The sequence below is a fragment of the Vigna angularis genome, chromosome 3 (genome assembly GCF_016808095.1).
Source record: "Vigna angularis cultivar LongXiaoDou No.4 chromosome 3, ASM1680809v1, whole genome shotgun sequence".
Lineage (NCBI taxonomy): Eukaryota > Viridiplantae > Streptophyta > Magnoliopsida > Fabales > Fabaceae > Vigna > Vigna angularis.
The window spans coordinates 31,568,058-31,640,146 of record NC_068972.1 but is presented as its reverse complement, the minus strand read 5'-3'; the positions used below and the strand labels follow the sequence as shown (position 1 = coordinate 31,640,146).

Genomic DNA, 72,089 nt, shown 5'->3' with positions numbered 1-72,089 from the left:
TGTATAACGATAGATATTTGTGTTCGTGTACGTATACTATGATAGTTTATTTTTTTCCTTCAACATATGATAGGTATTTATTTTTGTTTCTCTACGTAAGTTAGTTTTTATTTTCCGTGGATTCTTTTCTTTTAGTGTAGTAGTATGGATCAAAGCTGAATTCATCAACGTCGTATTAGTGAAGAGTATGAGCGAGGGGTTTCTGAGTTCATACAATATGTTAAAGAACACGCAAAACCAGTGAACGGGGCATATTTTTGCCCTTATGTTCGTTGTCTCAATCAAGTATATGAAGACTTGGACAACATCCGTGATCATCTGTTCATCTATGGAATAATGAGAAGTTATACAGTTTGGACTTGGCATGGGGAAGTATTATATAAGCCAACAACTTTAAGAGGTTCAGATCACGTCGACGAATGGATGAGTGATCATTTAGACGAAATGGTACGTGACGTTGGCGAAGAAACTTTTGCAAGAGCTCATTTATATGACAGTCTTAAGAACAATTCGGACCAAAAGTTGTATCCAGGATGCATCAATTTTACAAGGTTATCGGCTGCTTTGAAATTGTTTTTTTTGAAAGCAAGAAACGGATGGACTGATAAAAGTTTCACGGAATTGTTAGAGTTGCTAAAGGAGATGCTACCAGAATATAACACGTTACCTATCCATAATTACGATGCGAAGAAAATTCTATGTCCAATGGGTTTGGAATACCAAAAGATACATGCATGTCCCAATGACTGTGTATTGTATAGAGATCAGTATGCTTCAATGAAGGTTTTTCCGACGTGTGGTTCGTCACGATTTAAGAAGAAACTTGATGGAAATAACGATGAACACAATGAAAGTCCACCGGCTAAGGTCATGTGGTATTTACCTATAATACCTAGGTTGAAACGATTGTTTTCTGTTAAAGAAGATGCGAAGAATCATATGTGGCACGTTGATGGAAGAAAATGTCATAATCTTCTTCGACACCTAGCTGATTCCCCACAATGGAAGAACATTGATGGCACATTTCCCGAATTTAGTGGAGAGCCGAGAAACTTAAGACTTGCACTTGCTACCGATGGTATGAATCCTTATGGCAACTTAAGTAGCAAACATAGTTCATGGCCAGTTATTTTGATGATTTACAATTTATCTCCTATGTTGTGCATGAAGAGAAAATACATGATGTTGTCTATGATGATATCGGGTCCTAGACAACCTGGAAATGACATTGATGTTTATCTAAAACCGTTAATTGACGATTTAAAAATGTTCTTGGAAGAGGGCGTCGAGGTCTTCGATTCATATTCAGAAGAAAACTTTCGTTTGCGTGCAATGTTGTTTTGCACCATTAATGATTTCCCAGCATATGGGAACTTGAGTGGTTACAGTGTTAAAGGTCATTTTGCATGTTCAATTTGTGAAGAAAATACTAGATATCTTCAACTGAAGCATGGTTAGAAAACTGTGTACACAAGACACTGAAGATTCCTTCTTCGAAATCACCCTTACCGTAGATTGAAAAAAGCATTTAATGGAAGTGTTGAGGATGATGTACTGTGCAGACCACGTAATGGGAAAAAAGTATACGACTAGGTGAGGAACATTGATGTTGTCTTCGGAAAACATAAAAAGAAGACCGTTGAGAAAAACATTTGGAAAAAGTGATCAATATTCTTTAATCTTCCATATTGGTGTAAACTTGTATGTGATAGTGTTGTTGGGACTTTGCTAAACGTTAAAGGAAAGACAAAAGATGGAGTGAAAGCACGACAAGACTTGGTTGACATGGGAATCCATTCTGAGTTACATCCGAATTCATAGGAAGACGCATCTATCTTCCTCTAGCTTGTCATACTCTTTCAAAAAAAGAAAAACAAATTTGTTGTCAATGTTTACATAGTGTGAAGGTTCCACAAGGTTATTTGTCGAATATTAGTAGCCTTGTTTCTATGCAAGATTTCAAGTTGGTTGGTTTAAAGTCTCACGATTGTCATGTCTTAATGCAACAACTTTTACCAGTAGCTATTCGAGCCATATTACTTGCCTCTGTTAGAGGTATTCTCACACGTTTGAGTTTTTTTTTCAATGCCATTTGCAAGAAAGTTGTTGATCCTCGACAGTTAGATGATTTGCAAAATGAGGCCATCAGACTATTATGCCAATTAGAAATGTATTTCCCACCCTCATTTTTTGATATCATGGTTCATTTGATTGTCCATCTAGTGAGACAAATTCGAATATGTGGGCCGGTTTTCTTGAGGTGGATGTACCCAGTTGAAAGATACATGAACATCTTAAAGGGATATGTTAAGAATCAATTGAGACCGGAAACTTCGATTATAGAGCGCTACATTGCAGAGTAAACCATTGAATTCTGCTCAAGTTATATGCCAAGTTGTGACCCAATAGGACTTCCAAAGAAAAGACATGAAAACAAACGTGAAGGAAAGGGAGTTCGAGGAGTAAGGATTGAAAGTGTTAGTGGAAAAGAAGTTAATCAAGCACATTTGTACATTTTAAACAACACAGGATGCTATTCCTTACATTTCACAACACGTTGATGAAATTAAGTCAGCACATCCACGTATTAGTGAAAAGTGGACACTTAATGAACATAACAAATCCTTTTTAGCTTGGTTTAAGAAAAAGATTTATGCGACTCCGATTGTTTCTGAAAATCTATTGAGACTAGCTCGTGGACCTAACACTGATGTGATCACTTTCGGCGGCTATTACATAAACAATTACTTGTTCTATTCAAAGGAGGAAGACGATAAAAGTAGAGTTCACAATAGTGGAGTTACCCTACAAGCTGAGGTTGTACACTTTTCCAGTTCCAATGATAAGAATCCAATTACAACATCAATCAATTATTTTGGAATAATACAAGTAATTTTGGAAATTGATTGTCACTTTTAGAGTTCCAGTTTTCAAGTGTATGTTGGGAGGAAACTTTAAAGGCTAGAAGGAAGTGTTTAAGATTGAGAGAGGTTGGAAGATTTTGAGAGAAGAGGAAAGGCTTGTATTGAGTGCTTCTAAACTTTTTGGCTTATTTTTAAATGATACAACCATCCCCTATTTATACTAATGGCACCTCCTTAACCAATGGTTAGGATCTTGCCACCACAACATTCATCTAAGGGTTATAATTTATTCTCTAGAACTTTCAAAAACATTCCTATAATTCTAAACTTATCTAGAGACATCTTATGGATAAGCATTTCTAGATATTTTTGTAGAACATACTAGAATCCTTCTAGATAGGATTTTCTAGAATGTTATTTGGGCCTTTGCTAATATTGGGCTTTTATCTTTTAGGCCCAACATACAAAATCAATTTATATTCCAACAGTGTAAATGGGTTAACAGTAATTCTGGTGTGGTGACAGAAGACCTCAGATTTACTTTGGTGGATCTTAACAAAATGAGTTACACGGATGAACCATTTATTATAGCTAGTTAAGCAAGACAAATATTCTATGTCACTGACCCAGTGAATCATAAATGGTCAGTGGTATTGGAAGGCAGAGGCATGCACACAACTGATGATGAAGACTCTCTAGATATACTTAAGACAAGCTCTTTCTCATTAAGAACCATTGAAAATAAGGTTGATGATGTACCCGATGAAATACATGCAACTCGATGTGATCACAACGAAGGCATATGGGATAAATAGGTGTCTTAACATTGTTTTAATTACTTCTACAATTTATTTATTTTGTTTGTTCTAACTATAATTTACTAACACTTTGTAAACAAGTATGACGAGCTCTGGATCAGGTCCGACGGGAGGAGAGGGTAGATCTGTGACGAGCTCTCCAGTGACGGTGGAGTTTGATCCCCGAATATTTGTGCCTATTGGGGCACATGCAACATCGTTCAGGAGTTACTTGGGCATGATGGCAAAATATCATGTCCCTATTGTTGCTACCTGTTGGGATGATGTCCCACAGGATGACAAAAATCTACTATGGCAGGATATTTTGGTATGTTTAAGATGTTTTACTTCCATCATTGACTTATTTTTGTTGATCATGCTTTAACATTAATTTTGTTTTTAACAGGAAAATTGGGATATCACTAATGATGAGAGGATAAGGAAGAAGATTTTATCCCACATTGCAGTCCGGTGGAGGGACTTCAAGACGAGAATGACACGTCAATACATCGTTGGCTCTAAACATAACGACACTCCTTGTACAAAATATAAAATAACTGAGGAGGAGTGAGTGCAGTTTAAAGAATCTAGACTTACTCCTAAGTGGTAGGTATGTTTTTAATATTTTGCTCTCGTCACACAAGATGTTCATTTGTGATTTATGCTTAATGATTTTCATTTTTTCATAGGTGAAAAGGATAGCCACCCAGCAGAGGAAAAAACTTAGTGATACACCACATGTACTGTCACGTGGTGGTTATGCGTTATTAGAGAAAAATATGAGAAAACGTCGCGTTGAGGAGTTAGGTCTTGAGTCACCTAATCTAGAACCTCCATCAGCCAGACATGAATTGTGGAAGGCTGCACGGAAAAAGTCCAATGGTCAGTTTACATCTCAGTCTGCTCAGGAGATATCCCAAAGAATTGTAAGTGGAAACTTTTAACTGATTACCATAGTTCATAAAATAATTATGTAACAAACTTTTTAATGTGTCTAACTTCATTATGATATGCAGGATGACTTGGTTGACCAACAGAGTCAAGGCATATTTGTGGCACAAGGTAGGGAGGACCCCCTAGTAGCAGCCACAGGTCGACTAGATTGTCCAGGTCGTGTGGGTGCTGTTGGAGGAGCTATTGGATTGAGGGACTACTTTGGCCCTAAACCAAGAAGCACAGAAGCCGTGACTCAGGAAATCGTTAGTAGCATCAGGCAACAGGTGCAAGTTAAATTAGAGGAAAGCATGGGTGAACGCTTAAGAATGCTCGAAGAAAAACTTGCGATGATCCTACTGCACCTCGTGTGAGCACCAAAGGCTCATGCTCTACTACAATATTCAGTATGAGTTTTTGGTTGATGAGGATCCTCTGCGCATAGTGGCCGTGGGACGACAGATTGCAAGAGGCCAGACCATTCATGGTGCTCCTTTGTTGCCCACTCATGCGCGGGTAATGATTGATGATCCAAGAGACCCCAGGCTTGAGTGCTAGTGCCTACATCTGAAATCCAATTCGTGGGGGAGGCCTTGGGCACATTTATAGCTTGGCCTAAGGCTATGATCATGTCATATTTTGGCCCAGCAGCGGTATTATATTCTTCTTTTTATTATCTTAAATCTTCAAGTTATAATTAAACAATTCCTAACTTTTGTAAATGTGAGTTGTAGGTCTACCATCCTGAGAAACAACCAATTGCTCAACCTGTGAATGAGGCTCGTGAGGAAGCAGAAGACCATGATGTTATATCCATATTGACCTCCAGATTAAATAAGTTGAGAAAAGGACCAGTAGAGATGCGGTGGGAGTTAAGAACATTTGGCCTTGAGTGCCATGTTCCATTGTATATTAATTTCGATGATGCATATGAGATCATTGGTGGAGAAAAAATGTTGAACATTTCATGCATACAACTATGGTGCATGTAAGTTTTTTATTTGTTATTTTCCAATTTGTATATTAGTATTATTACTATTTAATAAATATACTTAACTTTATTCGTAGAGGATGTGTTAGCAAAATGATGAAGAAGAAGTTTTGATGATATCTAAATCAAGTCAAGAACAATCAAGACTCATGAAGAATGATTTTTGAAGACTTGTAACTTTTGTAATAACTGTATGAACATAGGAAATTAGTGGTTTTATGTATGCATTCAAAAGTGATGTAAAAATGAACCAAGAAGCAAAAACTGTGCAGTGCTAATCGATTAACAGGGGTCAGTAATCGATTATTCCAGAGAGCAATGGAAAATCTCTGCACTGCATGCTAATCGATTAACAAGGGCTGTTAATCGATTAACGCTAATCGATTAGCATGGGCTGTTAATCGATTAGCAAGGTGACCGTTTGAAAAACTAGCCGTTTTTGAGCTGTTGGACTATCCGTTGTTTTGTCTTTTAGTGACTAATCGATTAGCAACTTAAGATAATCGATTAACACAGTCAGAAAGGCTAAAAACGAAAAATGGAAGAGCCTTTGGATGAGTCTATAAATAGACTCTCATTTCCTCTCAAGGGCATCAACTACAACTCTTCCCTTGTGCTCAAATACTCAGAAACTCTTGAGAATTGTGTGCTCTTGCTCAGCTAAGGAAACTCTGTCTGTAGAGTTGGTGAAATACTGCTACGGTGATAGAGGAATAGCTGGTTCATCCTTGGTGCGTCTAAGGAAGTGTTCGGAAGAGGAAGTCATCCTTCGTGAAGTATTCGGAGGAAGTGTTTCATCCTTTGTGAAGATTCACAGGAGGTGTTGTTTCATCTCTTGTGGCATCAAGAGAGGTGTTTTCTAAACTTTTACAAATTGTATCTGTGTGATTGTAGTTTGTAATTGTTTTGTGATTAGTGAAGTGTTTATCTTGTTTTGAGATAAGAGACTGGACGTAGGATTGGTAAGATCCGAACCAGGATAAAATCATCTGTGCAAATTTCTCTCAACCTTACTCTATTTTATTGTCTTTATTATTTGCTAAGTAAGTTTAATTGAGTAGAAATTTTTAAGGCACACGTTTTTAGTCAGAACCAATTCACCCCCCCTCTTGGTTTGTTATTCCACGCCAACCATTCCGCTGCAGCCGCTCTGACAATTGGTATCAGAGCTTGCTTTGATAGTCATTCAAATGGCAGGATCACATCAAACCTTAGCAGAGGGTGCATCAATCAATAGACCACCACTATTCACAGGTGAAAATTACGCATTCTGGAAGGTTAGAATGCAAATTTTTATGGAATCTATTGATATAGATATTTGGGATGCTGTTGTATCTGGTCCTTTTGTTCCAATTAACAATATGCAGGAACCAAAGCCCCGTGACCAATGGACTGCTGAAGATAAGAAAAAAGTTTGGTAATGATGTAAAAGCTCGTAATATTATTTCATCTACTTTAATTGTTGACGAGTTTTACAGGATTTCTATTTGTAAAACTGCACAAGAAATGTGGGAAGTACTTAGAGTAACCCATGAAGGTACAGATGATGTTAAGAGAGCTAGAAAGAATACTTTAATCCAGGAATACGAAATGTTCAGGAAGAAGCAAGGCGAAACAATAGTAGGTGTTCAGAAACGCTTCACCAACATCGTAAATCATCTTATTGGATTAGGTAAGTCTTTCGATACTGATGAGCTTAATATAAAAATTTTGAAATCTTTAGACAGGTCTTGGCAACCAAAAGTGACTGCAATTTCTGAGTCACAAAATCTCAACACAATGACAATGGCTGCATTATTTGGAAAGTTGAGAGAGCATAAACTTGACCTCGGAAGACTAGATGAAGAAGAAGCAAAAACTAAGAAAAAGACTCTAGCCTTCAAATCTGAGATAGAAAAGAACAAAAGCAAAATGGAAGATGAAGACTCAGAAGAAGATGAAAATTTAAGTCTACTAATCAAGAGGTTCAATAGGTTCATGAAATCAAAAGGCAAAGGGAGATTCAGAAATGAAAAGAGAGAAAATCAAGGATCTTCCTCAAACTATAGATGATATGGTTGCGGAGAAAAGGGACACTTAAAAGCAAACTGCCCAAATCAAAAGAAGGGTGAAGAAAAGAAAGAAAAGAAATTCTTCAAGAAAAAGAAAGCATACATCGCATGGGACGATGACAACGAATCAATTTCTGACTCGAGCAGTTCTGATGAAGAAGCAAACATATGTCTAATGGCGGATGACGACGACGCGGGAAGCCAAGTAAGTACATCTAACGATTCAGATAATTCTAGTCAATATGATAGTGAAACTAAATTGCATGATACTTATGCTGCTTTATTAGTAGAATCCGAAAAATTAGATATAGCTCATAAGAAATTGAAAAAGGATTTCAAAGAGTTAAAATTAAATTTTGAAAATATTCTTGAAGAAAATGAAAATTTGAAAATTACTTCTGAAAATTTCTCTAAAATTAATGATAATTTGAAAACTGAATTTACAAATTTGTCTGAAGAAAACAGAAGTTTGAAAAATAAATTTTTATATCAAGCAGAAGAAATTAGAAATTTAAAAAGTAAAGTTTTATATTATGAAAAAGAAAAATATGTTGCTAATAATGAATGTGAATCTTGCATAAAATTCAAATATTTTTCTGAAAATACAACCACTGGAGAATGTAGTAAAAATAATGAAAATAAGGTTGTTAAAAATAAGTATGTTCCTAAAAATAAACATAATCATAGAACTCGTAGAACTTGGGTAGAAAAAGGAACAACTTATAGGAACACAAATGTTGCATCATGCTTTTATTGTATGAAAAAGGGTCATACATCTGATAACAGTTGAAAAACTGTTATTTTCATGCTTAAAATTGATACTAAAAGCAACCTTTAGACTTAGAAACTAGCTTGAAATCATGCCTTTTATCTTTATTTTCAGAAATAAGAGAGCTGGACAGGTTTATGCTTGATTTGAGTGTTTTTGTGCAGGTTTTAAGGTGAATTTAGTGAAAAGAGTGAAGAATGAGAGAAGTGACATTAGAAAAGACAAGAAAGAGTGCAAAAAGAGAAGTCGAAGGCACCGCTCAGCGGTAATTTACCGCTGAGCGGCACTCAAGGAGTCACGTTGGTACCGCTGAGGGGCAAAATGGCCGCTGAGGGGAAGAAAGAAGACGCGCAACCACCGCTGAGCGGTATTTACCGCTGAGCGGCACTTTTTGGGCTTGGGCTTTTGTAATCTTTTGTAACTCTAGATTAGTATATAAGGGCTTGCACGTCCTAGGGTTAAACATCTTTGGCAAAAACGAGGCAAACACTCTCTCTTCCACCCCTTTGAAGGAGGATCTTGGATGCTCAGGCTACCTCTTCACCTTTATTGGGTTTATTCTTTCATTCTTTCATTATTGTTCATCTAGGTTCACCATGAATATGGTGAACTAAACTTTGTATGTTTGTTGGGGAATCAATGTAATCTCTTGAAGCTCTCATATATGGAATTTATGCTTGCATCTTAATCTAAGACTTATGCTTTCTTTCATCATTAGTTAGGGTTTTTCCTCTTTGCTCAATGCGTGCATTGTTTAACTCATTCTATTGCATGATTATTGGTTTTGTCGATACGGACACGTACGGGGAAGTCTAGATCTGGGGAATTTCTCCCAATATTATACTGACAATATTATATTGGTTGTCGTTAAGCTCCTGCACTTATGAACTAATCATTAGGAATGCTAGGAATTGTATGAACTATTTGATTAGGGAGAAGCCATCTAGAATGGTACTTTAGAGAGTGGCATTAACAATGATGATTTGAATGTTGAATTCCTAAAATGTATGAGAGTGGATGAGATGAAATTGACCCCCAACAACATATTCATTCATATATTCCATTGAAAGTGTTTATCTTTTGTCTTTGCCATTGATCAATTCATGCATACATGTTTATTTTTCGTCTTGCATATTAAAATCAAATTATTTCGTTTGTAAGTCTTAGTTAATTAAGAAACCACACAACTAAACTAGGCCGTGAGTCCTTTGGGAAGAACGATACTTGGTCTTACCAAGTTTATTACTTGAACGATTCGGTCATACTTGCCGATTGAAAAACAAGTTTGTGACATCATATTTTGGTGCTTACAAATTTGTCCATCAAGTTTTTGGCGCCGTTGCCGGGGACTCGTGGTTTAACTGGTTAATTTGTGTGATTATTGATTATCTTTGACTTTTTGAATTTCTGTTTTTATTTTTTCTGTTTTTATTTTATTTGATTAGGATAGATTAGATTTTATTTTATTTTATTTTATTCTATCTTTAGATTAGGTTATTTTATTTTATTTTATCTTTTAGATTAGGTTAGATTTTATTTTTTTAGATTAGATTTTATTTTATCTTTTGGATTAGGTTAGATTTTATTTTTTTTTAGATTAGGTTTTATTTGATTCTATCTTCTAAATCTTTTTATCTTCTGAATTTATATCTTCTTCTATATCTTTTTGTGCTAACAAATCTTTTCTAGGGTTTTGTTTTCTTGTGTATGCAGGAAGCAATTCGAACTAGGAGTAAGAAAACAACAGAACCACTTTTTGAAGGTCTAGACGAGAGTAGAAGGAGGAGAAGAATCAGAACGTCCAGAGAACTTTTCCCTTCTCCAGAAACTCTCCTCCAATCATCACCACAAGGTTCTGTTCACAACACAAGAAGTATGGAGAATAACAATGCTAGAAGAACTCTTGCAGATTACACTAATATTGCTGGACCTCAACACTTTAACAGCATAGCTAGACCTAGAGTCAATGCAGCCAACATGGAGGTCAAGCCAGCATTAATTCAACTGGTGAAGAGTAATCAATTTAATGGGTTATCTCACGAAAGCCCATATGAGCACCTTACAACTTTCAATGAGATCTGCAACACGGTCAAGATTAATGGGGTGCCAGACGAAGCTATCAAACTTAGCTTGTTTCCCTTCTCATTGGGGGGCAATGCTAAGCTTTGGTTAAACTCTTTTCCAGAAGAAAGTTTCACAGAGTGGGAAGCAGTGGTCACAAAATTTCTAAACAAGTACTTTCCACAATCTAAGGTGACCAAAGGCAAGCAAGAGATTTCGTCATTCAAGCAGGGCATGGAGGAGTCACTTGGACATGCATGGGACAGGTATAAGAGCTTGTTACGCAAAACCCCTATGCATGGTTTCAAAGAAGCAGAAGTAGTCCTAACTTTCCTTGGAGGGCTTGGTTCACAAACCAAGATGATACTGAATGCATCAGCAGGAGGTAATATTAACTGGAAAACTCCAGAGGAAGCAACTGAACTTATTGAAAATATGGCTACTAGTGACAACGAACTCAATATTGAAAAAGGAGATCCTAGTCAGAAGGAGTTGTCACAATTAAATGAGGCCTTGCTTATCCAAAATAGAATTATCTCTCAACAGCTTGAAGAAGTGACCATGAAACTTTCTCAAACACCACAGGAAGTACAACAGGTTTCAATGGTTCAAGAGCACCAAAAATGGCAGATGCAATCTACTCCAGTTGAGAAATCAACAACGCTTGAAGAGACTTTCCAGAGATTCTTAAAGACAAATGCGTCTTATTGTCATAATGTGGATGCTGCATTTAAAAAAATGGAGGTCTATGTTGAGAGAATAGTTGACAAAATAAAACATGATAATCTGGGAAAGGAATGTAAAACTGTTGTGACTAGAAGTGGTAGAGTGTTAGAAGAGAGAAAAAAAGAGAGAAAAGAGAACGAAAATGAGAGTGAGAGTGAAAAAGAAACATGTGAGTGGAAAGAAAGAGTTGAGAGAGAGAAGAAGAAAAAAGAAGAAGATGAGAAGAGAGAAAAAAATGAGAGAGAAGAGAGACAGAAAGAAAAAGAGTATGAAAAGCCACTTCCTTATCCAAAGGGTTATTCAAGAAAGGAGAAAGAAAAGCAGTTGGAAAGATTCATGGAACTGTTTAAGAAGTTGGAGATCACTATACCATTCTCTGAAGCATTGCAACAGATGCCAGCATATGCAAAATTCTTGAAGGAACTTCTCACAAAGAAACACAAGTACATTGAGAAGGAAACTATCAATATACAGGGCAATTGCAGTGCAATCATACAGAAACTACCTCCTAAACTTAAAGACCCAGGAAGCTTCACTATTCCATGCACCATAGGAGATGTGAAAGTTGGAAGAGCATTGATTGATTTGGGAGCTAGCATTAATCTAATGCCGCTTTCCATGTGCAGAACAATTCAGGGGTTGGAAATTAAACCAACCAGAATGGCTCTTCAATTGGCGGACAGGTCTCTTAAATATCCATATGGAGTGGTTGAAGATGTTCTAGTGAAGGTCGACAAATTTGTATTTCCAGTAGATTTCATTGTGATGGAGATGGAAGGAACTAGTGACGTTCCTCTTATTCTTGGGAGACCTTTTATGAAGACTGCTAGAGTTTTGATTGATGTGGAGAATGGTAAGCTTAAACTGAGAGTTGACGAGGAAGAAGTCACTTTTGATGTATCCAAAGCCATGACGTATCCAAATGATGACAAATCATGTTTTCAATTTGATGAACTTGATGAAGTTTGTGTGATTCAAGAAAGGATGGTGCGTAACATTTCTCCATTGGAAAAAACGCTCATTGATGCATGTGAAGATTTGGATGAAGAAGAAGAGAAATTGATTGATGAATGTCTGATGGACTTGGAAACATTGAAAAAGGGTCCAGAGGAAGATCCAATATTCGACACAATGGCTAAGGAAGAAACAATCAAAGCACAGTCTCCAGAACTAAAAAGATTGCCATCACATCTGAAATATGTGTTTCTAGAGGATGGAACAAAGCCAGTCATTATCAGTAACTCTTTATCTTTACAAGAAGAAGAGCAATTGATAGAAATTTTGAAAGCCAACAAAGAAGCAATTGGGTGGTCAATATCCGATCTCAAAGGTATTAGCCCAACTTATTGCATGCACAAGATTTTTATGGAAGAAGATTATAAACCAAGTGCTCAACCACAGAGAAGGTTAAATCCTGCTATGAAGGAGGTGGTCAGAAAAGAAGTGTTGAAACTGCTAGAAGCTGGTATCATCTATCCAATCTCTGACAGTGAATGGGTGAGTCCAGTACAGGTGGTGCCAAAGAAAGGTGGGATGACGGTAATTTATAATGATAAGAATGAACTTATTCCCACTCGGACAGTTACTGGCTGGCGTATGTGCATTGATTACAGGAAACTGAATAAAGCTACTAGGAAAGATCATTTTCCTCTTCCTTTCATGGATCAGATGCTAGAAAGGTTATCAGGGCAGGCTTTCTATTGTTTTCTAGATGGATATTCCGGATATAATCAAATTGTGGTAGATCCAAAAGACCAGGAGAAGACGGCTTTTACTTGTCCTTTTGGTATCTTTGCATATAGAAAGATGCCTTTTGGATTATGTAATGCTCCAGCTACGTTTCAGAGGTGTATGCAGGCAATCTTTGCTGATCTTTTAGAAAAATGCATTGAAGTATTCATGGATGACTTCTCAGTTTTTGGAAACTCCTTCCAAAGGTGTTTAGCTAATTTGAACACTGTCCTCAAAAGATGTGTTCAGACAAATCTGGTTTTGAATTGGGAGAAATGTCATTTCATGGTAACTGAAGGAATTGTATTGGGGCACAAAATATCTGCTAAAGGAATTGAGGTAGACAAAGCTAAAGTAGAAGTTATTGAGAAACTACCTCCACCAACAAATGTAAAGGGGATTAGAAGTTTTCTTGGTCATGCTGGGTTTTATAGAAGATTTATCAAAGATTTCTCAAAAATTGCTAAACCATTGAGTAATCTCTTGATGAAGGATGCTCCTTTTGTGATGAATGAAGATTGCCTGAAAGCTTTTGATATATTGAAGCAGAAACTAGTGTCAGCTCCAGTAATTGCAGCACCAGATTGGAATCAAAATTTTGAATTAATGTGTGATGCAAGTGATTATGCAATAGGAGTTGTCCTCGGCCAAAGGAAAGAACACAAGTTTCATCCAATTTATTATGCTAGCAAGGTGTTGAATGATGCTCAATTGAATTATGCTACTACAGAGAAAGAGTTTCTTGCCATTGTATATGCTCTAGAGAAATTTAGACCTTATCTTATTGGGTCTAAGGTGATTGTCTATACAGATCATGCAGCTATTAAATATTTGTTGACAAAACCAGATTCTAAGCCACGTCTGATCAGATGGGTACTACTGTTGCAAGAATTTGATGTAGAAATCCGTGATAAGAAAGGAAGTGAGAACTTAATTGCTGATCATTTGTCACGGTTAGTCAACAATGAGGTCACTTGCAAGGAGCCTGAAATCTGGGAATCTTTTTCAGATGAATCACTCATGTATGTTCAGCAGAGGCCCTGGTTTGCTGATATGGCAAATTTTAAAGCTGCAAGAGTCATGCCTGAAGATTTAACTTGGCAACAGAGAAAGAAATTTTTGCATGATGCCAAGCAGTTTGTGTGGGACGATCCATATTTGTTCAAAATTGGAGCAGATAATCTTCTGAGGAGATGTGTTACAAATGAAGAAGCAGAAGGAATTCTCTGGCATTGTCATGATTCACCTTATGGAGGACACTTTAATGGAGAAAGAACAGCAGCAAAAGTCCTTCAATCAGGATTCTATTGGCCAACTTTATTTAAAGATGCTCATAATCATGCTAGGAATTGTGACAAATGTCAAAGAGCAGGGACAATCACTAAACGTCATGAGATGCCTTTACAAGGTATTTTAGAGGTTGAGGTTTTTGATTGTTGGGGTATTGACTTTGTTGGACCCTTCCCTCCATCTTTCAACAATGAATATATTCTGGTAGCAGTGGATTATGTGAGTAAATGGGTGGAAGCATTGGCTTGTCCTAAAAATGATGCTAGTACGGTAATTAAATTCCTGAAGAGGCAGATATTCTCACGTTTTGGCACTCCAAGAGTGTTGATTAGTGATGGAGGATCTCATTTTTGCAATTATCAGCTAGAGAAAGTACTCAAACACTATGGAGTGAAGCATAAGGTAGCTGCACCTTATCACCCACAGACCAATGGACAAGCTGAGGTATCTAACAGGGAGATAAAAAGAATCCTGGAAAAAACCGTGACTTCATCAAGGAAGGATTGGTCTCTCAAATTGGATGATGCTCTTTGGGCTTATAGAACAGCAATGAAGACGTCTATGGGATTATAACCATTTCAATTAGTCTATGGGAAAGCATGCCATTTGCCAGTTGAATTGGAGCATAGAGCATTATGGGCTTTAAAATTTCTGAATTTTGATCCTTATGAAACTCAATGCACACGCAGAAGGCAGATTTTAGAGCTTGAAGAAATGAGGTTACATGCATATGATTCATCCAAGGCTTACAAAGAAAAAATTAAATTTTATCATGACAGGAAGCTGGTGAATAGAGTTTTCAATCCAGGACAACAGGTACTATTGTTCAACTCAAGATTGAAGATATTTCCTGGGAAACTGAAGTCAAAATGGACAGGACCGTTTGTGATAAAAGAAGTGCATCCACATGGAGCAATTGAAATATTTGATCCATCTGCTGATGATCCACAGAAAAGCTGGGTGGTAAATGGTCAACGTCTCAAGCCCTATCTAGGGGGAGAGGTGCAACGATTTTCCACAATGATGTTGTTGGTTGATCCTTGAAAGTTGGGTCAGGCTCGGGACGTTAAACAAGCGCTTACTGGGAGGCAACCCAGTATCTTGTAAGTATTTTTGTTTTCGGTTTTAGATTAGGGTTTGATGTACTCTATTGAAACCTGGTTTGTGTGATGGTTTGCTATTAACTGTGATTGTTTGATAAGTAATGCTTGATGATGCTTATTGATTGATTGATGTTGAGATGATGTGCACATTAAAATGATTATACAGGTGATTCACAAGCTTTGTGAACAAATGCATGATATCATGATTGTGATTGTGAAATTAAGCAGGATGTGTATGTCAAATGTGAATGAGCTTATATGTGAGGTTTTGAGCTCCAGAGTTTTTGATATGATTGAATGCTATTACTTTGAAAGCATGAATGATTTTGCCCAGGTTTTCTATGATTGAATCAATTGCTTGTTTTGCATCATGTGATCAAGGCCATTTGTTGGAACCCTTTTTATTGGCCAAATTTATAAAGTTAGCCCACTAAAAGAGAAAACTTTGTGTTATATCCTTTGAACCCTTAGCCTTGAACATACACTTGAAACCTTTGATTAAAAATCTTTACCTTGAGTTAAGTAGAAGATCTTGTGTGGTACTGATAAATGTTCAAGTTTGGGGTTGTTGGGAAAATATGAAAAGCATTGAGCTAAGAGCTAAAAAGTAAGAATATGCAAAGAAAAAAAACAAAAGAAAAAGAAGTAAAGCTCAATGCAAAAGCAAAGGCAAAAGAAAGTTGGGAATGAATAAGAAAAATTGTGTTGTGATGATTCTCTTAACTCAAGGATTTTGTGATCCAGAAAAACCAATTTTCTTGTTAGCCCAGCCACATTATAAGCCAGTGAAAAGTCCTTGTGATGATGCATGCTTGTGAATTGTTTTGATTGTGGTAAAATGAAAGGCAAAGTTGATTCATGTGACATGGTGATAGTGGAGTGAATGAGCGAAACACTATACCTCTTATACACTTGTGTGTTGAGTGAAACACTTTACCTAGTGAGGAAATATTCCATAAGCACATGAACATCCATGCTTAATTGATTGATCATTTATGAAAAATAGCATTTGTTGGAATTTAAATGACTTTGTGAACACTAAAGCATGTGCACATCTTGATTGAATCTTGGTCATAAATTTGAGTGAAGCTGTTACTTATCTTGAGAAAAGGATTTTGAATGAGTGAACCATCATATGAATTGGTTGGAGATGGAGTTACATTTTGTTTGCTTGAGGACAAGCAAAGTTCTAAGTTTGGGGTTGTGATAACAGTTGAAAAACTGTTATTTTCATGCTTAAAATTGATACTAAAAGCAACCTTTAGACTTAGAAACTAGCTTGAAATCATGCCTTTTATCTTTATTTTCAGAAATAAGAGAGCTGGACAGATTTATGCTTGATTTGAGTGTTTTTGTGCAGGTTTTAAGGTGAATTTAGTGAAAAGAGTGAAGAAGGAGAGAAGTGACATTAGAAAAGACAAGAAAGAGTGCAAAAAGAGAAGTCGAAGGCACCGCTCAGCGGTAATTTACCGCTGAGCGGCACTCAAGGAGTCACGTTGGTACCGCTGAGGGGCAAAATGGCCGCTGAGGGGAAGAAAGAAGACGCGCAACCACCGCTGAGCGGTATTTACCGCTGAGCGGCACTTTTTGGGCTTGGGCTTTTGTAATCTTTTGTAACTCTAGATTAGTATATAAGGGCTTGCACGTCCTAGGGTTAAACATCTTTGGCAAAAACGAGGCAAACACTCTCTCTTCCACCCCTTTGAAGGAGGATCTTGGATGCTCAGGCTACCTCTTCACCTTTATTGGGTTTATTCTTTCATTCTTTCATTATTGTTCATCTAGGTTCACCATGAATATGGTGAACTAAACTTTGTATGTTTGTTGGGGAATCAATGTAATCTCTTGAAGCTCTCATATATGGAATTTATGCTTGCATCTTAATCTAAGACTTATGCTTTCTTTCATCATTAGTTAGGGTTTTTCCTCTTTGCTCAATGCGTGCATTGTTTAACTCATTCTATTGCATGATTATTGGTTTTGTCGATACGGACACGTACGGGGAAGTCTAGATCCGGGGAATTTCTCCCAATATTATACTGACAATATTATATTGGTTGTCGTTAAGCTCCTGCACTTATGAACTAATCATTAGGAATGCTAGGAATTGTATGAACTATTTGATTAGGGAGAAGCCATCTAGAATGGTACTTTAGAGAGTGGCATTAACAATGATGATTTGAATGTTGAATTCCTAAAATGTATGAGAGTGGATGAGATGAAATTGACCCCCAACAACATATTCATTCATATATTCCATTGAAAGTGTTTATCTTTTGTCTTTGCCATTGATCAATTCATGCATACATGTTTATTTTTCGTCTTGCATATTAAAATCAAATTATTTCGTTTGTAAGTCTTAGTTAATTAAGAAACCACACAACTAAACTAGGCCGTGAGTCCTTTGGGAAGAACGATACTTGGTCTTACCAAGTTTATTACTTGAACGATTCGGTCATACTTGCCGATTGAAAAACAAGTTTGTGACATCATATTTTGGTGCTTACAAATTTGTCCATCAACATCTAACAAATGTAAAATTAAGCATTATGGTGTTCCAAGTGGTAGATATGCTTGGGTTGTAAAATGATTTTAATCTTTTTAACCTAACCCAAAGGACCCATACAAAGTAGTTGGGTACCTAAATAGCTTGTTCTTTTTATGTTGTAGGAATTATCAAAACCAAGGAAGTATATGTGGTGTCTTGACAGTGGATGTTCAAAACACATGACCGGAGATAAAAAGAAATTTACAACCTTCCGGAAAAAGGAACGAGGCTTTGTCACCTATGGTGACAACAACAAAGGAAAAATCCTTGGAATAGGAGATATTGGAAGTGAAGATACCTTAATGATCAAAGACGTGCTATATGTGGAAGGATTAAAGCACAACTTAATTAGCATTAGTCAATTATGCGATAAAGGATTCAAGGTAACCTTCGAACAAAATTCTTGCACTATTTATAAAAATGATTCTTCTGAAATTTCTTTGAAAGGAATTAGGCATAACAATATCTATTTGATTGATTTAGAAAATGCATCAAATAGGAATATTTCATGTTTAGTAGTAAAAGAAGAAAATCCATGGTTATGGCATAAAAGAGCTGCACATATTCATATGCAACAATTGAATAAACTCATTTCTAAAGACTTAGTAATTGGTCTACCAAAACTAAAATATGTGAAAAATAAATTGTGTGATGCATGTCAAAAGGGAAAACAAGTGAAATCATCTTTTCATTCGAAAAATGTTGTTTCTAGTCTAAAACCCTTAGAACTTTTGCACATGGATTTATTTGGTCCCTCTAGGATAAAAAGTTTTGGAGGAAATTATTATGCTTTAGTTATTGTAGATGATTATTCAAGATATACTTGGACTTTCTTTCTTACTCTTAAAAGTGAAGCTTTCAAAGAATTTAAAAAGTTTGCAAATTTAGTTCAAAATGAAAAAGATCTGAAAATAAAGGCTATTAGAAGTGACCATGGAGGTGAATTTCAAAATGAATCTTTTGAAACTTTTTGTGAAGAATATGACATTTCTCATAATTTTTCTGCACCTAGAACTCCTCAATAAAATGGAGTTGTAGAAAGAAAGAATAGATCCTTAGAGGAACTTGCTATAACTATGTTAAATGAATATATTGTTCCTAAACAATTTTGGGCTGATGCTGTGAGTACTGCATGTTATGTATTGAATAGAATGCTTATTAGGCCAATTTTGAAATGTACTCCTTATGAACTTTTTAAAGGAAGAAAACCAAATGTTTCACATTTAAGAATTTTTGGATGCAAATGTTTTGTCTTAAATAATGGAAAACAAAATTTAGGAAAATTTGATTCCAAAGCCGATGAAGCTATTTTTCTTGGATATTCTCTAACTAGCAAAGCTTATAGAGTTTTTAATCGGAAAACACTTGAAATAGAAGAATCTGTGCATGTTGTCTTTGATGAAATTGTGGACCTTGAGGTAAAACCTCTTGAGTCAGATGAATCAGATGCAAGTGAAAATGAAGACTTGCAAAAGACAACCAATGAAGAGAAAATGAATAATCCTCAAGATGATGAAGATCTAAACAAAATATGGCAACAACCTAGAGGATTATCATTGGACAACATCATTGGCGACATATCAAAAGGGGTAAACACTAGAAGAAACTTAGTTAATTTTTGTATGAATGTAGCTTTTATGTCGCAGATAGAACCTAAGAACATTAAGGAAGCTCTTCAAGATGAACAATGGTGTATTGCGATGCAAGAAGAACTCAACCAGTTTGAAAGAAATCAAGTTTGGGAATTGATTCCTAGAGAAAATACTCATCAAGTAATTGGAACAAAATGGGTATTCAGAAACAAACTGGATGAAGATGGAAACATCACCAAGAATAAAGCTAGGCTTGTGGCTCAAGGATATAGTCAAGAAGAAGGTATAGATTATGATGAGACATATGCTCCAGTTGCCAGGTTAGAGGCAATACGCCTACTTCTTGCTTATGCATCTATAATGAAATTTAAATTATTTCAAATGGATGTTAAAAGTGCATTTCTAAATGGTTTCATAAAAGAAGATGTGTATGTTGAACAACCACCCGGTTTTGAAGATTTTAAATTTCCAAATCACATCTATAAATTAAAGAAAGCACTTTATGGTTTAAAACAAGCACCTAGATCTTGGTATGAAAGACTTAGCAATTTTCTTTTAGAAAATGATTTTAATAGAGGAAAAGTTGATTCCACTTTGTTTATTAAAAGGGTCGGAAAACATATTTTGATTATTCAAGTATATGTTGATGATATTATTTTTGGATCAACTAATAAATCTCTTTGTGAGGAATTTGCTAAGACTATGCAGGGTGAATTTGAAATGTGTATGATGGGAGAATTAACATTCTTCCTCGGTCTTCAAATTAAGCAAATGAAAGAAGGTACGTTCATCTCTCAAACTAAGTATTGTAGAGAAATTCTTAAGAAGTTTGAACTGGACAAAGCAAAGGAAGCATCTACACCTATGAGAACTTCTTGCTATGTTGATAAAGATGAGTCAAGAAAAGAGGTAAATCAAACTAAATATAGATGCATGATAGGTTCTTTGTTATACCTTACTGCTAGTAGACCGGATATTATGCAGAGTGTTTGTGTGTGTGCTAGGTATCAATCTAGTCCTAGAGAATCTCACCTTACAGCAGTTAAAAGAATATTGAAATATCTTAAGGGAACTGCATCCTTTGGTTTATGGTATCCATCAGGAACAGAACCTAGTCTTGTAGGTTATTTTGATGCAGATTATGGAGGTTGTAAGATAGATAGAAAAAGCACTAGTGGAACATGTCATCTTCTAGGTAGTTCCTTAGTTTCTTGGAACTCTAAGAAACAAGCCTGTGTAGCTTTATCAACCACTGAGGCTGAATATATTGCTGCTGGAAATTGTTGTGCGCAAATTTTATGGATGAAACAACAATTAGAAGATTATGACATTCATTTAGACCATATTCCACTTAAGTGTGATAATACAAGTGCAATAAATCTTACAAAGAATCCCATAATGCATTCTAGAACCAAGCACATTGAGATTAGGCATCATTTTCTTAGAGATCATGTACAAAAGGGAGATTGTGAAATAGAATATATTGATACACAACATCAATTAGCTGATATTTTCACCAAAGCATTGCCTAAGGATAGATTCTATGAGCTTAGAAGAGATTTAGGAATATTGAAAATATCTTAAAAATGGAAATAGGTGAAATTTGCTGATTTTCGGAAATCAGCGTCAGTTAATCGATTAGTCAGTGCCACTAATCGATTAGCGCTAATCGATTATCACACCCTGTTAATCAATTAGCAAGCGTTATAGGCAGTAAATACTGCAAAAACTAGCCGTTGTAACGGCTATAAACGGCTACTTTCTGATTTTTGAACGTTGGGGAGTGATTTTTCACCCTATTTAAACCCCTACAATCCCTCATTTTACCCACTCACATTACCCATCACTCTACAACTCAAATTCTCTTCATTTCTTCACTCAAAAATACCATTTTCTTGTTGTCCCAATTTTTCTTCTCATGGCTGAACCCTCAAGAAGAAGAAGAAGAAGAAGCTATGCATCGGAAAGCACTCCTCCCGCACGTGGTCCAAATATTCATGGGTGGATTTCCGACGATGGAAGGCATGAAGAATATCTGCAAATGTGGAAAGAACGGAAGGTTATTCGTCAAAAATTTGTTGATCTAAATTGGTTTACTGCAAATCAATTTCAGTTTTCTCAACAATTGGTTGAGCAAGGAGTCCAGAATTTCTTGCAACTTCAAGGGCTTTACTATCCAGATTTGGTAAGAGTCTTTTACTATAATCTGAAGGCCCAAAATGGTATTGTTTCCACTCGTGTTAAGGGTGTAGATATTGTTCTTGATCATGACATTTGGACAAATGTCGCTCATCTTCCAATCCTAGCAAATAGTCTGCATGTGCCAAATGACTTTGGTGATTTCAACAAAATTTTGGCCTATCGCTCTTTCATGCGTAATCCTCAACAACCTCTACCTAATAGGAGATATCTTCTAGTAGGACATCTTAGAATGGAGGAAAGAGTGCTTCATTATCTTATTGTGTGGTTGCTTTGTCCAAGAGGGTCAAACTTGGCACAATGCCTTGAAACAGATTTGATGCTCATGTCTGCTATCACTCAAAATTTAAAAATCAATTGGGCAAGTCTCATCTCGGATACTATTGTACGTGCAAAGAGGTATGACCGAGCTCATCTTCCGTATCCTCTCCTTATTTCCTTAATCTGTGTCTATAAAGGTGTTGATGTTACGGGAGAAAAATTTGTCCACGTCTTACCATCACATCAAATTGAGGAATCAGCACTGCATCAAATGGGTTTCATTCGACAAGGCAACATGTTTGTCCGTGCTGAAGGTGATAATGCACAAGATGCTGACGAATCAGATGAAGCAGATGAAGCTATTCCTATGCCAGATCCAACAAATATTGCTGGACCATCCCATCCTCCACAAGAATATAGTCTAGAAAGTATATCTAGACAAATTGAAGCAATGGCCTTTATGCAACAAACTAGGATGGATGACATGATGGCTTATCACACTTGTCGCTATGATGAAATTAATACTCACCTTAAGGAAATTGATGATAAGCTAGCCAAACTCTATGTTCCCGATAGTGATGATGAGTCTTAGGCACTTTAGGCTTCTATGTTTTTTTTTTCTTAGTGTGTTTGCTATATATTTTACTCCTTTGTATGCTTGCCTCTTTAAATTCAATAAAATATGTTGTTTTTCCTTAATATTTCTATGCATATATCCTTTTATTAACGGGGAGTATAGTTTCTAATAAATTTAGGGGGAGCAATTATACATCACTTTTTAATAATGATCAAAAAGGGGGAGAAATATTTAAAGCCTTAAACTCATTTCTAAGTACACTAACAATTGTTTCTTCCTTAAGTTGTGTTTTAAATACAGATTATTATCAAAAGCTTTAAACATCAAGAAGGTTTTGATCATCATCAAAAAGGGGGAGATTGTTAGCAAAATGATGAAGAAGAAGTTTTGATGATATCTAAATCAAGTCAAGAACAATCAAGACTCATGAAGAATGATTTTTGAAGACTTGTAACTTTTGTAATAATTGTATGAACATAGGAAATTAGTGGTTTTATGTATGCATTCAAAAGTGATGTAAAAATGAACCAAGAAGCAAAAACTGTGCAGTGTTAATCGATTAACAGGGGTCAGTAATCGATTATTCCAGAGAGCAATGGAAAATCTCTACACTGCATGCTAATCGATTAACAAGGGCTGTTAATCGATTAGCGCTAATCGATTAGCATGGGCTGTTAATCGATTAGCAAGGTGACCGTTTGAAAAACTAGCCGTTTTTGAGCTGTTGGACTATCCGTTGTTTTGTCTTTTAGTGACTAATCGATTAGCAACTTAAGATAATCGATTAACACAGTCAGAAAGGCTAAAAACGAAAAATGGAAGAGCCTTTGGATGAGTCTATAAATAGACTCTCATTTCCTCTCAAGGGCATCAACTACAACTCTTCCCTTGTGCTCAAATACTCAGAAACTCTTAAGAATTGTGTGCTCTTGCTCAGCTAAGGAAACTCTGTCTGTAGAGTTGGTGAAATACTGCTACGGTGATAGAGGAATAGCTGGTTCATCCTTGGTGCGTCTAAGGAAGTGTTCGGAAGAGGAAGTCATCCTTCGTGAAGTATTCGGAGGAAGTGTTTCATCCTTTGTGAAGATTCAAAGGAGGTGTTGTTTCATCTCTTGTGGCATCAAGAGAGGTGTTTTCTAAACTTTTACAGATTGTATCTGTGTGATTGTAGTTTGTAATTGTTTTGTGATTAGTGAAGTGTTTATCTTGTTTTGAGATAAGCGACTGGACGTAGGATTGGTAAGATCCGAACCAGGATAAAATCATCTGTGCAAATTTATCTCAACCTTACTCTATTTTATTGTCTTTATTATTTGCTAAGTAAGTTTAATTGAGTAGAAATTTTTAAGGCACACGTTTTTAGTAAGAACCAATTCACCCCCCCTCTTGGTTTGTTATTCCACGCCAACCATTCCGCTGCAGCCGCTCTGACAGGATGTTGATGGATTGGCAAGTGTACCAAATCGCACAAGTAATATAAAATGGTAAGACCAAGTATCGTATCCCAGAGGACTCTCTGCACTAAACAGTCGTGTCATAAATTAATTAATTAAGACTTAAAATAAAAGAGATCATTGGTTTAAAATGCAAAGACAAAAAATTAAATATGAATGCAAATTGATCAATAGTAGAGTAACACAAGGATGAACGGATGTTGTTTAATATGAGATGAATATGTTGTTGGGGTTAGATTTCACCAAGTTCCCTCTCATCTATATAAGAATTCCTCTTTATGCATTAATGTTAACGTCACTCACTAAAGTACTTAGAACCCAATCCCTTGGCGCAATACGCCTGCCTTAATTCCTAGTTCGTGCACTTCCTAGTGTTCCTAGAAAATTAAGTATGAAGATCAAGAGCTTAAGACGACCAAGTACTCTAACCCTCATCCTTGAGAAATATTACCCTTGGGAGAATTCAACAAGAACCTGAATTGTAAGGAACCTCCCGGCACTTATGCAATTCATAAATCATGCAACTAAATGAGTTAAATAGAGCAAGCATTGAAACAGATGAATTCCCAAACAATTAATGAATAAAGAAAATATGATTAAGAATCAATTCAAATACATGAGAGTTCACAAGGTTACATCATTCCCCAACAACAAATAGAGTTTAGTTCCCCACAGACATGGAGAAACTATATGAGTAATGGAAAAGCATGAGATACTAAAACCCTAAGAGTAGAAGAGGAAGCTTCCGCCTCCAGATCCGCCTTCAGAGAGTAAAAGAGTGTGTTGTTGTGTTGCTCCAGCCAGAGATACAAAACCTAGAGCGCCTGGGTCCTTTAAATAAAGTTGGAAAAGAGTAGAAAGAGGGTCCGGTCCAAAAGAGTCGAAACAGAGCAAAAATTGGGTCGGATCAGCAACGCGCGATGCTCGAGCGGCCAATTTGGCCGCCCGGGCGGTGGACGTCGATTTCCGGAAGGCTTGAGCCTCCAATTTCGCCCAAGCTTCGGGGGTCCAACGCCCCGGCGGGCTAGGCCGCCCAGGCGGCGAGCGTTGATTTTTCCATGCTCAAGCCTCCTACAGGTCGCCCAAGCTTCGTGCGGTTCCCTCTTCTGGTGCTTTTCTAGGCCTTTTTGAGCTCTATATCCTTAGCACTTCATCTCTGCTTCCTATATTAACTCATTTTCTATCAAAACAAAGGGAATTAGTCATAAAATTATCAAATTCAACCTCAACTCTCTTATTCACACAACTTAATGAAAAAGCATGAGTCCAAGCAAGTTTCTAAGCCAAAAAGGGTGTATTTAGTATCAAAATTACATCACAGATAACGGTATTTTAAACCATTATCATAGGTACATGGACACCATCGTAGTGGAATCAAGTCAGGCGTCAGTTTATGGCTTTCTTGAACCTCAGACCATTCAACCATCTGGAAACACATTAGATTCCAGAAAATCATATATATTGCGTCATACATTGATGCGTATGTATTTCCCAATACTGTCAACTTTTATCAAATTTTAATCAATAAACTAACTCACTAGTTGTTGGTACATGATAGGGGTCATTGGCAACTCATGGTGATCATTCCAAAAAAAGCACAAGTTGTATGGTTTTGTTCTCTTCATAGGAAGATTAAAGCGGAGTTGAAGTCCTTGATACAAACGTAAGTATTACATTCATTCTTATCAATTCATTATGATATTAATATATTAACTTATGTTTCTAATGTTTCAAATTTGTTTAGAGTTATGACTAGGACCAAAGGACAACAACTTGAAATTATATATCCTCGGGTTGGCATTCGTTGATCTTTAACCTTAATTTTTGTAGTAAAATTTAAACCAACCATTACATTTGACTAAGTTCTTTCACTTGTTTAGTGTAATAGGCAGAATGATTCCTGGGCATGTGGTTACTACATCATGTCATGGATAAAGGCAATCATCCGAGCAGAAATCAGAGGGGAATGGACTAAGGTAGAAATTTATATTTGAAAATCTTACAAATATCAATAAACTTTTGACATTAAAATGAATATAATAGTAAAGTTTCCTTGATTATGCAGCGGTTCAACACTACCTCTTCATTGTCCATTTCAGTAATAAAGATGATAAGAGAGGATTGGGCAGGATATTTGAATAAACATTTTAAATAGCTATAGCTTTAGGTTTTTCCTTTCATGATAGTAGCATTTGCTTACTTGTGCAGCTTTTAAATTGTTAATAGATTATTGTGAATAGATGAATATTGTGAATAGATGAATATTGTGAATAGATGAATATTGTAAATAGATTAATGGAAAACTGGGTTCTTTTAAGTTTTGATGATAGCATTAGCGTCTTTTAGTTTTACTATTTAATTGGAATTGATGAATTGATGATAGCATGGTTTAAATTAATTAATTCTGTGAATATATATGAATTGGAAAACTGGTTTCTGTATTTCGGGTTTGGTTAAATGATCTAAACCGAATCAAATTTTAAAAAAAACATTGAAGGTAACGTCGAAGTATACATTTTCGACGTTCAAACAGTGACACTAATGTCACATATTGACAAGTTCGACGTTAACCTTACCTCCTTCCCCTTATACGTGACGTCAAATATTCCTTTAAATATAAATATTTATTCAAATATTACTCAAAAATTGACGTCCTCTTCGAACTTCGACATGAACATTACGTCTGTTATCCTCAGTAACGACGTTAACTTTACGTCACTTCCCTCATACATTAGACGACAAATCTTACTATAAATATAAATATTTATTCAAATATTAGACGTCATTCTCTTTACTCATGGACGTAACCTCACGTCGTTGCACAAAATTGATGTTAGGCTTACGTCAATTCTCGATCCACTCGACGTCAAATTGTCCTAGTTACGTCGCCTAGTAATATTCGACGTCAAATTTACATCACCCGCTATGACATCAATCTCGAATTCATCGTTAAAAGCCAAAAATAAACGACATAAAACGTTGTTTTTGTACTAGTGCGAGCTCTCAGTTGATATTGTCATAGCTCATTTGGAATGCAATTTGAACATACAACTAGACCATTAAAATTCCATATCAGAATTACATGAAATTTCGGGACAAAAAAAGAAAATTAACATGACTTAGACACAACAGAAATGATTTAGAAATCAAAAAGACTCAATCAAACAAAAATTTGCACCGAATTAAAATGATAAAAACGTTGACTCAAGGCATAGAACGACTCAACACACAATATAGAAATTGGAAACCTATTTGAACAACTCAAACAGATACAGAAAATCACAATCGAACTAAGATCAACCAAGACAGTAAAAGAAATGATGAACAATGCATAAGCTAAACAGATTAACACGATCTGAATCAGAGACGCGAGACAAAACAAAAACAAGACTTAATCAAATGAAACAAAACTCAAATCAGAAACAATGAACGAAACAGAAACACGAATCAAACGAAAACAAAAATAGAAACAGAGATAGAGATACTTAGCTTTGAAAAGCGTGGAAGAACCTGAGCTCTGGTGCCAACTGATGGAAGAACGCTCCAAGAAGAACACCAAAGACGCGATGCAACTCCTTCGAAGCTTTCTTCGACGAGTAATACGCAGCGGAATGTTGACGAACCTCGAGATCGAGAGAGAATATAAGAAAACCTAAGTGAGACAACCTTTTGGAAACCCTAGACACTATTGGAAGAGAGAAACCGAGAATCAGACCAAATATGAGAAGGAACTCAGAGAACCAAAAACTAGACCGATGGAACCCTAGAAAGGGGGAGAAGCTCAAAAGGAATCGATTAATCTGTGTGAAATGGAGATTAATCGGTGGAAAAGGTAGTTTGATCGGTGGAAAGTGTTTTAAACGGTGAGAAATGGAAAATGATCGGTGGAAAAGATATGAGGTTGCAAAGGCTTATTCAAAGATGAATCGAAAAGAGAAAATGTAAATTTGTGAAGAGAATGTGAGTGACGAAGTGATTATGTGAGTGAAAGAAGCTTACTGTGATGGTGATGCACTTGAGAGGAAAATCTAAGATGAGGTTTCTTCAAAATGGAAAATGTGAGAAATGGAGATGCTCTTTAATGCGTGAGAGAGAAAATGACGAGGCAATGGCCTCTGACGCGTGGTGAATGAAGATTGGTTGAAGGATGCGCACGAGAAGCGTCCTTGGAGGAATGACCAGTACTTCGTGGAGGATAGCATTAATGGAAGCACAATGGAGACATAGGAAGTGTGCTTGGAAGGTGGCTAGAGGAGGTCCCTTAGACTCTCTAGTCTGACTTTCAAAAGAGAATAATTTCTGATTCAGAAAATTCAATTCTCATTAATCTCAAAAGTGCCATTACAAGAGAGGAGCTGGGTATTTATAGTAACCCATGCTCCTTGCAAGCTAAGCTATGTATACAATGAAATGTAAAAATACAAAAAGAGAACACTAAGAAAGGTACGTCAGGCAGAATTCCATCAAAAACGGGTGGCAGTCTCGTAATTTTCGAAACACTATATGCCTCGGTTGTTAAGAAACTTATGTTTAAAGAGAATAGTGCCTCGGTTGGCAGGGTGAACCGAGGCATAAACCTCAAAGTGGAGAGATACTGCCTCGGTTATAAGGATGGACAAAGGCATATAAGTCTTTCTAATTGGACCGTGGGACCATCAAGTTAGGAAACTTTTCCCCAAATGCCTCTTCTCCTCTCCTCGACACACGAGTCTCCCTCGTTCTCTCGCGCTTCACTCCACCAGCCATAACTTCGTTGTCCTCAGCTTCACAGATCCACCATCACAGAAACTTCACCATAAGTCAGATCCACCATTTTACCTTTCCTTCATTCTCACCGATTGAAATCAGGTTCTAGCCATTTACACTAGTTAAATCTTCGTTTCCAGCCTTTTCCACCATTTAATCGGACCATTTCATCGAATAAACCACCATACAACCCCGATCTCTAACCTTCATCGAACAATCCTTCGGATCTAGGGTTTGCTTGTTCCTTTTCCTCTTCAACACCGAAACCTAGAGTTTATAGATCTGTGTGCTTCTTCTGTTACCTCATCTTCTCCAACCACGCGTTCAACTCCATTTCTCGAATTCATATCCGATCTGCCATGACCAGGGGGTCATCATCTCCTCTTCTCCTTTTTCTCGACGATGCTGCGATGGCGGTGAGAGCGTGCAACGGTGCTGTAATGGCGATGCGAGCGCAGCGACGGTGCGGCGAGAAACCAGCGACGATGGTGCGATGGCGGTGAGATCGCAGCGATGGTGGGGCGAGGGCGTAGTCGGTGGATCTGCGTTTCTCTTCCTTGGGTTTTTGGTTCTATTTCTCTGCATGTGGATGGCGAAATGAATAGTGTTTGCGGTTTGGATTCCCCTCTTGAATTGGGGTTGACTGATGGAAATAGACTGACTACCGGGCGTCAAAGAATTCATAAAGAGCTTGGCCCGTCCGTAAGCTCCCTCCGTAAAGGAAAAGAATCTTATCTGATCGGCTTGTCCGCTCATTGGGTGGATGGTGATGGGCTCCGATCAGTCTGTCATGTAGAGTTGGGCTCCAGGTATAAACTAAGTTCATTTCGCAATTGATCTCTTCTCTTTATAACTTGTTTAAGAGTTAAATAACTGATGTAAACCACATTTTGTGCAGAATGTTTGTGGATTGAATGATGCACAAATGTATGATTGCAATGGAGTTAAATATTGAACATGACACCTTCCTTTGCCCCCACTTGTGTAAAAACATGGATGAAATAAAATTGAAGGATAAGCTTGAGATTAAAAAATAGAGAGAGAAGTTTAAGGCACAAAAGAGAAGGAAAAGAGAAAGTAAAAGAACATAGAAAAATAGAACAGAATGAGGAACCAAGATTAAAAAAACATTCAAAACACTTTACTACCTCGGTTGTCTGTGAACCGAGGCAGAATCGAAACCTTTTTGACTCAGTTCAGAACCGAGGCAAAAAGCTTATCCCTTTTTACCTCGCCTGTATATGCCTCGGTTGCAGAACCGGTGTCTATAAGCGAAAATAACCAGTGCCATTTCACTTGACTGCACTAGTGTTGTGTGGATTGTATTAAGGGTAAACAAACTACAACATAAAAAAAGGATGCTAAAAGGAGTTCAAATCTAGTAGAAATAATTCATACATATATTTATCGATGCTACTAATCTAAGACATTTCATCACCTTTATAAATGATTACTCATAATATATGTCTCTTTACTTACTTCATTTTAAGGATGGAACTTTAGATACCTTTAAAGTTTTTAAGACCAAAGTAGGGTTATAATGAGAAAAACAACTTAAAATTGTGAGATTAGGTAAAGGTGGAGAGTATCATGGTAGATACACTGTTAGTGGACATGCACTTGGTCAATTTGCAAACTTTCTTTAAGAACATGAGATTGTTGCCTAAACATTATATTTGGTTCTTATGATCATAATTGTGTGCCACAAAGAAGAAATCAACCTTTAATGGATATGATGAGAAGCATGAGAAATCATGCACAACTTTTTAAATTCTTGTGGATTAAAGCACTTAAGATGGTTGTGTATATAGTAAACTGAGTTCTAACCAAGGCTATTTTAAGAACATCTTTTGAGTTATTCAAAGGTTGAAAACCTAATTTACGACATATACACATTTGGGGATGTCTGTCTGAAGTGAAATTTTATATCCCACAAGAGAAGAAATTTTAACCTAAGACTATTAGTTTGTATTTCATTGGATATACTGAAAAGTCCAAAGGTTATAGTTTTTTATTATCCATCTCATAACAATAGAATTATTGAATCAATAAATTTAAAGTTTTTTGTAAATGACTTGATTGGTGGGAATGATTTAATTCAAAATAACCATAATGAAGTTTAACCCTCTAAATGAAATGATAGACTAATATTCATTCATGCTTCTTTAATTTAAGAGTGCATTAGACAACCAATTATTCAAGTTCCACAAATTGTTAGAGATAGATCAAGTTGTTGAGGAACTAGTTGAACAACAAGTTTTTCATCAAGGTAGCAAAGCAACATTAAGAAGATCTACGAAGATCAAGAGATCAAAAATTTCTAATGATTATGAAGTGTATTTACAAGAATCAGATTATGACATTGGAGCCGAAAATAATCTTGTACGGGAATAGACGAAGAATGTTTCATATGCTTCAATTGTTGGATGTTTAATGTATGCTCATGTTTGGACCAAACCTAACATTTCACAATTAGAGTTTTGAGAAGATATCAGAATAATTTAAGTGTTGACCACTAAAAAGATACAAAGAAGGTAATGAGATATTTTCAAGGATCAAAGAATTTCAAGCTCATATACAAAGAAACTGATAGTTTGGAGGTGATAGGCTACTTTGATTCAAACTTTGTTGGTTGCATTAATACAAGAAAATCAACATTTGGTTATATTTTTATGCTAACTAGTGGAGCTATAACTTGGAGCAGTAAAAAACATACCTTGACTGTTATTTCAACTATGGAGACTGGGTTTGCTTCTTGTTTTGAAGCTACCTCACTTGGTGTATAGTTGAAGAGTTTTATATCTAGGCTTAGAGTTGTGGGTTCAATTACTATGCCATTGAAGTTATATTATGATAACTCTGTTGCGATATGTATGACTAAGAATAATAGTAGTGGAAGTCAAAGTAAACACATTAATATTAAATATCTAGCCATAAGAGAACATGTTAAGTGATTATTGAATGCGTTAGCATTAAGTTGATGATTGTAGATACTTTGACTAAAGGCATGACATTGAAGTATTTTAAGGATCATTTAGTGTAAATGAGACTTGGTTCCATGCTATGACAATCATTAATTTTACCTTGATAAAACTCTTATTCATTTTTTTCTCATTTTGTTATGCACATATTTGTTTATTTTGTGAAATTGTGTTTGATCCAAAATAAACATATGGTTTATTCCTTATAGTTAAGATTATTTGATGATAAACTTGATATATTTTGGTACTTAGGAGATAAAACTCATTTTTTTGGAGGATCTGTCACCATGATCCTAGTATTTAGATTTTGTATTGATTGATAATGGATAAATGGACCAAGTGGAAGAATGTTCACAATTTCTCAAATATGCAAGATAATATGAGATATTCACGTTAAATAAATTATTTCCATAAACCTGGTTCATTTAATCAAACAATTTTTAGAATTGTTCATGAAGTTTGATACCGTAATCCCACAAAATTGCATCAATTTATTAAAACAATTATTTTACGATGGGCAAAGCTTTATAAATTTCATAGGTGCTTTGTGTAATCAAATATGTTCTCTTTATAGCATGCTATATCATCAGAGTTTATGAGAGTGAATGATTGAAATTGTAAAGCACATTAAATGAATCTTGCGACAGTAGTAATGGCTGAAGGTTAGTCCTTGTTTCTTTCTTCTCGTTAGATTTATAATGTAATGATTTGAAAACTACTACTAGTGAAATAAAAATAATAGAAGGAGTAGTTCCTTGGAAGAAATATAGATCATAAAAAGAAGAAAAATATATACAAAGAAGGGATAAACATTAGAAAAGAACATACAACTTGATATAAAATTTGAGAGTTGGTCATTCAATTGATTTTTGGAAAAAAGAAATTAGTGAATAAGAGTTTTTGTATATTCCTAAAGCCAGATAAGATTTTACATATTGCTCTATTTATAGAGGAAAAACCTAATCAGTTTTTCACATTGGTTAATTGTTCTTTCCGGTGGGTTTTAGGTAATGGTAACTATTTGTTATATTAACTTTTTGTTGTTGTCCATTTATAACTTCTCCTTTGCATGAATAAGTATTGATTTTGCTAATAATGACTGATGTTGAATGTTTGAATAATGACTTCCATCATTCTCGTAGTGGTAGCTTGGTTCTTTCTTTTCTTAGAAGAAAGTGTCTCATATTTGTGACGAACTTTCTCAAGTTCATTACCAGCACTTGAATTTGCTTATGTCACATGCGTTCATCGTTCTTTATCATTGAACATGCAATTCATCAATAAATATATTGTTACTTCATGTGTTTAAAATTGTTCTATTACGATTTTGAACCATACACCTTATTTAAATATTCAAAAATTCATTCAAACAACATAAAGATTTGGACAACATATTTGGAAAATGTATTTGGATCATTGTATATTACTTAATCAAATACTATAATTTGTTCAAATATTCAAATAACTTATTGGAAGATTCTTAAGATTATCTCATTGAAAAGAGTTTAAAAAGAAAATGTTTTTAAAGTTAAAAATTTTTATGTTTAGGCATTCCTATTAATTTAAATTTAACGTAATTAATCATTATATATATATATATATATTTTATCTACCATTTTTTTGTAAATATACTTTGTTAAATTTAATGTCTTATAAGTATTTTGATGTTCACACGTTAAACATATAGTCTTAGCTAACATTGTATTGCTTTGTCAACCTGGAAAAGTCTATTTGATTGGTACAACTCTATCCTTTTCACAAGTTCAAGTAAATGCATTTTTCTCAAGAAGAGAAAAGCACATCTAATCATTGGGTTCTACATAAAAAAAGAAAGTAGAATTTAACACATGTAGAGCACATTTATTACAGTTTCTACTTCCAAACTCATCAAATGCAAGAAACTTTTAAGTGAGTGTGAAGGTACTCAATGGCAAGAAAAAAGATTTGCAATAATTCTTTTCTTTTATATCTGTATAATAAAGTCTTTCTTCAAGAAGAAAAGTAGAAGAATTTGATTTGCAAAAGTGATAAAAAAAGTTTTCAAAATCATTTTAAACCCTAAAATAGATTTGAAAGAACATTAGTGTGTTCATTTTAGTAAATTAGAAGATAGTGCATGTCCTTGTAAATGTCAAAATATACAACCCCTCTTTAGTGAGCAAACCTCGTGATCTTTTTAACACAACTTACACAATTTCTTTGTCTTAAGAGTGGCTTGTCGTTATAAAATAGTCGATTTAGCCAATAGTGGTTTCCTTTCAAACAATGATTAAGTTAGCCATGAGTGATTTGTTAAGCGATCATATGGGTTAACCAAGAGTGACTATAAGCCCAAAGATACTAGTTTGTATATTCCAGTGTTAGTTTGTCAATGGAACTCAAACAATTGTTATAGTTTATGCTATCAGACTAACCAATATAAAAGCATCTTAAGTAACTTCCTCCCTTCCTTACCTTGTTATATTGCATGTTATAGTTGCAACAATGACTTAAGAAGGAGAAGTTTTTAAACTCAGCCTCTAAAAATTGTAAGAAAAATAATAGATATCTTTATCAAACCAAAAGGGTGTTAAGAAAATCTCACGTCACATACACTCTGATATTTTCCTAAAATTGAGTATGTTATTCATTGATAATTGAAGGACTTTAAATAGCCGCGATACTTACAATATTACAGAAATAAAAATAAAATCTGAAAATAAAATATCAACTATCTTAAAAACAAAATCTGGTTAATCTATCATAAAATAATATTGTACCTAGATAAATAGAAAATCATAACTACATATCCCTATTTTATCTCTATCAAAGTCAAACTAAATATTACTATACCCAAAACTAATAAAATAAGATTTAAACAAAATTATTAATAAAACCCTAAAATTTAAGTTTATCCCAACAAACTCCCCCATAAACTTAAATTATTCCTTCCTTCATTCTGCTTTCCATGTGCATCATCCCACACCGGATTTTCTTCTTTCAATCATATTTGAGTTGGAGTTATCCAAGCTCTTATTAGTCATATCTTATTTCAAACATTTTCTCTCCAAGATTTTCAGCTCTAGTTCATACAATCAGTTCTTCTTTGCTTTTACCTGGGTTGTTAGACGACCATGCTTATCCTTTAAATACAGTACCTAATTTTTCATAAAAACTGAATTACCTTTTTCAATTATCTGACTCATGCTTAAAATATTGCTCTTCAACTCCGGAACATAGTAAACATCCCTAATCTCTCCTACTCGTCCATTCTTTTGCATATGTCGGATTGTTCCATGCCATTTCACAACCACCTTGGAATGATCTTCGAAAGACATAAATTTGGCCTCCACCTTGGTGAGTTTATTTAAAAAGTTCTTGTTTCCATACATATGATTGCTTGCCCCAGTATCTAGATATCATACTGAGTTGGTAGAAATCTCATCAGCCTTCATCTCTTCTTCATCTTCTTCTTCCCTATTTTTATCTGGCTCAAGAACGTTAGATGCTTTCTCTTCCTTTTCAAGAGCCGTCTTCTTCAACTCCTCAAGCCTAACCCTCTGCTTATTCATAATTTCATTAGCTTCATCCAGAAGTCTCCCTATCCTCTGAATCTCTTCATCTTTTTGTTTGAGTTCCTTTTCCACGTTTGTCGCACCTTTTACCGATATAACTTCATCCATTATTAAGACTGAATTTTTCATGCCCATTGTATCTGAGCTCTTTGCCAGCAACAGTTCTTCTGCATCTTCAGTAAGGAGATTCGTCTCCCCCTTTGTCTCTGCCTTGCAATATTTTGCAATATGGCCTGCCTTACCACAATTGTAGCACTTATTTGATCTACACTCGTTTGAATAGTGGTCATACTTGCCACACTTAAATCATTGAACTCATGACCGATCTCCTCGACCTTTTCCTTGTCCTCGGTGATGCCAATTCTGCTGACCAATTTTCTCTTCATTATCATTCTCAAAATTACCTTGGCCACGTCGACCTCATCCCCGGCTTCCTCGTCATTTGCCACCAGGACCTCGGCTCTAAGTAATCTGAGTTTTATTCGAGTCAAACTGTACTTGTAGTGCTTGATCGTCGGGTTCAACCTGATCATCCCAACTCCTTCTCCTTTGTTCGTGTGCTTTTAATGACCCAGCAAGTTCAGCCAATGTGAGAACCCACAAGTCCTTCGATTCTTCGATGGCGCACACGATACTCTTGAAATATTTTGTAAGGAATCTCAAAAAATTTCCCACACCTTCTCCACCCGAGTTACGTACTGGGTTATATGCTCTTTGGACTCCATCTTCAACTGTTCAAACTCTCCTCTGAGAGCTTGTATTCATACTTTTCTAACGCGGTTGTCACCTTTATACGCAACCTCCAATATCTCCCAAGCTTCCTTTGTTGATTTTCCATTCGCTATTTTTTCGAATCCCGACTCATCTACAGCATTGTAGATAAAATACAATGCTGACCTATCTCTTGCACGAGTTTTCTTGAACATTGCCATTTATGCCACCGTCTGATGTTCATCCTCATTAGGTTCAACATACCCATCTTCCATGTTGAGATTGTTGATAGGGGGAGCACTGATTTAGCTGAACCCATAATCTCAGTGATAACTGTGTTTTTGATTATGACAACACATAATTAATAATAACACATGTGTGTACTGTGTTATACATGTCATATGCTTATGCTGACTTTGTTATATCTGTAAAAGCATATATGTGAACATTTTTGTGTTGATTATAGCATACCACTATGTTTAATATGTGATTTTATCTGTGGATGCATAACATATGTTTTCGGAAATGAAAAACCACAAGCACTATGGTTGAACTTTAAAGCGTGGCAAAACAACAGTTTTAAGTCGATTACATTATTGGTGGAATCGATTAAAACTCGTATGTTTGCACAAATACTTTTCAAATGTGCTGTGATGAATTTTTGTGAAGCAAAGTTTTCAAAAATGTGCTAAGTGTTTCTACTTAATCGATTGCATGCAACTTTTATTCTACTAAGTTTGTTATTGATTTGAAAACTGTTTAAATGCTTGACATAACTGTCACAACGGTCATATTTTTAAATATGTTGACCAAGCATTTATTATGAATCGATTACATTAAATGCACATTTCATTAATGCATTTGACTGCTATTATTATGTTACAACTGTCAAATGTATTCGACTACATTAATAGTCAAATCGATTAAAACACGTCTGTTTTGTGAAAAAACTATATATTGACGCCTGACTTGATTTCTGTAAGAAGTTTTAATCTTTACACTTTCATATCTTTCAGAAAACGTTGTGATATCTTATAGAGGAAAGAAAATATCCAAGAACCAAAGATCTACAGTGGTGATTTAGAGTCTTGAAGGTTTCTTACGCAGCAAGGTTTACTGTGTTTGAACGTCTGAACTCTCTGCACAACGAGGTGTATTTTGCTTGATCAGGAACTCTGCAATCGTGAAGATTGGCTGGTATTCCTTGTGGTGATTACAGGAAGAAGAACTGTGTTCTTGACTTTGAGAGTGTCTCAAAGGGTTTGACAGCAGAAGAAGGTGTTCATGTTGCGTGTCTTGTTTGTTGTATTGCCTATATTAGATTAATGGGTTAGAGAGGTGTTTTACATTTTGACGTGAGGTCGCTGTAAAAACCTTGGTGTAAAAACATAGATCTTTATAGTGCATTTGCTTCCTGTGGTTGGAAGGACACTAGATGTAGGCAGGTTGGCCGAACAAATATAAAAACCGGCGTTTGATTTCTCTAATCCCTACACTCTTTATCACAATCGATTAATCTGTTTTTGTAATCAATTAAGTGAATTGTTGATTACATACCATTTTACTTGCGATTCAAGAAAAGTCTAAAGACATCCTATTTTGCGAAAAAGTTTTTGAAAGTAATCATTTTTTACGCAACACCAATTCACCCCACCCTCTTGGTGTAAGAAATGAAGCACTTCTTTTTAACATTCCACCATATCCCAAATGTCTTGGGATCTCAGCAACGCCTTCATCTGTAGGCACCAATTATCATAATTGGTTTTTCTCGTCAATTGTGGCATACATACCATTGACAACATTTGCCATCTTTCTCAAAAAAATAAACAAGCACTCATTTTTTCTCTTACGGTGTTTGACTATCTCTCCTCTCTTTCCTTTTTTTCTCTCTTGGTACTCAGAGCATAAAGCTTTGATACCACTGTTAAGAAAATCTCATGTTACACACACTCTGATATTTTCCTAAAATTGAGTCTGTTATTCATTGATAATTGAAGGGCTTTAAATAGCCATGGTACTTACAATATTACAAAAATAAAAATAAAATATCAACTATCTTAAAAATAAAATATGTTTAATCTATCATAAAATAATATTGTACCTAGATAAACAGAAAATCATAACTACCTATCCCTATTTTATCTCTATCAAAGTCAAACTAAATATAACTATACCCAAAAATAATAAAATAAGATTTAAACAAAATTATTAATAAAACCTTAAAATTTAAGTTTATCCCAACAAAGGGGTGAATTGATTTAAAACTTTCTTTGAAAACACTCATTTTCTTTGATTTTTTTTAAAAGTGTTTCAATATGAAAACTATAATGCAATTAATTTGAGAATCTAATTAACACAAGAATTTAAAAACAATACAAAAGAAGACATATAGAATGAGAAGGATTAAATAACACATTTATATTAGTTTAGATCCAACAAAAGTGGATGTAGGATTGGTTGGATCTAAACTAATATAAATGTGTTATTTAATCCTTCTCTTTCTTTGTCTCTTATCCACTATTCAATTTTCTCCTTTGAAAAACTCATTTCACTATCAAACAAAGCTGTTTACAACGCTAAACAACAATTACAAACACAAGACAACCATAAAATCTTTAACCACTCAAGACAATATAACTTACAATAGAATATCTACCTCTATCAATTCTTGGTTACACAAGAGCATATATACTTTATCATCTCTTGTTACAAATACCACAAGGAGAGTTGATACAAAACAACAATAATTATAAGGAGTATACCAAAACACAACATATGTACACAAGAAATTAAGAATTCAACATAAACTTTGATCTTTGGAAACTTTAAAGCAATTTAGAAAATGTGTAAAATAGATTTGTTAATCTCATTGTAATTAGTTCTATATGATTACAAAAGTTGTTTCAAAGATTGAGATTAAGTCTCTATTTATAGAGTTTTAAAAACACTCATCTAAAATAAGAGTTGATGCATTTAATTAAATCAATCAAGCTGCTAATTGATTATTCTTAATAAAATTTAAAAAATAGTTACAATGTTTCTATGAAATAATCGATTATAATATGAGTTAATAAGTTAATTGTAAAAAATACATTTAATCAATTGTAAAAGAGTCTAATTAATTATAATTTTTAAAGCATTGAAAAACTTAAATGATTCTCTAGTTTAATCTATTAACTCAATAGATAATTGATTTGTTCCAAAACCTTTCAAAAACGGTTTAATTGATTATAGAGAAGCTAAATCTATTAAAAATGTCGAAAAGCCTTTTAAACTTGACTTTAACTCTTTTAAAACATTTTCTTTCAATTTCAATTTTTTTATAGGATGTGTACTAAATTAAAAATACCTTATGTGAAGAATACAAACATCACTTAAAGAAAGTTATGACTGTATAATACATCTTCAGCATATTTATTCCTCAATCATCACCAAAACATCTTGACATTTGACTTGAGGCTTCTCTTGAAGTTCAACAAAAATCTTCATCAGTTTGTCTAACTAACAAATTATATCATTTGACTAAATCATGTTACTTTAATCTCAACAACAATAAAAGTTATGACCATATGAGGTGAAAGAGCTATACATAAATGATAATTGTTTTGTTAGTGAAGTTATTGGTGTGAAACAATTTTGATACGCTACTACTTGAGAGATCTTTTAATGTTAAGATTCTTTACAAGATCTTGGTGGTCAAATTAGAGAATATTCACTACAGAAATAGTAAAATTATATATATGTCAAGAGCAATACATGCAAGGTGCTTTACATTTTTTGTTATAAGATAAAACATTTGCATCTATCCTCATCAAATAAAGCATTGGTGTGAAACTTTATTGGTCAATTTTAGTTTTGCTTACAATATTTGTAGCTATGTAGTAGAGAGGATCTTATGCAGTTTTATGAAGTGATTTTAAAAAAAGATTAGTGTGTTGTTTTATTTGTTTTTGTCCAAGAGTGCAAAAGTCTAAGTGTTAGGGTATTTGATAACTCAATTTCTATACTCTTATATTAAGGCTTATTATGTCCCATTAGGGTCTATATTTCTTTTATCTTTCCTTTTTACCTTGGTTTATCAACATTTAGGAAGTTTAGGAGCTGTAACATCTCGTGATACCATTTAATTTGCACCCGACGTGTTTTAGAATCATGCTCTTCGTGTTGGTTTTGCTTAGCACAAATTGATTGGTGCCTAGTGTAGCTAAAAGGGTTAGACCTTGTTCCATTGGCATCCAATGCATAAAAGGAGGCACCTAGTGCAACTAAAAATGTATTATTTTCATATATGTCCTTTGCTAATTGTTTTGCTCATAATTTTCTCTATAGGTGTTCAATTGAGTTGATTCTTGTTGCATTGGATTATAGACTCAAAAATATTTAGTTTAAATACTAGGACATAAGTTTTGGAGCTCTGATCTAGCTGTAATTCATGTTGAAGTGGGTGGTAATTGCAATGGGCAAAGACAACTTAAGCATTTCTTTGAAAGCTAGTGCAATTAGCAAAGCTTGGAGCAACCCCCATCTCTCAACCTGACGTGCTATTGGGTCATATAGGCAATGGTCCAAATGAAGCTCAGTTAGGGTTGTGCACTCATGCCAAGTCAGTAGACACAACAAAATCACATCTCTAAAATGGCAGCACAACGCTCACACTCACATAAGAAGGAAAGACAACTTTTGGTAGCCTTTTTCATCAACATTTTAGAGTTAGTTAAAGGGGATGTTCCCCTATCTTGTTGTGAGAGTAGATAGTGTTTTCAAAGAGGGTTGCACAAAAAAAAAAATTGGGGGACAACTTAGGAGGTACTACTTGTATCTTTCCTTAAAACAATGTTTATTTTTTGAGTTGCTTTGTCTAATGTCATGGTAGTGTTCTTTAATTTTCTTTTCGCTTAATTCAACTTCCATCTTAAAAGATCTTAATTTATTTCGTTGTTTTCAATTTTGCTATTCAATTGATTTTTGGGTTTTGCTATGTTATGTTTCAAAAGTTATTATGCCTTTTAAAAAGTCTTAAGTGTATTCTTTTATATTTGAAGGGCTCATTTAGTAGGGTTCTAGTTTATGATGGAGCTACGCAGTATGCCAGAGAGGCTATAATGGAAGGATTGTGAATTAAGATTATGTCAGATATTTAAACACTAGAAAATTTCTCATAGACTATGTGTTTATTGTGTATGGTACTATTATCAACGGTAAGGTTAGTCTACAAAAGGTAATGACTTTGTCATGTACTGAAGCAAAGTACATTACCATGACTGAAGGAGTGGACGAAGCCTTGTGGTTGGAGGATCTAGTTAGAGAGTTGAGAGTGTAAGACTAGATTGTCGCCAATCCATTGTGACAACAATGGTGTTATACAATAATAAAAAAAATTCAATTTGCCATGAAAGAACAAAATACATTAACGTCGAGTTGCACTTCATAATAGAGGAGAATACTGGAGGATTTGTGAAGGTGATAAGGTTTCAATTGATCATAATCTCTCTTATATGAATACAAGTAACAAGTTTTTTCATTACTTGGATTTCATCCAACCGATAAATGATTATGCCCATAATGGAATTAGTGCAGCCAAGTGAACCTTGCTAAAAGGATTTGTGCTAAGCTAAGTGAACCTTGCTAAAAAGATTCGTGCTAAGCTAAGGTAGAAATTTGTAAAGGTTGCTTCAATAAAATCTTGTCAAGGCTCTTTAAACCGTCTTTGTCTAGTGATATGGTCCTTGTATTGCTAGTGGTGAATAGTTCTTAGTAGTATATCTAGTATTTAGCAACTATTTGACATTTTTTACTCAATTAATTTTGTAATAGATGTAAATTGAAATTCATTAACATTTCAATCAAACTATATTATTTATGCATGTTAATCCTTTCTCGTTGTTTTAAGAATTGTCTTTTATTAATAGATTGCGCTTTCTTTCTGTGTAATTACATTTGTATTGATAGACAAAACTTGTAGTGGATTTGTACGATAACTTCACAATAAGAATGTTAAAAGAATTTAATTTTTAAAATCGAGTTCATAATATTTGAACCAAACCCAAAAATAACATCATTGTAAACTTGTGTGGCATACGATGCCAGGAATCAAGTATAACTAAGCTGAGATGCATATGCTAGGGTAGGGGCTGGTGCCTCTAATTTGGTCAGATATATTAAGTAACTTCATATTTCGCTTTCAGCCATTCCAACTCAGATTAGATAGCTATTCTTATAATAGGGCTGATATTTCACATTTTTAGTGACAAAATCGTCACTATTATTTGAGTTGCCCTCTTTTAGATCGAAACTTTATTTCTTTGCATAATAAGCATTCTTCTCTAAAGACTTTATTATTTGAAGAGAGTTTTGAGACCAGTCTTAATGTCTTTATTTTCAGGGTTAAAATAAACACCCTCATATTTTATACATCTTTTGAAGAGTTTACCAAGACCGAATTGATTCTAAAGATTAGAGATCACAATTATTTTACGTCAAATTAAGAATTAATACTTTTGTAAAATATGCTAACATGTGGATATAGAACAATAAAAAATGAAAAAATATTCATAGGAAAATATTAAATGCATCTAATGCCAATTTCTAATATATTTCTTTTTTCATTTTTTAATAAGAAATTTTAGTTTTTAACCATTGTCCATAGTACGGTTTGATAGACCTAATCTTTACTTATACACTTCAGAGACATATTTACTGCAGAATAATCGGTGGCATTAAGCTGGCCTTATTTTTTGTCCTAATGGTTTACTTTTCCCTTCATTTTTAACCACACCAATTGAGGTAAAGAAAGGGGAGAAAAAAAAAAGCAAGTGGTATTATAAAGCCAATTATATGAGAATGTCACAGTTTGAGCAAAGCATTGGTTTACCATTTCAACAATGAAGGAATTCTTTTGAACACCAAACTACAGTTTTAGAAAAAAAAGCAATAGTAATAGGGGAAAGCATATGCGCCGGTTAGCATCAGTGGATGCTTTAACAACCAAAAGAAAGAATATTATTTGATGCCAAAGTGAAACAGAATAATGCTTCTACCTGAATTGCTGTTGGAATTTCTTTTTTCATAATTTTGGATATTGAAAGAAAAAGTTGTTTGAATCATAGAATATCTTGGAAACAGCCACCACTGTCAGTGGGAGAGAAATCATGGACAGAATATAAGGTTTCTTTCTATAATCATGCAGAAAAACAAATGTAACTATGAAAAGTGGATGCCGTAGAAAACATTCTTCTATAATATTTTATTTTATTAGAAAAAGTTAGACAAATACTTGAATTTGATTTGTTTGTCTAATAAATTTAATTGGGTACACAATGTTACAGAGAAAACCTAACGGTTCAAATGGTTAAAAATAGACTTGGTCAGTAACAGGGCATTCACTATTCACCAACCATATTCAATGCTGAAGTTGTAATTTATGTATGAATCAGTTTGGTTTGCACTCTTTTGATCAAAATCTCTTGGGTTAGCACTTGTTTTGTACTATTTGTTTCTCTTCCAAAGATGCAAATGAAATTTTGTCTTTGGCTGCATTTACTAGTAGGTCAGGTAAATGTAGAGATGTAGACCCATACGGAGTATTTCTAAATCTAATTGCTTATTCTCCTGTGTTAGTGGGATGGTCAGTTGGTCACCTGGCTATATGGAAGAAACAGCTTTTAATTTTGTGTGTTCCTTTATTCTTTTTTGAATAATACAAGCTCATATAGCAGCCCAAATAATGAATTTTGCGAGTATGGAAATTAAAGCTTCAAACCCTTGGGATACAAGAGTAGTATACAAGAAAAAAGCAAGTGTTGACCACCCAAAACCATTACAATAGCACTTGCTAAGTGTAATTCTACCTTCAAAATTTCTGATATTTACAAGTACAATGACCATTATAGTTTTATTACTATTCTCCTATTCAATGAATGATTCATTTTCAAATGGTACATCCTATAGTTGATTGAAAAATCTGACACTTAAATTTCGTTAGAAAAGTTACCCGAGATTGGCAGCCTCAAATCCAGGAAAGGGTCATTGGATTAACCATAGTTCTATGAAAGCCACCCTTTTTTGTTCTTGGTTGCCTTGAGCTTCATCACAAGTTCTTCACGCTCAGCTTCGACCTCAGCATACTTAAGGCTCATGTGGAAGTAGCGCTCCTGAATATCTCTTAAATCTGCTTCTAGAACAGATTTTATACGTTCAAATTTTTCTTTCGTTACTACTTCTTCAGCCATTGATTTTAGTGGGCCATCTGCCTGGATTTTTTGACCTCTAGATGGTGATCTGCAAAATAAATATACAAGGGGTTATGTAACAATATTACTTCGAGCAATAAGGCAAGCGTTAAAACAAAAGGCTTCCAAATTCTTAGGGACATCTTTGCAACAACATTCTAATCTTCCGGCCTCCCTAAATGAACAATTTCATTTTGACTTCAACTGTTTTGAACTTGGGTTTAACCAAAAGGAACACAATATGAGCCTCAATAGGAAATGCAGGGAAAATTGGCTCCTTTGCTTACACACCAAGAACACATAATCAATTGTTGAGGAATTTGACATTCTGTGTAATGTAGACTGATTGTGCATATAAGTGGAAGCAAGAAAACACTGTTTTCTTCTATTTTTCCTCTTATAATTAGTAAACAATAATTATGGAATTACTTTTCTTGATCTCAAAATTAAAATAGCTATTTAAAATGAAATCCTAATAAAAGGAAATAAAAATCCTCCTTAAATAAGGAAATAAATCTCCATAAATAAAACTCTAAATCAGGAATAAATCTACCAAATAAACTCTTAATCCCAATCCTTTAATTGTAGGGATTTCTTACAAACAAATCAATCTATATTTACTGTAGAGTAAATGTACAATATTTACACTCATATTTCAACACTCCCCTCAAGCTCAGGAATAAATATCCTCCACTCCCAACTTGGTTTGAGATTATGTGAGGGAAGACCACAGGCCAACGGACCTACAATTAGGGCTATGTAATTAAAACTATATAAGGAAACATTAACTGCAGCATAAATCAAGGAATTATCATTCCCCAAGTTGGTGTGTTGATGCCATCCATTCCTAACTTGCTAACAAGAAATGTAGCACCACTTAACCCTTTTGTCCATACATCTCCAAGTTGATTTTCAGAGGATACAAATACTGTACATATTGTACCATTATCCAATTTCTCCTTTATGAAGTGCCTGTCTACTTCAACATACTTAGTTCTATCATTGTGCTGGATTATGCGCAATATTTATTTTGACTTGTCATCCCAATATAGTGTCACTAACTTTTTCTATTCAATCTTCAAGTCTTGTAAAATTATCTTTAGCCACAGTATTTCACAAATCCCTAAGGCCATGGCTCTTAACTCTACCTCTGCACTTGGTCTCGTCACAATATTTTGTTTCTTGCTCCTCCAAGTGACTAAATTTCCTCCAAGAAAAGTGCAATATACATAGGTAGATCTTTCATTGTCTATAGAACCTACACAGTCAGCATCTGCGTTGGCTTCTAAAGATCATCTCATTCCACTTTGTCAATAGAATTCCATTTTAAGGAGTTCCTTTCAAGTAGTGCAAAATGCAATAAATAACTCTAAGAGTCTTCTTTGGATTATGCATGAAATGACTTACAACCCCAGGCAATGTCAGATCTAGTGTAAGACAAGTAAATCAATTTCCCAACTAGCCTTTTATAAGATTATCTATGCAGAGTTACATCTTCAATTGATTCACCAAGTTTTTGATTATGTTAGATAGGTGTCTCTTTGGGTAATCATCCTAATTTACTAGTTTCAGTTAATAATAAATCTAGCACCTAATTTTGGTGGGGGATGAAAATACCATGATGGGAATGAACCACTTCAATGCCCAATAAATATTCCAATTTCCCTATCTCCTTAATTTCAAATTATGTTATCAAACATTTGTTAAGATCATGTATCAAAACATACATAGAGTGCAAACAAGACTATATGCAGGCATTAAGTGTAACAGAAAACCGTAAAAACATTAAATCATCTAGTGTGTATGCATCAATAGACTGTTTAGCTCAGAATACTACTAGATGGTCTAACAAAGAATTAACAAAAGCTCTCCCTTACACAAGACCTCCCTGCCTTCTTATAAAGGCCCCCCAACTAACTAACCAACTAACAACTAATTCCTAATTTGTTTCCTTCTATCTTGCACACATTATATCCTATCACCTTATATCCTATCAAAGCTCCAAACAAATAAAAGAGTCAGCATAAGGGGTTCATACAAATAAATTAAAAACTTTTTCCTTTAAGCTTTGAAATATGTTCCTCTAACCTGTGAAATTGAGCTTCATAATTATTATTGGCTTCGTTTGCTTTTGCTAGTTCATTATCACACAATTGAATCTTCGATAGTGGATCTACTTCAACAGCATGAACATTTTCATCAAGAAGTCCAAGTTCAGTTTCTACCTATATAGGAAGGAGACATGAAACAGAAATATCGAAAAGTAAGGTGCCATTTGCAGTGAGACTACATTTATTTGATATTATCACTAGGTTCCATCCACACAAACGTAATTATAAAATATACTCTGTAACCTTTGACACCGAGGTAAATTACAATGTAGTCAGTCAAAGTTCAAAATATATCACCTCACTATTATGTTTGATGCTGTCATTCTTTAATGACTTTTTCCTATTAATGCGATGTTGATTGTTATTCTTCACCCCAAGATTCTGCTAAATCAAAGAAAGAAAATTAATAGTCCTGTCATCACAACGTTATCACATCATTAATGAAAAAGAGCACTAACTTTTGATGACTTCAGATCATCGTGAACCGGTGAAGATTTCCTGTTTAACTTCGAAACCTGATTTCTCTTTTGTTCCTTAATCAGCTTCAATTCTTCTTCAAGGGCTTGGGCTTTTGTTTGGAACTCAGCTTTTTCCTGTTCAAGAAGTTGTATGGTCTGTTGGTGCTGCCTGTTTATTCTTCTGCTGTTACTGAGATCAGTATCCTGGACACATCTTGTTTCTTCCAGTCTTTCTTTCTCAGATTTAGAAGCATTGAGCTCGTTCTTTAGAGCTATATTCTCATTTTCAAGTTGATTGTTCTGCTGCAATTGAACCTTTAAATTTCCAGATTCGTCCATGATTTGTTGCCTTTCATATTCAGTGACTGTAAGTTTTAATTCAAGAGCATTTATAGTACTTTTGAATTTTAGCTCTCTTGATTTGCTGTCTTCCACCAGCTTCAACAGCTTTTCATGTTCAGTCGTCAGCATTTCCACTTTAATTTTGTATTCAGCAACTTGAGTTGTTACGTCTTTCAGCTTTTGTTCATATTGAGACTGCAGCGCATCAACCTCGTTCTGAGCCAAAATCACTTTAGATTGAGCTTCTTCAGAAGCAGATTCCAGTTTGGCTTTATCAGCACGTAATGTGGATACTTCAAGTAAAGCATTAGAAGCTATTCTCTCTTTTTCATCATATGCTGCCGAAAGTTTCAAACGGAGGTTTTCAACTTCTAGTGCTAGGTTTTGAGTTTCTACCATCTTCTCCATTTGCATCTGATTCAGTAAGACTTCACCCTGTTCCATCTGTTTCCTATTTTCATCAAAAAGAACATCTAAATCTGAAATTAGATGTTTCACTTCTGATGCAATATCTTCCTGCATTAAAGTGAAGCTCTGTTCCAGGTGTTCAACTCTTTCAGAGAACTTAGCGAATCTTTCATCTGATTCCCTTAATTTGGCTCCCATAAGGGAGCAATTTTCCTCTTCCTTCAACTTTTCCTGCCTCAAATCTCCATTTATCTTCTTGACAAAACTACATTCTTCTGCAAGATTTTCTATGGTATTTTGTAAATTCTGGTTTGCTACTCTTAGATATTCACATTCTTCTTGTGCTTCTGACCAGCGAAATTGTGTAACCTTCAGTTTTTGCTCTAAGTCTTCTGTTGAAGAATCTATCTGAGTCTGCATCTCCATAATCTTCTCATGAAGCCTTGCAGATTTAGATCTGGAGTTCTCTAGTTCTGTTAAATGAAACTCTCTTTCATTTGTCAAATCTCTCAACTGAGCTTCTAAAACAGAAATGTGCGTTGACAATTGTTGCCTTTCCTGTTCTATGTCTGATATGATGAGCTCCAGTTCATGCTTATTTTCTTTTTTCATGACTTCCATATGTTTCTCATGCTGACTATGTTCTTGTTCAAGATGATAAACCTTGGCTTCTAGCTCATCTAGTAGCTTTTGCAGAACCCCGATCTCCTTTTCTTTGTTTGATAAATTAGCCTCAAGATTTCCTATCTCAGACGATTTATTAGTTAGTTCCGTATTCAAATCTGTGATTCGGACTTCTAGAGCTAATTTTGAAGTCTCAGGGTCTTGAATTGAAATGTGATCATTATCACTAATCTTGATGTTGTTTTCCCCTTGGACCATGTCTCCTGAATGGAATATTCGAAATAAATTGTTGCTTACCTCAGATCCAATGCTAGTAGAACATTGATCTTTGACCTTGTCTGACAAAAGGTCTTGAGATGCTCCACCATCTTTCAAACTTTTGTTTGCTTCTTTTAGCTTGAATAAGAGGTCAAGGTTTTCTTCTGTCAGTTCATTGCAATCCACCTCAAGTTCCTGAACTTTCTCTTTCAGTAATTCAATTTCTCTTAAAAGATCTGCATCACCTAAATTTTTGGACACAGTCTCCACATTACAACTTTCTGGGACAGATTCAGATAGCTTTGCTTTCAAACTTAAAATTTCTTCATCTTTAGCAGCTAATTTTCCTTCATATTCCATTTCAATATCTGAAAGGGTTTTGTTATTTTGAATCTTCAAATGTGCAGTATCTCGCATTTTGTCTTCCAAGGCACCTTCCAGCTCTTGTACCTTGACTAGCAGATTTTTCTTCGACTCCTCCAGTTGTTCTAGCTGTTGCATTAACCGCTTGTTTTCTTGTGTGCTTACTTGGAAAAATTTGTCCAGATCACTGAATTTTGAGGGTAATGATGAAAGGGTTTCTATCTCAATTTTCTGCTGTTCTATGGTCTCTTCCAGCTCCTGGAGAACAGAAACGAGCTCCAGATTTGCTTCTTGGCTCCTCTTCAGTTGCAAAGACAAGTTGGCATTTGATTCTTTTTCGAACTTCAGTTCCTCCTTTAGAGCATTCTCAATTTCTGAAAAACATTCACCTTCACATAGTGAATCTTCCGATGCTCGCTTTCTCGACAATTTTAACTGTTCAACTTCTTTTTTAAAACTATCACGCTCTACCTGGGCCGCTGAAAGTTCCGTTTTTATACCTGCCAGGTTTTCGTATTGATCTGAGAATTCTTTCCTCAACACGTCTAAATCACTCATTAGCTTTCGGGCATTCATTTCCCACATCTTTGCTTCTGCCCGTAGCTCTTCAGTTGTGTCTTCTGCAGGTTCCAGACGATTATTTGAAGCATTTGTCGTTTTAGAATACAATGAACCAATATCTTGTATATTCTGGGAAACAAATGACGAATCATTTGACTGAGAAGAATTTACAGGGTAATCGTGATGGGATACACTTTTCTGGGAGCTGGCTGAACCTTGTATTCCAGTCGGGCTCTGCCCGTCACTGATACTAGAGGAAATATTTTCCCTTCCTGTGGAACCCTCAGTTGAGTAATGGCTGCAGTTTGATACAGATCCGGAGAAGCTTGTTGCCTGCAGACAGAGTGCCAGTGCAAGGCGTCATTATCATGATAATGGCAGGCCAATAGTAAATTACGCCACAACTCAAACATAAGCAAGCCGATGGCTCCACTGCATAAAGACATTATTTTTCTTCCTGGATCGTGATAGAAGAGAACTCTGTACAATAGACGACTTTAACATACTCGTTAAGATGAAATGCAGTTAGCATCTCCACGTAAAAATCTGACTAAATTACTATGTTAAAAACGCCAGTTCAAATTGGAATTGGTGGAGATTAGCAAATGTCTTTTGGTTAAAAAGTTCCATGAATAAAACTCGTGAATAGTTCCTGGTTCCTGGTACTCCAGATAACCTAAACCTAAACAGCTAAAGTAGAGAATTATTCGAGTATGAAAAGCTCATCCTGATAATTGATTATTAAGAACAGACTTATTTTTAACCTATATGCATGTCTGGGAAGAAATCCATAACCATTTAGAAAACAGAATAGATATGTTTATGGACGGAAAATGTTGTTTTTACCCTTGTCTCAATTTCTCCGGGGGATAAGGTAGAATCAAAATCTTCAAAAGAGGAAGATTCAACACTCTGGATATTTGAACAATCAGATTCATTGGACTTGATAGGAAGATCATAATTATTTTCATTGCTGGCCTTCAAATGGAAATTTGTCTCTTGATCCCTGAAAAATGTGTAGGAGATAAATACTGTCTAGAATAATTTACTTATAATACACACGAAAATACTAGCCTCCAATACAAACCTATGTTTCGTTCTTGGTGTCAGGCACTGCACAGTTACCTACAAAATACACAGCCACTGAATTCCCAATTCTAAGTTCAATAACTTTTTTCTGTAACAGCTTTATTGTAATAGGAAGAATATAATTTTACACATTCTTTTTTTAAAATACAATAACTAAATAACTTCTTTTATTAATATAATAATAATAATAAAAAAAGAATTTAATTTATATATATATATATATATATATATATATATATATATATATATATATATATATATATATATATATATATATATATATATATATATATATATATATATATATATATATATATATATATATATATTGTTGTAAAAGAAGGAGTTCATAAGTAGTTTTTTTTTAAGAAGATATCAATATAAAATTAATCTTTCTGGTGACAATAGCCCACAGTTTGTCTCCCTATTGGGAGAGAAGAATCACAATGAGTTCTGCTTGAATGAGCAAACGATTAACCAAAGAAAACGGGTCTTCGACAACGTAGGGCAATGGGTAAATTATTTTTTGTCATACTGGTGGTTCCAACGAAAAAGTAAACCACATGTATTCGAAGTGAAGAACTGGGCGGTTGTCTTGTAAGAGGAAAAAAAAGGAAAAAAACATGTGATAGCAGTACTCTTATGGGGCCAAAATCTTCATAAATAATATTCAAGTGTCGTGCACCACTCAATCGATTAAGAAAAGTTGAATGAAAAGTAAGTTCAAAAAAAGACTCAAACAATACCATCATCATGTGTAAGGAAAATGAAAAAGAAATTTGTCACAAAGGAATAATCCCTGTGATATACTGTTTGTCCAAGACTACATTAAGTGAAATAGTTAAATTACACAATACCGAGAAAATAAAAATGTGAGAAGGACAATTTGATATATTTATAAGCATCAAAACTTTTATTTGTTTATTCAATTCCACAAAAAAAAAAAATATTCCAGATTTCTAGTTTTATTTGTCCCCTTAATTTCAGAAAAATCAACTTTAATTTAATCCAAAATGACACATAATCATTCATGAAATAAAAAAGACAGCCCTTCCTGCTTTCTGCTACCAGTCACGAGATATAACTTCAGTTGTAGGACTCACTTGTAAAGTTGTCCCATGGTTGCACTTATTCAGTGGGATTGAAAGTGGAATAGCAGCATCTGAACTCATATAGCTAGTCAAACTAACAGTGGCGTCCCCCAGGATGCCAGATCTTGATGACCCCTGTTAGGTGATAATGATTATTTATATAGTAATCAATTCCTAACAGAAATTTCAAGCCGATAAAAATAAAGAAACAGAAGAACAACAAAACGGTGTGCATAGCAGCAATAGAGATAATACCATTGCAACAATAAGCTTGAGGACAAAATCATCAATCTCCTTCGAGGAATTATCTCTCGAAACCCATATAGATTCTGAAAAGCTATCTGACCATTGACAACATCCATTACGCACTGGCACTTTGCTAGACTTTGCAATTGTTTTGCCCTTTTCTACGGAGACAACAGAAACAAACAGCTTGTCCCACCCTTTGGGTACCTGTTAACATGAGATTCACCTTTCGTTATTGACCATACGTTTTTTTTATGGCTACTTAAACAACATTTGAAAATTCAAAGCATTTGGATATATAATTCTAAAAGTAATTTTTGCAACAATTATTGGAATGATATAATACTGATAGTACCTCCTGATCTTTAAATATTAGGACAAGCATTTCATTTCATGATTTGGCTCTTGATTTATCCTCGTGGCAAAACATACCTGTAGTACTGTTCTACATTCCACGAGAACAGAAACTACAAGCAAAAACGTTGGCTACACTTCTGTAGATACCCGTTACGCTGTTATCTAATTAGAATTGAAATTTCGTTTTGATAATTTGTAAGGTAAACCTTTATTAAGACTACTTCTGAATAAAGAACTACACGAACATTACCGAAGAAAATATATAAGTTTTTTCAAAACCACAAAGCTAACGCAGCTAGCTATTATTTATAACAAGACAAAAGCTAGTGATACACTTTGTCATTAGCTGAAATTTACTAGAAAATACAAAACTGTGAGATCTCACTTCTTATCTAACCAGCTATAGCTGGACTTCATTAACTCTCAGACATGTTCTGAGTCCGCTCGGTGATTTTCTTTCCAAAACACGAAGCACTTCATATAAAAAATTTATATTTTAAAATAAAATCACATCTCCACATCAACGCCTGCTGGCATTTCCAAATTAGGATCAAGGATTTACAGTTGCATATTGCATTGCACCTACGAATTATCAAGGCGGATCAATAATTTCGAAGACGGAGCACATTAAGCAAAAGCGAAACACAGATAGACACTACAGTAGTCACATTGATCGTCGTAAAACGAAACGAGAGATAAAAACACGAAATCGAAGAAGGACACGAACCTGGAGCGCCTTGAGGTGAGAGATTCTGAAGTCAATTTTATCCCCTGATTTCGCCGCCCTCTGCTTATGCAACCTAAACATTCTCTTTTCTCTTTCTCACCTCACTATGTTTCTGTGTGCGAGTGTGTTGTAGCGCGTTCTTTCTCAATCACTAACTCACTCTCGACAACTACCAAATATCGCTATATTCATGATTTCATCAGCTTCTCCGCAACCACCGTCACCAACCGGCGAAAGAGACGAAGAAAGAGAGGGAGAGAAAGAGCGTTAGCTCAGTTGTCATTGTTGTGAAGGGTGTTATTTTATTGTTCCTTCAAACCATCGCGCATAGAGAGAAACGGAAACGAAACCCACAGAAAAAAACAACCAACTGACACAAGCGCTTTGGCTTGTGTTTTATCATACTGGTAAAATTTCCGGATAAAATTAAATTTTAAAAAAACTACATAAATTAGAATAAAACAAACCATACATGTGAAATTCAAAGCACAAATTATTCATTTATGTAAATCTTTTAAAAATTAGCCATATCCATAAATTTATATTGTGAGTAACATCCAGTGTAGTGAAACAGCGAGAAAACGGTTACGATCCGATCTTTTCCTTTTTCTTCCTTTTTCTGCTCTTTCTTTTTCTAATGATTCTATTCGCTGACGTGGCACACGATGGTTGGCCAAGCACGAAAGGCGTTGCAACTTATATTACCGCTCCAACCACCGGAAGCGAAGAAGCAGTAGCAAACAAAAATATTACAGCCTGTGTTCCCGACGAGGTTAATAATAGAATAATTTGAAATTCAAGTTATTTAAAGAAGAACTGTTAGTAACTATTTTTCTTGCTTACTTTATTTTTGTGTTTATCTCAATTATTGTTCACTAAAATTATGGATTTAACCAATGCCTCGGTCGCATCGTGATCTCGTGACATACATGGGCATAGGGATTAGCACTTTTTGAGGGAATAGGAAAAAGCATCGTGGAATATTTTAAATTTTTTACGCAAGTTAGTCTTTGTAAGTCTCGTACGGACGGACTTACGAGTATATTCTTTATATTTTATAAAATAAGATTGATATTCAGTTATATATTATAAATTTAATATAAAAAATTTGGCATGATTTTAAATAATATATGAGTTCATTTATGAAATTAAGCAAGGGTTTACGGCACATGATGTGGTAGGTTTGCATTAGGTGAAACGGTTCGTTTTGGCAGGGCATCACCAACTCTTCCCAAAATCAGTAACAGAGAACTTTTTTATTCTCCTAACTTTTAGTTACTATTAAGACACAGTTTGAGATTTTAAATTCGTTGGTTGAATTCATTGTACTGTTTATGATGTGTTCACACGATTAGGGTTAATACTGTGTACTGGTCTCGTGGAGAAGGAAGAGGGACCCAAGAGCTCAGGCAAATGAAGTGAAACGCAAGGCAATTTTATGAGTACACGAGAAAAACAAATTCTGATAGCAACAAAAGAGAACAATAATTCAGATCTACCAAATATTTTAGTCAAGTCCTTCATTCAACTCAATTCTTGATTTTGAAAATGTTCACCAAACTAATCTGTCGTTAAATAATGATGAACTTTTGAGAAGTTTTATTGTCTGCGTTCCTCGAAAATTCAGTTTGGAGTAATGGATCAGGACACATTTTTTACTTTCATTTGAGACAGAATAAAAGATAAAATAATTATAAAATATAAATTTTTATATTTTTCAAGAAAGAATAAAATAAAAAGTAGAAAAAGATAATGTTACTTGAGTGTAGAATATTTAGATGGGTCAAAGAATATTTTTATTTATTTTATGAAATACTTATGAATTGCTTTTTAATAAAATTAAATAAGACTCAAGGTATTATTTTTATTTTTTCTATTTATATTTCGTAACTAGCTACTACTTTTGTCAAGGCAGGATTATTATTTATTTATATATATTTGAAGATGGACTTGAGAGACAGAAAATAAGGAAAAAAATTAAGAAAATAAAAAAGTAATATGAGGGTAACGTTTAAAATTAAATCAATTCAAATTTAGGTCTACAAAATTTAATTTAAACATTTATATTAAATTTAAGTAACGCTATCTTTGCTCAAAAACTTAGTTTAATTAAAAGTAAGAAAACGTATCAAATAAAGAAAGTTGGCTGTAAAAAAAACGGCACTGTTAGAGTATCAGGTATTTCTCGACTAGGACCATTTATTTGTTTATAAAATGCTTTTATTTTTCGTTTATGGAAGCTGTCGTTTAACTTTTGGAAAATGGTAGTTAAAACAAATTTAAGATTTTGTGTATACTTAATTAATTAGTGTGATATAAGGTAAACAATCGCTTAAACCAACGCTTACTGTTAACATTCTTTCAATAATACGAATATGGTTCCAATACAGTTTTATACATATATCAAAGGATAAAAGAAATGTTTTGTGAATGAATAATTCATTACATTATTAAATAATTTATACATTGATTATTTCATTTTTTATTCTTTCATTTACTGATTTAGTAAATAAATAGAATTAAAAAATTCTAATAAAATCACTGCTAAGAAAGAAAAATTTCTAATACAAAAATTGTAGGATAAAAATCTTAAAAAGTTAGTTTTTTCATAAATTATCTTAAAAGTACTATTTTGATCCTCATGCAGTTTCCAACATAATATCTATATTATATTATATATATATATATATATATATATATATATATATATATATATATATATATATATATATATATCAGTTTTGTCATTATAAAATTTATTTTTGTCTTAATATATTTTAATCCTTTGGGTCAGCATATGTATTCATATGTATTCAGCCTAAACTATGTGATCAAGGTAAAATTATATCGATTAGATCATTGGTATTAGTAAATCATGATGAAGCTAAAGAAAAAAAAAAGATAAAACAAGATTAATAAAGTAATTAGATCAGGTGATTCATGTCAATTTTGGTAAGGGTCCATAAACAGTATAATAAATAACATACTCTACAAGATACAATTACATTCACTAATTATTGTATTTATTATGATCTGATACACTTGTTGACTTGAACGTCATAATATCTTTTCTAGACACGACTTACTATTGGGATTGGAGAGAACATGTATTCTTGGAGAGACGGAGTATCCTGGACGAATACCTTGTAGTTGGAAGTTGGAGTACTTAGAGTTGGAGTTTTGGTAAAGTATATTTAGCTTTGTAAGAAGAATTGGCGTCCAATATGGGGCCAACATATATTATGAGAAGAAGGAGTGCTACATGATGTCTACAAGATGTAAGATGATTGGAGCAAAAGAAGCAGGACTTGGACCCTCCGTGATTGACATAGTCGTGCACAAATGAAAATGCAACAAAAGTTTGCAAAGTTTAAGAAAAAAAGTTTCGACGAGATAAATGCACTAAGGAAAAGAATGCAAGGTTGAGAAGAAAGATAAAAATTAAGGGGGTTACCGACAAATGTAAGGAGAAAGGAATCCCTAATAACACTAATTCAGTAGACATGATTGTATCTTGTGTTTGTCCTGTAAGTGAAACCGAAAAGGAAAGTGGGTATAACCTTACTCCCAAAACTATAGGGGAACAAACAATTCTTCAGCAGTACGAGGAAATCACTGACACCCCCTTCGTTGACAATATCACAAATACTACATTCCCTAAGCAGTGCCTTACATTGGATCGATATGAACACCAATCTAGACGAGCATGTTGTTGTGTATACCACCCAAGTCAACCTATACCTGACTAAAGATGTTATTATGTGTAAGGCCTTTCCTACAACCTTAAAAGGAGTCGCTTGGAGTGGTTTACCCGCCTACCTCCCTACTCCATAATTGTTTTGACACATTGACAACGTCCTTCCCGACACAATTTGCCAATAACCAGCACCACCATCTCACCTTTTTGAGACTTCTCAATGTTAAGTAGGAGAAAACAAAATATTTGCGAACATTCATTGACAAGTTCGACAACGTAGCCTTGAAGATTAGGAACCCGAATCCTAAAGTAATTTTGGATTACATGATCACGATACTGAGACCGACACCTTTTGGATGATTTAGGCATGACGTCATCCACAAGCATGGGCAAGTTGAGGCAAGTTGAGGCAACGAGCCGCCAAGTTTATGCGACTGAAAGAGATGAAAGAGTACATAAATAAGATCATAGTCGAGACCTTACCGGTTGAAAAGAAAGGAGTTGGCTTGTCAAAAGGGAGGGTTCTGTTTGAGGGAGTCGAAGCCTCTAAGATTCTCACGTTATACACCCTTGAATGCCCAAGGGCTCGCGTCCTTGAAGAGGCACTATAGGCGGACCTCTTGCACTAGTGCAGAAAAGGCTTTAGACATCTGTTATTTATGTCTGATCCCGACCTGCCGTCTATTCGGGTGACGTTGATGGAACGTCGGACTCTAGTCAGACGTCTATATAGATGTCTGACCTGTACAGATCGAATGTCTATATAAACGTCTGACCTGAACAGATCAGACGTCTAAAACGTCGTTGTATTTGATTGGATCTTTCTCCGCTTGAGGCCTCTCGGGTTGCTTCTGGCTCATGGTGATTCAAGTTTACAACTTTATATTTTAGTTGAAGAGAATGAATTGTACGTTTTTTTTTTGTATTGAATGGTTTTAAAAACATAGTGGAGGGAATTGGAGGAGTGCAAAACGCAAGAAATTGCCGACCAAGAACGCCGCTCAAGAACATGAGCAAAACTGCACCAAAACCTAACGAAAACGCATTTTAATCGGTTCAAATGAAAGATAATTCGTCAAAGAGTAATGTAATCGGAGTAAAATTAATTTAAAACTTTGCAAAAGTGAGAAAACAAACCTGAAAAACGTAGCCCGTGGAGAGAAAACGCGAGGAAGATAATGAATAGTGAGTGCGCGTAACGGCTGCCTCGCGTTCGCGGTGTTTTAATGCAGACATTTAGAAGTCGGTTCCCCTATAACAGACGTCTAAATGGCTTTAGAAGTTAGAGTAATGAGATCAGACGTCTAAAAATTGAGTCAAAGAGTGACTTTTTAAATTGTTGGGCTGAGTATTTAGAAGTCTGTTCCCCCATAACAGACGTCTAAATGACTTTAGAAGTCGGAGTAGTGGGATCAGACGTCTAAATGTAGTAAAAAAGTTTTTAAATTTCTGGGCTGAGTATCTAGAAGTCTGTTCCCCCATAACAGACGTCTAAATGACTTTAGAAGTCGGAGTGGTGAGATCAGACGTCTAAATGGAGTCAAAAAGTGACTTTTAAAATTTTTGGGCTGAGTATTTAGAAGTCTGTTTTCCCCATAACCGACATCTAAAATAGACTATAGACATCAGACTCCCCCAACCTAGACTTCTAATAATAATAAAAAATTCATTTTTTTTACTTTTGCGTATCTTTTTGGCGTCCAATGGAGTTGTCTGGCATCTATATAGACTATAAACGTCAAACCCCAATATCAGACGTCTATTTACTTTTTTTAATTACAAAAATGCCACCAATCATTTTTTACGTTTGATATTTAAGGATCGAACATTTAAAGGTCAAAGGCCTTTTCTGGTGTTGCCACCACCCAGGAAACCCCAAACATCACTTGACACTAATATGAAGAATGTGAAGAGACATTGCAAGAATGACCGCAATTATGGCTATACTACAAGTATCAAAGACAAGACTGGAGAGCTTAGCGTGCCTCAAAGCCTTCATTGAATTGTTATTATGCTCCGAAAGCATAAGTTTGTGATACTTTAGGGACTCAGCCTGGGCACTTTTCTCCTCGGCCAATGAAGCGTTCAACTCCTCCACCGTGTTCTTTCCATTCTTTTTCAACTCGAGACAACAATTTCTTCCACTTTTGTACTTTTTATTTGTCTTGGCCCTCTCCTCCTTTGCGGTATCCATCTCCTTTCTCATGTCCTCTAAGGCCCCCTTATTAATAGCACTTTGACGTCTCAAGATCGCTAATTCATTGGCCATCTTCACATTTCTCTCATCCTTTATCTCTTTCTTTAAGAGCTTAGTGATCTTATGACAGTATAAAAGAGACCGACTATAAAGTTAGAGATATGTCCTAATTAGTACTTCATGATCTTTCCTAAGTTAGAGATATGTCCTAATTAGTACTTCATGATCTTTCCTCCACCCGTTGGTAACATAATGAGTTGAAAGAAAATTTAAAATACTAATAACATTAAAAAAAAAGAAATTTCAGTCTCCAATTTTTTATATTTAAAATAACATTCGGCTCCAACTAATTCCAATTAAATTAGATAATCTTATTTAAGAGAAATTGTTTTCATATCTTTCTATTACAATTTTAAAGCTGGATCTCATTTGAGTGAAATTCTATTTCATATTTCTATTCCACTGAAGTCGCATTAAAAAAGAGGAAGCAAAATTAACCTATAAAAAAAAGGTAAAAGCTCAATTTTTCTAAAAAAACCCAAACAAAATATATCTTTTGACCCATAAATACATGCTTGGAAACTACTTTTGGTATATGGTCAGTTTTTTTTAATATAGAAACTAACAAATAATAGGTATTAACAATAAGTTGAATTGAATGCATTAAATAATCCCTAGAAATATACCCCTACTAGATTCTTTCGTATAATCATACCGTATACTGTATTAAGCATTTAGGGACCCACAACAATATTTTATACGAACTCAGTTTAGTAACACCCGATAGAAAACTCTTACATACGACTTCAAATGCTAAATAAGTTACTAAATACTATGAAATCATGAAAAGATGGAACTAAAATTTATAACAAAAATAGGTGATAGGTAAATAAAATGTAGTTGCATTAGTAGTTTAGTTTAGGCCATTTGCATGCATAATTATATTAATTGAATCAATTTATTAAGCATTATAGTTGTTTCGGATCATACAGTTGGATTTTGTGTTTTTTTCTTGTTAATAGGTGTTTTGTGAGGGTTAAAATCACAAGTCAGGAACAATAAGTGCTTAAGATGTAGAGGTGAAACCAGAGAGCGCCACAACTGAACTATGGTTTTTTTTCACAACTTGTGGATTTAACTAAGGTGTAAACCAGAGAGGTTCACAACCAGATTGTGGATTTTTCCATGAACTGTGGAAACGGTCAGAGCAGTAATCAACCTCTGATATTATGTGGAATTAAAGATTAAAGAAAAAAAGCAGAAAAAAAAGGGACAGTTACTGAGAGATGTAACGGACCAAATCCACTAATTTGGAGGGGGGAACGCACATAGAATTCCACAATTTTGGAGGGGGAACAGACGGAGACGCGGAGGATCTAGAAAGCAAAATTTCTTCTTCTTCTCCCTAGGGTTTTTGGTGATTTTATTCCAGTATGCAGAACTAATTTCCTTTTGTTAGAGAATTGATGTAGTACTTTGATTATAACTTCTGAACCTTTTCAATTGATGTTTCGTTAATTTTAATTTATCTCAGTGTTCTATTTATGTTTTGAATGTCTTTCTCTATGAGCAGTTTCACAATTGGAAAATTGGGGATTGCTTGCGATTGTAAATATAGTAGATTAGAAATTGTCACAATTGGGAAATTGGGCATAGTTAATTAGTTTGCAATTGAGATGGTAATTGTTCTCCATAACTTCATTAAATTTTATAACTGGCCTAAGCGATTGAGGGTTAGAATTTGATGAATATGTTTGCCTACCTAAGGGATTAGGGGTAAACAAGCTCTTAATAAACTCAATGAGATAATTATAATTTGCACATCAATTGGAAAGGGTTAAGAATTTATATGAAAGCGTACAAAAATTCAATTCTCTAACATTGTTTATCTTAATTGAATTTTTGTCATTTGTTTATGTTCACTATTTTACTTGATTTTTGGTTGCTCAAAATTATACGAATTAGTAATCTAGTACTCAACTATTTCAATCTCAAAGGACGATATTTTATTACTACAATAACAATTGGTACACTTGCCAAATTGTTTATCAAGTTTTTGGCGCCGTTGTCGGGGATTGATTACTGTTGATATTAGTGATCTAATTGGCTTAAGATTTGAGTTGTAGAGGTGAAACCAGAGAGCGCCACAACTGAACTATGGTTTTTTTCCACAACCTGTGGATTTAACTAAGGTGTGCAGAATGGAAACCAAAGAGGTTCACAACCAGATTGTGGATTTTTCCATGAATTGTGGAAACGGTCAGAGCAGTAATCAACCTCTAATATTATGTGGAATTAAAGATTAAAGAAAAAAAAGCAGAAAAACAAAAAGGGACAGTTACTGAGAGATGTAATAGACCAATTCCACTAATTTGGAGGGGGAACACACGTAGAATTCCACGATTTTGGAGGGGGGAACGGACGGAGACGCGGAGGATCCAGAACGTAAAATTTCTTCTTCTTCTCCCTAGGGTTTTTGGTGATTTTATTCCAGTATGCAGAACTAATTTCCTTTTGTTAGAGAATTGATGTAGTACTTTGATTATAACTTCTGAACCTTTTCAATTGATGTTTCGTTAATTTTAATTTATCTCAGTGTTCTATTTATGTTTTGAATGTCTTTCTCTATGAGCAGTTTCACAATTGGGAAATTGGGGATTGCTTGCGATTGTAAATAGAGCAGATTAGAAGTTGTCACAATTGGGAAATTGGGCATAGCTAAATTAGTTTGCAATTGAGATGGTAATTGTTCTCCATAACTTCATTAAATTTTATAACTGGCCTAAGGGATTGCGGGTTAGAATTTGATGAATACGTTTGCCTATCTAAGGGATTAGGGGTAAATAAGCTCTTAATAAACTCAATGAGATAATTATAATTTGCACATCAATTGGGAATGGTTAAGAATTTATATGAAAGCGTACAGAAATTCAATTCTCTAACATTGTTTATCTTAATTGAATTTTTGTCATTTGTTTATGTTCACTATTTTACTTGATTTTTGGTTGCTCAAAATTATACGAATTAGTAATCTAGTACTCAACTATTTAAATATGAGAGGACGATATTTTATTACTACAATAACAATTGGTACACTTGCCAAATTGTTTATCAATAGGCATTTAAATGTTTCAAAAAGAAATATTTTTAGAATAACACTTTTAAGAAATAGATAATGACATAATTACCAAATAATGTTTATATAAATATTTTAGGTTTAATTGCTTTCTTTGTCCCCAGTTTGGTTGAATTGTGTCAAATTCATCCTCATTTTTAAAAAAGGTTCATTGTCGTCCTCACGTGGTGTAAAAGTGTCAATTGAATCCAAACATAGAAAAAATTTGTGTCAATGTAGTCATCTCCGTTAAATACACACTAACGGTGTTAAGTGGCTGATTATTTGGCACTAGAGAATTAAAACGTGGCAAAAGAGAGGTTTACGTGGATGCTCTAAGTGGGAAAAGAATCATGTGGGGTTGGTTTGCATTTTTCAACGTCAAATGCTAAAGAGTGAAAAGAAAAAGAGAAAAAGAATAAGTGAAATTAAACGACCGTTACAGTGGGGAAAATTTTGAAACAAGGAACTCCATTTGAAAAGAGATGCCAAAGGGTTGCTGTTGATAGACCAAAAAGCCGGAGTTGGAAATGGCAGCAGAAGAAGATGAGCAGTTGCAACAACTCAGATCCAAAGCCACGGAGCTTTTCATCAGAGAAGAATGGAATGCCTCGATCGAAGCCTATTCCCATTTCATCACCCTTTGCACCCAAACGCTCTCCCATTCTCTCCCAAACCAAAAGCTTCGCAGATCCCTCTGCATAGCTTTGTGCAATCGCGCAGAAGCGAGGTCCAAGTTGAAGGACTTCCACTGCGCCCTTCAGGACTGTGACCACGCTTTGGAACTCGATGCCACGCATTCGAAGACCCTTTTGTGCAAAGGTAAGATCTTGCTCTGCCTCAACCGGTATGCTTCCGCTCTTGAGTGCTTCAGAACCGCCACGCTAGACGGAAACGCTGAAAGCGTAAGTGGGTACTTGGAGAGGTGCAAAAGTTTGGAGCTTTTGTGCAAAAGTTCATTCACACGTCATTACCACTACTGTCACTCATTTGCCACGTTTTAACTCATTTGCCACGTTTTAATTCTCTAGTGCCAAATAATCAACCACTTAACATAGTTAGTCTGTATTTAGCGGAGATGACTACATTGACACAAAATTTTCCTATGTTTAGATTCAATTGACACTTTTACACCACGTGAGGACGAAAATGAAACTTTTTTAAAAATGAGGATGAATTTGACACAATTCAACCAAACTGAGGACTAAGGAAGCAATTAAACCAATATTTTAATAAGGTAATTATCTTTTTAAAAGAATTTGAAATACTTTATTACATTGTTTGGATTTTTTTTTAAAAAAAATTAAAATTATAGAATTTTATTGGAGTATTTCGATCGTTTGAAATTAAAGAATTTTAAATCTTAAAAAAGAGTTAAGAAGTTTAAGTTTTTAATATTATCACATTCATATTTTAAACTTCGAGTCAAATTTGTGTTGATTTAGCTTGAATTAGGTTTGAAGAAACTTGACTCTACCTGATAGAAAATCGATCAAACATTATTTATTATGACTTTAATCGAATATCACAACCTACCATAGACTAACTTAACTTGGTCAAGTATGACTTTATTTGTCTCAATCACATCAACACTAATTTGAGTAACCTAACCTCAATCAATTGAATGTGATTCCACATCGACTTAACTTGACTTGAATCCAACTTAACTTGGCTCAACCAGCTCGGGCCGACTCAACTTTACTTATGTCCATGTCAACTTAATTCGACTGATCTCGAGTTAACTCAACTCGATCTAGGTTAGGTCGAGTTGACTTAACCAACCTAGACTTACTCGACTCAACTTAGATTTTGGCCAACTCAACTCGATTAATCCCGAATTGACTCAGCTTGACCTGGGTTGGGGCGAACTCAACTTGACATGGTCTTGATCAGGCTAGCCCAACCTAGTCTTGGTCAGGCTATCCCAACTTAGTCTTGGTCAGACTAAGATGCACCTAAGCCTAGTCCAACTCGACTAACATAGATCGACGTTGACTAAGATGAATGTGGATTTGCCTTAGACTTAACATAACCCGACTTAGCTCAACCAGGATCAAACTGACCTGGCATTGGATTAAGCCAAACTTAATCTTGATTGAACTAGGATTGACATAGGCCTAACCAAACTTTACTAAACATAGATTGGCCTGACTCAAATGACCACAAACTCATCCTAACTAAATTGAATGTGGACTTCTCCCAACTTGAACTTGACTCGACCTTAACTCAAATCGGCTTAACTCAACCTAAGCCCAAATAGACTCGAGTCAACTTGAACCAAAATTGACTTGGCTTGATTAGAGTCCAAATCAACTTAACTCAACCAGACCCCAAATTGACTTGATCTGAGCCTATATTGACTCGAGTTGAGCTTTGTTCAGACTAAGCCAACTTGACTTGGTTTGTGCCAATTGGCTCAAATTAGGCCTGAATCAACTCAATTTGACCTCGATATGAACCAACTTGGTTTAAACTTGCCTAAGCCATGGTTAAATATTGACTCAAACCAACTTAGCTCAACCGAGACCCGAGCCTACTTTGCTTAACATGAGCCCAAACTAAATCAACTCAACTTGATTTGACTATTTCCCAAGCTTACTCAACCAAATCTTTCATGAGCCCAACTTTGTTAAATTGATAAACTATATCCAAACAAAAGAAAAATTAAAAAATTTGAATTCCATAATTCAAATAAAACATTTGAGAAATGAAATAATTTGAAATAGGATCAATTCAAATTCAATATATTTTTCCGTTAAAATTACAAAATTTTCTCACCAAACATAAGATGTAATTTTCAATTTCCAAATAAATAGACTACAATTTAATAATGTTAATAAATGGACTTTATGTCTAACTCAATTCTACAAAATAGGCTTATAATATGAAATTTACACTCAATTTATCTCTAGTCAATGTGAGATCTCTAACATATTCTCTTCACATTGAGGTATATACATCACAAATATGAAACTAAACATTAATAAATGATCTAATAGTAACCTAATTTCAGGTAAAACGATAAACTCATCAATACAACAAATCTTGCTAAGATAAACTCTAACTCATGACCATGATACCACATTAAGAAGTGAACTTTAAATCTAATTCAAATCTACCAAAACGACTTCTAAAGTGAAATTTATACCATTTATATAATTTAATATGATCTTATCTCTAGTTTATATAAGACTTCTAATAAAGATATAAACTTTAATATGATCTTATCTCTAATTTTATAAGACTTCTAATAAACAAATAAAGATTAATAGAAAATTTAGAGAAAATTGAAAACAAGATGTCATGAATGAGACTTCTCTGCTCCAGTTCTTCACTTAGTAATAATTCAATTACAATTCTTTACAACATTTTGAAAAATGTGAACACTTTGCTACTGAAAATAATTGCTGTCTAATACATATTTACGAGATACGTTGTGGTATGTGAACTAGCAAAAAATATGAAAATCATCAAAAAGAATTTTATATGCTGATATTAATAGGAAATTTTGCAGCTTATGGAATGATGTAAATGTTGACTATTTCAACCGTTGGCTCACTTTCATGTACAGGCCCTGCAAAAAAAAAAAAGATATTAGTACTACACAATAGAAAATAGGACAGTTCTTTATGCACCCTTTATCAATCAAGGTGCACGCTTTCATTAGGAGTGCAACTTGACTTTTACAAGGTGTAGAAAGTTGAAGTCTAGAAAATATTGGTCAAATGTAAGTGAAACATTTCCCATTTAAGTATTTAAGAAGCAAGATAATGAAAGTGAGTAAATTATAAGATTTTCTCCCTCTTTCAAGGAAAACTAGAGAAAAAAACTAACTGATAGTAGAAGGTCTGGTTCCTTAGTTTCCGAAAACAAGTTCCTGATGCTTATAAGTTTTGATCTTAACATCTTTTTGTCAATTTAGTTCTTAAGTATTTGTTAATATTATCACTTAAATGTCAGGACTTTTCACATTTTGGAATGAAGTGATTGATAAATTGCATTTCAAATACCTTTTTCTACTTTCAGGAATTAATGGGATAGATAGCCACTAGACTTTGATGAACCTGAAGGATGTTTATGCCCAAAAACAATGAAGCTTGAGATGACTACAATTTAGCATTTTGTTTTGCTCTCATTCTCCTCTTGAGAGATTGAGATTTGCAAAACAAAGCATAAAAAGGAGTCCCTTGTAGAAATCCATCTCAAAGACAAGAATATATAACCTTACATTTGTTGTGTGTATTGTTGCTCCTGTAGTCATACTGATATTCTGATTAGGAACCAGTTCGAAGTTCATGTGCTGTATAAAGATTGCAAGAGCAACTATAGCTTCCAATAAAGCAAACTGATCACCAACACACTTGCGGGGCCCTCCACTGAATGGAATGAATCTGCAACACGTTTTGATTCATAAAATCTGAGGAACTATGATATAACAAAACAAAAAAATATTTCACAGAAGATATAACCAGAATAAACCGCCCCTTCTCCCTACTCGAGGACAGACCCAAAAATGGTAGGGCACAATTCTGAATAGGTTAGGGGAGAAGGGTAAGGAATGACTAGCTACCACAGTGGAGGTGCAATTTCTGTCAACATTGACAGCAAGAATGATTACTGTAACAATAATGCACACCTGAAGTCTGTATTTGTTTCATTTGGCACCGGACCATCCAAATCAAATCTTTCTGGCATAAACTCTTCAGCCCTATCCCAAACCTTGCAAAGTTATGAAGTTTAAAGAAAAGATAAAAATAGTGAATTAAAAAAGTCAGCAATAACATTCAGACAGTGCAACAACTTGCATATCAGATTTAATCTGCCAAATAACAACACATATCAACTCCAATCACCGTAGCAAATGCATGATGATAGGCCAGGAAATGTAATATTTGAATAAAGAATCAATAATTTAAACAAAGCAACCACGGGGGATGAGAGGGTTAGAATATCATGCACAGAAATCAGAAAAGCAAGTTCCTTTCTATTTCTATACTGAAAACTGAAAACGAAATAGACGACTTTTTTATGCTCTCTTAAAATCAAACTTGTCATCCACAGTAGTATTTTTCTTTCTTTGTCTCTTCCTGTTAATCAAAATAGTAAGGGAAAAAACAGAAAAGGAAATTCATTTTGAAATAGAACCAAACAGGTTCAAACCATTATAAATTATTCAATTAAAATTAAATAAATAGCATTCAGGCTTAAAATTAATCCATGAAAAATGAATAAGTTTTCATTTTACTCCCTGTAAAAACAATATTTTCTTTTTATCCCTCAAATTTGAGATCGCTGCTTTTGGTACTACTTATAGAAGGATAAAGTTTTTGTTTTGGTTGTTGTAAAATGTTTATTTTATTTTCATCACTCCAAAAATTTGTAATTACAACTTTTGGTCCCTAACATTAATTTTAAAATAATAAATCAATAAACAACAATTATTTTATGGATATAACAAAAAGATTAAGGATGTTACATGTTGACATTATATTATAGACACTAGTGGAAGCTACTTGAAACAGTCAATTGACCTTTAGTTCAATATATAAACAGTATGTCACATCATATTAGGGAGTAAAAAACAATGATTTTCAAGTTAAGTGTGAAAAACAAAGAAAAGGTTTTACAAGGACCAAACTCAAAGCTAAATCATTTTACAATAACTAAAAACATAAAGTCTAATACTAATGGATCTACGCTGCCATCACAGGTCTCCTAACCCCGATTGCAATTGAAATAGGCATAATATGTGGTTACCGTAACAACATACGCAGATGGTAGACCATGGCAAATTCAGCTGCTTCAAGGAGGGGTCATATATAGAATGAAGGTGAATACAAGAAGAATAGTAAAGAGGCATTCGTTTAAGAGGTTTGTCTCACAATAGGCCATAGTGAATTAAACTTAACAAAGGATCTCATCTGCTGATTATTAAGCTAAGCAGTACCACTGGAAAAGACTAATTAAAGTGATTTAAAATTCCATAACCAAATTTTATAATAAAAGTATACAGATTTGGATACAGAAAGTAAATACCTCAGAAGAACGATGTATATTGTATACAGAAATCATAATATCTTGACCAGCATTGACTTTATAAGAACCTGGAAGCTCATCAGGAACTTGAGCTCTTCTTATCAACACCTTAAGAATGCACAAGGTTGTTATATAAGAATAGCAGAAATTAAAATTCGGTGAAATATATCTGACATCGGAAGCTCCAATACAAAAGGCGTATTTAATAAAAATAATACACAGCAGTGAACATCAAGTGTTCAGAGATATCATAATGATATTTTAAAATTATGAATTACCAAATGAGAATTTGGTTTTTCTGTTTGATTTAAGATTCTTTCCTAAATGCTGATTTCTATAGGGAAATTAAGACAAGTCATTAAATAAAATATAAAAAAATGACATTTTAATCCATAATATTTCCAACTTTTCGGTTACTTTAGCATTGAAATTTTTATTTAGCCTCCTTCAATGTGAGACCTTAGGAAAATTGGTTGCTGAATTTAAGCTTGTTTTAAACACTTTTTTTTTTTTTTTAAATATGACTCCACTACACAAGGCTGCAAAGGAAAAAAAGGGCTTGATTATAGACCAGAAAAAGGAGCAGTGGAACACTAAGTACTCTTTACAACTGTTGGAACTGGATGCTTCTGGAAATACACATCTAGAAGTTGATGCAGCTGGAGATTTGTCACAGCTGATATTGGAGAGATAGTGGCCAACCTGTGTCTGGATTAAGTTGGGGCTAAACTCCAACTGCTGGGAAGGCCCAAGCCAGACAATTTTAACCTTTCCACTCCTCAATGTAAAGAAAAAATCAAGCCCAGAAAAGGAGCCAAACGTCCACGTGACACATGTAGGTGAAAGAGAGAACTGGACAGAAACAAGCTTCACATACACACTAGAATGCTTGAAAAAGGTTCAGGTTTTCAGACTATTAACCTAAGGTTTCACTACCAAACTCACAAATCCTAAAAGCCACTGGCTTTAAAAATTTTAAACAATGACAATCATTATATCACCAAATTCAGTTTCCTCTCGTAACAAACAAGTGATATCATTAGTTTTTAGTTTAACTATCAATTTTGTCTTACCATACTAACTAATTTTCATAACAAGCATAAAGTATCACAAGGGTAGACCTGACATACACAAAAGATAAATTGTATTCCATGTCAAATAGATGTTTGTACTATAAATCATTTATATTGCAAAACATTGCAACCTACCGGGGGATGTGGATAGAGACGGAGTGACTCAATAATACAGTGTGTCAAGAACTTCAGATTTTTAATATCTTCGTAGGCAGGACGCCTTCCCTGTAAAACTCTGTCTACCTCTTCTTGTGCTTTTGCCAATGAGGAAGAATCCTGCATATATAAATCTCATAATTTGAGAGGCAAGATCATGGTGGTGCTCGGGTTTTTTGCTCCATGCTAACAGTAGTACGTTATATAATAGAGACATGTAGAAAACTGAGTAAATAAAAAATAACAGTCATAAATGTTCAAAAGGTTCTTAAATCCAGCTGAAAGCATGAGAAAAAAATAGAAGGTTGAGGTCATTGAACAAAACTTTTGATATTAATATCTTTGAACCAGGTTAATTTAGTTTCAAAATTTCTAAGTTTCCTTATTAAAAGCTATATTGGTTTGAGGATTCAAGAAAACAAAACTGGAATTAGATGATTAATGCAAGGTTCAAAAGGAAAATTAGAAACTATGTAGCGGGATCATGAGAATCATGCACGTAATCAATTCCCACATTGTCTCATGAAAAATTTGCAAAAGCAACTTGTTGCTACTGATGAGAATGGGTAGAAGCTTTCAAGTCAATTCAAAAAGTTGTCGTGAGGGTTATAAAGACGTTAAGATTAAGGGAAGAAATGGGGTGGAATGATACCTTGCTTAGAAGATAAAGTGTCCAGGTCAGCACTGAACCAGTGGTCTCATGACCAGCAACTAAAAGTGACAAAAGATCATCCCTTAATTGTACACTGGAAACCTACATGTAGAACAGTCAAATAAAAATAAACATGGAGAGCAGAAATCCAAAGAAAAAAGTTCTCCAAACTATAAAGGGGAACTATACAAGGTTGAGATTATTGATGACCCAGAAAAAACAACAAACGGTGTCATTATCAAGTGATATGGCATGTTTTAAGAAGTAGTTGAAGTGTAACTAAATTATGAAGATAAACTCAGATTGAGCAGTACGCACAACAACAGAAAAGGAACATGAAAATCCAAAAGTCATCTCCTTATGGAATAAAGTCTAGAAATCAGAAAATTTTAAGATGGTTCAAGACTTCTTAAAAGTAATGTAGTGAACGAGAAAAGCATGGCAAGAAATAAGCATTTTTAAGTAAATAACAAAGAATTACAAGAAGACAACTGCTTGAATGAGTTATGATCAATCAACATCACAGCCTAAACTACCTAGAAGAAAATGCTCAGTATTGACTGACAATTCATCTATACCTCTTGAAATGTAATGAAATGTGTCTTTGCCTAACTATTAGGTTAGGAGGTGCCTAACTATTAGGTTAGGAGGTGCCTAGCTATTAGGTTAGGAGGTGCCTAACTTCTACATTCACACCTCTATAAATATGTAGTAAATTGTAATAAGTTTAATGGATAGGAAGTGCCTAACCTAATAGTTAGGCACCTCCTAACCTAATAGTTAGGCAAAGACACATTTATTACATTTCAACACTACCACTGCCTCTTAACATTTCCAAAGAGTCAATATATCTATAATTAACAGGAAAAGACAACTTAATACTTCGTCTAGTTCATGTGAAATCTCTATAAAGTCACAAGATTTATACATATCTCAAATATACAGCAACAAACACTGATGAAAACACAATATACATCAACAATAAAATACAGGAATACAGCAAACCTCTTCTCTGCTGGCAAGCAAGAACCGAAGAATACTAGGGTCAGTATCATTTACATATTCCTCAACATCAATTCTTTCCCCCTCAGATTCTACAATTTCCTTACATCTTTCAATGAGATCCTCAACAGTTTTCCTGATAACGCTAACAGCCTCTTCAGCCTTTATTTGTCTTGGAATTAACTTACAAAGAAATTTAAACTGCAATAACAAAGAAAGAGGAAAAAAAATGTATGTATATACATGACATGAAGAATGGAGTAAGAAAATTCAAGTCATGATTGTTAGATTAACTTGCCTTCCAATATGGTAAAAGATCAGTTGATCGAGCCTCTGCCTCTTTCAATGCTGTGTAAACAGCCTCAATAACAGGACTGTCTGCACTTAGTGCGTCAAAGTTATAGTTAAATACAGATAAACCAATAACATCCAGAGTCAACTGTGAAAACTTCTCCTCCATGTTAACAGCAGTTCCATTGAGTGCATCAGATTGTAGCTTCTCCACTAATCTCTCAGCACATCTACAAAATACCCTATCCACTATAATAGACAAATATCGTTTATGAAGAGATGGAACCACAGCCCTGCGCCTTGCCTAATATAGATCACAAAACAGTTGTAACAAAGAACCTGTCGCCCAAAATAAGCTATAAAATCATGACAAGAAGCACAAATAGTACCAATTTAGTCGTATATAATTAAATAATTTATACATACTCCGACACTGTGAATTGGAATGCATAACCGGGAAAGTGAGTCCACACTCCTTATCAGACATTATTAATAGTCTCTTTTCTGTCATACATTTCGCATACTATCCCTGCTATTATAAAAAATAATTCTCCCAAAATACTTTATATTCTTAATTGCGTATTCCTTTCAATTTACACTGAGTTGTCTTTAAAAATAAATTCAATTTCAATATTATTTTTGAAAAAGATGCTTATAGTTAAAAATAATCTTGTATCACAATATCTTTTTCATTGTAAATTCAAAATATAATTTAAATATTTAAATATATTTATTTATTATAAATTTTAATTAGATATAATTAGTATATTCAATAATATTCATTATTTAAAAAAAGTAAACAATATATGCACCAACGTTATGTAAACTTTTTACATGGTAATCTAATCACAATGCCGTGAATTCGAATGCTAAGTTTATTAGCTACTAAAATAATTATTTTAAAAGTAATTTCAACAGTAATTTTTATTGGTTGGTTGACAATGTTTTAGAATTTCTAGACAAACTACTGTATAAGGATTTTTAAGAGAGAAAAGTAGGAAGAAAAAAATGAAATGTGTTTCTTCATAAGCTAAAATTAGTTTCTGCACAAATTAACTTATAGAAGTT

At 34.5% G+C, this 72,089-nt stretch overlaps 2 protein-coding genes across 7 annotated transcripts in view; both read right to left on the bottom strand.

The window, feature by feature from the left end:
• Positions 1–43,680: 43,680 nt before the first annotated feature.
• LOC108326567 (uncharacterized) lies at positions 43,681–53,140 on the bottom strand. Of its 3 annotated transcripts, none has more exons than XM_052875289.1 (9): positions 52,803–53,139; positions 51,728–51,925; positions 51,485–51,607; positions 50,380–50,417; positions 50,139–50,298; positions 46,737–49,625; positions 46,576–46,659; positions 46,256–46,392; positions 43,681–44,204 (listed from the first exon to the last, which is right to left on the bottom strand). In XM_052875289.1, exons 1-9 carry the CDS (start codon positions 52,881–52,883, stop codon positions 43,982–43,984), a joined length of 3,933 nt encoding a protein of 1,310 aa, XP_052731249.1. In that variant the 5' UTR covers positions 52,884–53,139; the 3' UTR covers positions 43,681–43,981. The 3 variants fall into 3 exon arrangements, with proteins under 3 accessions (XP_052731249.1, XP_017415625.1, XP_017415627.1); XM_017560136.2 differs by having other exon boundaries at positions 43,681–44,216; positions 52,803–53,138; XM_017560138.2 differs by lacking the exon at positions 46,256–46,392 and having other exon boundaries at positions 44,063–44,216; positions 52,803–53,140.
• An 11,972-nt stretch (positions 53,141–65,112) lies between these two features.
• The window catches only part of LOC108326589 (carotene epsilon-monooxygenase, chloroplastic), an 8,005-nt gene continuing 1,028 nt past the window's right edge, over positions 65,113–72,089 (bottom strand). Inside the window, exons 2-10 of one of the 4 annotated variants that reach the window (XM_052874913.1) lie at positions 71,029–71,325; positions 70,734–70,931; positions 69,729–69,830; positions 69,056–69,196; positions 67,848–67,955; positions 66,448–66,530; positions 66,035–66,202; positions 65,822–65,875; positions 65,113–65,385 (exon numbers count right to left, since the gene is read on the bottom strand). In XM_052874913.1, the coding sequence (XP_052730873.1) occupies positions 65,860–65,875; positions 66,035–66,202; positions 66,448–66,530; positions 67,848–67,955; positions 69,056–69,196; positions 69,729–69,830; positions 70,734–70,931; positions 71,029–71,325 (1,113 nt within the window). In that variant the 3' untranslated portion in view covers positions 65,113–65,385; positions 65,822–65,859. The remainder of the gene's footprint in view (positions 65,386–65,821; positions 65,876–66,034; positions 66,203–66,447; positions 66,531–67,847; positions 67,956–69,055; positions 69,197–69,728; positions 69,831–70,733; positions 70,932–71,028; positions 71,326–72,089) is intronic. The other 3 variants (XM_052874912.1, XM_052874914.1, XM_017560175.2) reach the window with 3 other exon arrangements.

Coding starts and splice junctions, on each gene's coding strand:
- LOC108326567 (XM_017560136.2), bottom strand. CDS start 52,883: ATGTTTAGGTTGCATAAGCAGAGGGCGGCGAAATCAGGGGATAAAATT. Junction 50,299..50,379: donor ACACCAAGAACGAAACATAG/GTTTGTATTGGA, acceptor CACATTTTTCAG/GGATCAAGAGACAAATTTCC. Junction 46,660..46,736: donor ATGATCTGAAGTCATCAAAA/GTTAGTGCTCTT, acceptor TTGATTTAGCAG/AATCTTGGGGTGAAGAATAA.